The following is a 62945-nucleotide window of genomic DNA, read 5'->3' as shown; positions in this document are numbered from 1 at the left end:
CAGGGCCAGTTGTTGCAGTGCTGGTCGTAGCAGGGCCAGTTGTTGCAGAGCTGGTCGTAGCAGGGCCAGTTGTTGCAGTGCTGGTTGTAGCAGGGCCAGTTGTTGCAGAGCTGGTCGTAGCATGACCAGTTGTTGCAGAGCTGGTCGTAGCAGGGCCAGTTGTTGCAGTGCTGGTTGTAGCAGGGCCAGTTGTTGCAGTGCTGTTCGTAGCAGGGCCAGTTGTTGCAGAGCTGGTCGTAGCAGGGCCAGTTGTTGCAGAGCTGGTCGTAGCGGGGCCAGTTGTTGCAGTGCTGGTTGCAGCAGGGCCAGTTGTTGCAGGGCTGGTCGTATCTGGGACAGTTGTTGCAGAGCTGGGGTTAGCAGGGCCTGTTGTTGCAGTGCTGGTATTAGCAGGGCCAGTTGTTGCAGAGCTGGTCGTAGCAGGGCCAGTTGTTGCAGAGCTGGTCGAAGCAGGGCCAGTTGTTGCAGTGCTGGTCGTAGCAGGGCCATTTGTTGCAGAGCTGGTCGTAGCAGGGCCAGTTGTTGCTGTGCTGGTCGTAGCAGGGACAGTTGTTGCAGAGCTGGTCGTAGCAGGGCCAGTTGTTGCAGTGCTGGTAGTAGCAGGGCCAGTTGTTGCAGAGCTGGTCGTAGCAGGGCCAGTTGTTGCAGAGCTGGTCGTAGCAGGGCCAGTTGTTACAGTGCTGGTTGTAGCAGGGCCAGTTGTTGCAGAGCTGGTCGTAGCAGGGCCAGTTGTTACAGTGCTGGTTGTAGCAGGGACAGTTGTTGCAGAGCTGGTCATAGCAGGGCCAGTTGCTGCAGTACTGGTCGTAGCAGGGCCAGTTGTTGCAGTACTGGTCGTAGCAGGGCCAGTTGTTGCAGAGCTGGTCGTAGCAGGGCCAGTTGTTGCAGTGCTGGTCGTAGCAGGGCCGGTTGTTGCGGAGCTGGTCGTAGCAGGGCCAGTTGTTGCAGTGCTGGTCGTAGCAGGACCAGTTGTTGCAGAGCTGGTCGTAGCAGAGCCAGTTGTTGCAGTGCTGGTAGTAGCAGGGCCAGTTGTTGCAGAGCTGGTCGTAGCAGGGCCAGTTGTTGCAGAGCTGGTCCTAGCAGGGCCAGTTGTTGCAGAGCTGGTCGTAGCAGTGCCAGTTGTTGCAGTGCTGGTTGCAGCAGGGCCAGTTGTTGCAGTGCTGGTCGTAGCAGGGACTGTTGTTGCAGAGCTGGTCGTAGCAGGGCCAGTTGTTGCAGTGCTGGTAGTAGCAGGGCCAGTTGTTGCAGAGCTGGTCGTAGCAGGGCCAGTTGTTGCAGTACTGGTCGTAGCAGGGCCAGTTGTTGCAGTGCTGGTCGTAGAAGGGACAGTTGTTGCAGAGCTGGTCATAGCAGGGCCAGTTGTTGCAGTGCTGGTCGTAGCAGGGACAGTTGTTGCAGAGCTGGTCGTAGCAGGGACAGTTGTTGCAGTCCTGGTCGTAGCAGGGCCAGTTTTTGCAGAGCTGGTCGTAGCAGGGCCAGTTGTTGCAGTGCTGGTCGTAGCAAGGCCAGTTGTTGCAGAGCTGGTCGTAGCAGGGCCAGTTGTTGCAGAGCTGGTCATAGCAGGGCCAGTTGTTGCAGTGCTGGTCATAGCAGGGCCAGTTGTTGCAGTGCTGGTCGTAGCAGGGCCAGTTGTTGCAGTGCTGGTAGTAGCAGGGCCAGTTGTTGCAGTGCTGTTCGTAGCAGGGCCAGTTGTTGCAGAGTTGGTCGTAGCAGGGCCAGTTGTTGCAGAGATGGTCGTAGCAGTGCCAGTTGTTGCAGTGCTGGTTGCAGCAGGGCCAGTTGTTGCAGTGCTGGTCGTAACAGGGACAGTTGTTTCAGAGCTGGTCGTAGCAGGGCCAATTGTTGCAGTGCTGATCATAACAGGGACAGTTGTTGCAGAGCTGGTCGTAGCAGGGGCAGTTGTTGCAGTGCTGGTAGTAGCAGGGCCAGTTGTTGCAGAGCTGGTCGTAGCAGGGCCAGTTGTTGCAGAGCTGGTCGTAGCAGGGCCAGTTGTTGCAGAGCTGGTCGTAGCAGGGCCAGTTGTTGCAGAGCTGGTCGTAGCAGGGCCAGTTGTTGCAGAGCTGGTCATAGCAGGGCCAGTTGTTGCAGTGCTGGTAGTAGCAGGGCCAGTTGTTGCAGAGCTGGTCGTAGCAGGGCCAGTTGTTGCAGAGCTGGTCGTAGCAGGGCCAGTTGTTGCAGAGCTGGTCGTAGCAGGGCCAGTTGTTGCAGAGCTGGTCGTAGCAGGGCCAGTTGGTGCAGAGCTGGTCATAGCACGGCCAGTTGTTACAGTGCTGGTCGTAGCAGGGCTAGTTGTTGCAGATCTGGTCGTAGCAGGACCAGTTGTTGCAGTGCTGGACGTAGCAGGGCCAGTTGTTGCAGTGCTGGTTGTAGCAGGGACAGTTGTTGCAGAGCTGATCGTAGCGGGGCCAGTTGTTGCAGTGCTGGTAGTAGCAGGGCCAGTTGTTGCAGAGCTGGTCGTAGCAGGGCCAGTTGTTGCAGAGCTGGTCGTAGCAGGGCCAGTTGTTGCAGAGCTGGTCGTAGCAGGGCCAGTTGTTGCAGTGCTGGTCGTAGCAGGGCCAGTTGTTGCAGAGCTGGTCGTAGCAGGGCCAGTTGTTGCAGTGCTGGTCGTAGCAGGGACAGTTGTTGCAGAGCTGGTCATAGCAGGGCCAGTTGTTGCAGTGCTGGTAGTAGCAAGGCCAGTTGTTGCAGAGCTGGTCGTAGCAGGGCCAGTTGTTGCAGAGCTGGTCGTAGCAGGGCCAGTTGTTATAGTGCTGGTCGTAGCAGGACCAGTTGTTGCAGAACTGGTCGTAGCAGGGCCAGTTGTTGCAGTGCTGGTCGTAGCAGGGACAGTTGTTGCAGAGCTGGTCGTAGCAGGGCCAGTTGTTGCAGTGCTGGTAGTAGCAGGGGCAGTTGTTGCAGAGCTGGTCGTAGCAGGGCCAGTTGTCGCAGACCTGGTCGTAGCAGGGCCAGTTGTTACAGTGCTGGTCGTAGCAGGGCCAGTTGTTGCAGAGCTGGTCGTAGCAGGACCAGTTGTTGCAGAGATGGTCGTAGCAGGGCCAGTTGTTGCAGTGCTGGTCGTAGCAGGGCCAGTTGTTGCAGAGCTGGTCGTAGCAGGGCCAGTTGTTGCAGTGCTGGTCGTAGCAGGGACAGTTGTTGCAGAGCTGGTTGTAGCAGGGCCAGTTGTTGCAGTGCTGGTTGTAGCAGGGCCAGTTGTTGCAGAGCTGGTCGTAGCAGGGCCAGTTGTTGCAGAGCTGGTCGTAGCAGGGCCAGTTGTTGCAGAGCTGGTCGTAGCAGGGCCAGTTGTTGCTGAGCTGGTCGTAGCAGGGCCAGTTGTTGCAGTGCTGGTTGTAGCAGGGCCAGTTGTTGCAGAGCTGGTCGTAGCAGGGCCAGTTGTTGCAGAGCTGGTCGTAGCAGGGTCGGTTGTTGCAGTGCTGGTTGTAGCAGGGCCAGTTGTTGCAGAGCTGGTCGTAGCAGGGCCAGTTGTTGCAGAGCTGGTCATAGCAGGGCCAGTTGTTGCAGGGCTGGTTGTAGCAGGGACAGTTGTTGCAGAGATTGGTGAGGCTGTAGTTTCAGTTATTGTAATTGCTGTGGTTGGCAAGACTGTTGATGCAACAGTTGTGGTTGGCAAGGCTATTGTTGCAACAGTTGTGGTTTGCGGGGCTGTTGTTGTTGTTGTGACAGTTGTCGTTGGAGAGGGTGTTGTTGTGCTGTCTGTAGTATTTATGTCTGGAAAGAGAACACAGAACACATTAGTGATGTATTGACTGCATCAGAGGGGGAGTTTTTGTAGTTGAACTGAGTGAACTGACACTGATGATGGTCACCCAGAATGATACAGTCCCTCTCTCTCCGCCACCAGTAGGAAGCTCTTTTACAGGTTATTAGGTCTTAAAGAGTGAGAATAGATTGTTATTTATGATGGTTAAAATGTTGTGGAGCCAAATGTTGGACAACTGGCGTTCCTGCAGTCCCTCTGCGTGGGCAGTGGGAAAGGCGCCAAATGTGGGACAGCTAGCAATCATGCAATGCCTCTGCGTGGGCAGTGGGACAGGCGCCAAATGTGGGACAGCTGGCGTTCCTGCAGTCCCTCTGTGTGGGCAGTGGAACCTGAGCCAAATGTGGGACAGCTGGCATGCCTGCAGTGCCTCTGCGTGAGCAGTGGGACAGAGATTATGATTGCGGACATGTCTACAAAATATGGAACAATTGCTGACCCTCATTAGTGGGCTAGTTTGCTGCTTTTCTTTCAAGACTGTAGTGCTGTTGTGCAGCAACAAACCACATTTTTAGGGCTGGATTGACAGTGAAGCTGTCAGCAGACTTTAGGTGAACAGCAGAAAACGAGTTTTAAGAAGGGCTACTGAGAAATTAGCTTTGACTTCACCCTTATTTTGAAGACCCTGAGCACAGATTTTGATTGGGCAGATGTATGATTTCCCTGAAAAAGAGTGCTTTTGTTTCAGTTTTTGTCTTATGGGGCAGCTTATGCTTAACTCAACAGGACTGAGTTGGTTATGGTGACAAGTCACTGATCAACAATTGTCAATATGCCTGATAAGCTTATTATGAAAAGTTACGACAAAGTCAGTAGGCCTACTTGGGTACTGTAAAAGGTCTGTGGTAAAGGTAATAGGTCTTAAATGGTGGATTATCATTATACTGTGTTGAAGCCTGTAGACCGATAGGGGCTCCTACAGATTACCATAGCAGGCACGGGTTTTGGGGTTCTTTAGCTCCTGGAACAGTCCCTCAAGATAGAATATTTGCACCTTGATAATCCTTGGTGTGCCCTTCTAGAGAGGGTTGTATATTGTTTTGCCAACTGTCATTGTTTACGTATTTGTCATTTTATGAATATGTTCCGATAGTTCCGTTGAAAGAAAGCTTATGCAGCATACAGCAGGACAGCGTTGGATACAGTGGCAGCATTGATAAAGACTAGAGGCTGATTGATTTATTGGAATTTTTATGTCAGAAGCCACAAAATGTTTGACAGAAGCCGTAGGCCTGACTTATTTATTCCGAAAATCATATGTCAAAGCCCTAGGCCTTTAAAGGTGGATTTTTATTACACTTCTGAAACTTGGAGTGCAAGATCTTAGACCCGTTTCAGAGGGGTTGCATATTGTTTTGCCTACTGGTATTTTGTATATATTTGTGATTTTATGTGTGTGTGCCTGATGGTCTCTAGCTTGTGTACACAATAAGAGCCCTCAGTGGGTCATGGTGTCAAGCCAGTGTTGAAGGCTGTCGCCTTGACTTGTTCAATGGGGAAGGTTTGCTGAACGGCATAGGTCTGATCTGTTTACTATGAAACGTTACGACAAATGCAGTAGGCGTACTCCCTGTGAAATGCATCGATTAAAGCCAATAGGCGTTTAAGGGACAGTTGGTATTACATGGTGGAAGGTTATAGACTGGAATCTCACAAATTAAAGTAGTGGCCAAGAGATTGGGTGTTGGTTACCCCCCCCCCCCCCCCCCCCCCCCCTTGGATCAAGCCTTAGGGTGAAAGACTAGCACTGTGATAATCCTTGTTGGACCTTCTTAGGCGGGGTGTATATTGCTTTTCCAACAGTAATGTCGTACACAGTTCTTATTTTAAGACGGTATACTTGATGGTTACCTTGTAAGAAAGCATATTCTTAATAAGTAGGCCTCAGTTAGTTACAGTGAAGAGCCGATGACAGAGGTTATGGGTCTGATTGATTCATTAGAAAATGGCAGCAGGCAGGCATTAATTATTGGGAAAATAGCATGTTAAAGCCAAGAGGCGCACACATTAGTTAGTAAGCAAGGTATTTGGTGTTGGCTACTTTTTTTGACAAACCGGGGGTGGAGAGAATATGGGCGGAGCATAGAAGATTTTCACTCTGATACTCCTTGCTAAACCCTCTTGGGACGGCCTTTCAGATTTACTTGTTTGCAAGTTCTTTAAATATTTTTTTTTTTTAAGTTTACATACATATTCATACATAGACGGTCGTTGGGTCAGCCCTCGTCTGTTTGAGTGACATTTTCATTCTGCTTCTCCCCGGGTTAGCCTAGTTCTGCCTTTGACTCTATGGCCCTGTGAGACATGTCATTTATCCTGAACATATGTGCATGTCTGCTTGTAATGGAGTGCACTGCAGGTTCTTCTCAGGTGGCCAGTCTTTTTTACATGTGTTTCATTTTACAGAGGCATTCATGTTAGGTATGGTGTAACCAATGACCTCTTGATTTTTACTGTTTATACAATATTATACTTATATGGACTGTGAGCCAGCCCACTTCATTCACTGGGATGTTGCAGTGCCATTCAGAGTTTGCTTCTGCTCACCACAGGATACAGCGCAGCGCTTTAGGTCAGCCCACTTCAGTCATTGGTTCCTTTCTGACTGAATCACGATGTCATCACTCACGCAGAAAGTAGTCCCCTTTAGTGCCAGGGTCTTCGAGACCAGTGTGAGACTTCTAATAAACATTTTATGATTGGCATTTTTTGTAACTTTGCAAGAGTCCCCAGACACTGCTACCAGGCCCCTCCCATCGATTGCAGTGTGCTGCATCCCTCACGTGCACTGCTTACCGCTGCCATCTTGTTGAACTGGTTTCCTATCTATTCAAAGACGGTTGGCACTGCAGGTATGTTACAAAAATGATTTTAATGTTTTTTTGAATAAAGATTTATTAAGCAAGACCTATTGGCATTGTTAATGCTTGTTGTTTTTAGTCTTTCTAAGAGTAGGCTGTTTTAATTTAATGCTGCGACTACCTTACAGCATGCATGCCCACAGAAGCTGGCAAGGAGCTCCATGCCATGTGTGATTGCTTCAGATAGTCCTGACTTCTAGGCAACAGCACTCTTCATGTTCCTTTTTCCCAAACAAAAGCTAGTAACTCACGTGGTCCCTCTGATGTCATCCTGTGGTACAGTCCTAATAAACTGTATTGTTTATTTATGGGTGTCTTGTCAGATATCCTGGACCACCATGGTCTATATAACGTCCTATTTAAGATTACTTGCATGTAAAGACGTCCTGAGTGCAAATCCTGGCAGCCTGCCATGGCTTTGATATTTGTGGACAAACATTAGACACCCACCCCTGCTGTACTGCAGTGGAAAGGGCCAGTGCTCTGGAACTAAGCTCATTGAACTAAACTACTTAATTTTAAGAAAAGGTAGGTGAATGAAGCCTGTTTCCGACAGAGAGCTCACGTTTGCCATGTGCAACTATGAGTAGCTCATTCAGTGCAGGTGTTGTCTTTGCATTGTGGGATTTGTAGTCCTAATGATCCAGTTTCAAACTCAGGACTACAAGACCCCGAAAGCAAAGAAAAGAAACCTGGACTGGGTGAGCTCCTCGTGCTTTGGACGTGGAAGGTTGAGAGGCAGTTCTTGGTAAGTGATGAGTTACAACTTGTGGAAGATCTCACCTACTGCATCCAGCCTTACAGACGCCCGAAGGCTCACTTTGGGAATGGACTGGAGAGCAAAGCATAAGGGGCTAAGGGCTCAGTGACAGTGCAGATGTCCTCAGCAGTACAATACAAACATGGAGGTAGCTAGCACCATTCGCAATGGCTTCTGTTTCCTAAATGCTGTGCACACTGAGAGAGAGAGAGAGAGAGAGAGAGAGAGGGCGCGATTGGAGAGAAGAGACCCGGCATCTTGGCCAGAATGCTGGGGTGCTTCTAGGCACAGACTACATGAGCTGTTGCCTGTGGCGCCCAAGGCACCGTCCATATCATGAGTGTAACAGAGGTGCTGCAGCCCCTGCGGTGTGGGGGGCCCCCACACCGTTCACCTGAGAGGGGCGCCCTCTTGGACTGGCCAGCTGCAAACAAATAAAACACTCAGAAGCACCAAACAAGTTAGGGAATGGGTAATGGGAGTCCCTTCACCTTCCCTTGTAGGGGAGGATCCTCAGGGTTTGTTACGCCACTGATACACGTGACGCCACGAAGGTTTGTGCAGCAGCCCTGGGGCACAGTGCATTTTAAAAAAGGGGGCAGACTAGCCTTTCTCCCGGACTTCCCATTAAAAGAGCGGATCCTGTGGGAGGCCCGGCGGAAACAGCCTATCCAATACCTAGGAAAGCTAGTGGCCTTATTTCAAGACTTATCTGCTATCACCGTTTAGAAACGAAAAGCGTTTAAAGTGGCTACGGACTTCCTACGCAGCAAGGGGGTCACCTACTCCTGGGGACACCCCTTTCGTCTCATCTTCAAATCGACGGCCCCCTTCAGCAACTGCGTTCGCTCCAGGACACCTGTACCTTGCTGGGAATTGCACAGACAGAGGATCCCCCCTCACCGGGGCCATCCCAGCAGCTCGGCCGAGGGGGCTGGCAGAGGGTTCGGCGCCGGCGTTCCCCAAACAAAAATTTGAAGCCCAGCTCGGACGCTATTGCTCAGGAGAGGGCCCTTGCTATTCAGGAGGTTGCCAAGGACACATCGCCACCAGAGAATAAAGATTGAAGAAGGGATGGTTCTTTCGCATTCTTATGTAGCTGGTTCAGGGGAGAGGCGGGCGGGGGGCCGTAGAAGTCACCATAACTGCTCGTTCCACTAATAATCTTCACCGGGGCCTGCAGCACACGGACAATCAGGCCTGGGACTATGTTTGTTGGTTTGGGGGGTGGGGGTTTCCAGTTTGGGTGGGGGAACGGGCCGGGAGGACTCTGGGGGAGGGTTTGTTGGGGTTAGGGTGGGGGGGTTCGGGTGGGGACTGGGGGAAGGGGTTTGGGTTACTGGGGGGTGGAACCGGTGTGCAAATTTTGGGGTAGATTTGTGCTAGGACTTGTATGCGCTATGGAGTTTACGCTGCCCAGAGCCTCGAGCCCGCGCGGCTTCCATTCCTTCCCTTGTCACTGAGACACTCTGAAGTCGCACCATTTCCGAGTCTTTTCCTATGACCCAAGTCTTAACTCTCAATGTGAAGGGGTTAAATAACCCCATTAAGAGACAGGCGATTCTACGCTACCTAGAGAACTCGGGGTCCTCTATATGCCTCTTGCAGGAGACGCATTTGCTATCCAAGGACTGGTACAGGATGAGGTCTCGGGCATTTCCCCACCAATTTTATTCCTCTACTCCAGAGAAAAAGGAGGGGTGGCCATTCTTCTTGCACGGCATTTCCAGGGCAAGGTTGGGGACGAAGTAGCGGAGACGAGAGGGAGATTATTGGAGTACAGGCTTTGGGTGGGTGACACATCCTTAGTTGTAGGTTCTATATATGCCCCTAATTCTGGCCAGGAGCCGTTTCTTACTGACTCGCTCTTAGACGTCCTCCGGCATCACCACAGACGGATGTTATTGGGGGGAGATCTTAACATAGTTATGGATCCAGATAAGGACAGGTCTGGTCACCGACACGGGGCTACAGGTTCGATTTCTAAGGTAGGGGCAGCATGGCTCCAATATAGAGGCCTGGTATATATTTGGAGGGAAGCACACCCCCACAGCACACAATACTCTTTCTATTCCCATGTCCACCATACATATGCTCGCCTTGACCATTTTATTGGGTCTTCCGAACTCAAAGCTCTGGTCCGTTCGGTTGAAATCATACCGGCGGCACTGTCTGATCATGAAGCGGTACAGCTAACTCTCGACCTGCGCCCTATGGGCAAACAGAAAGGGTGATGGCGGCTGCGGGAGTCCCTGTTGCAGCGACCGGAAACCTGCAGGCAGATGCAGAAGTGCATCACAGACTACTTAGCATCCAATGACACTACTGACAACCCACTATCGGCCCTTTGGGGCACTCTTAAAACAGTTGTGCGGGGGGAGCTTATTGCGATCTCCGCCGCTGACAACCGTGCGCATAGGGAGAAGAGGGAGGAGCTAGCAGCCACGGTGCTGGAACTCGAGCGGGTGCATAGCCGGATTCCACGCATGTGGAGGCGCCTCAAAGCAGCCAGAGCACAATCGGCCAGTTTAGACCTCAATAGAGCTGAATATGCCGCTCTCTGGCTCAAACACTCCTAGTATATAGGAGGTGACAGGATTGGGAAGCTCCTCGCAAGCAAACTCTGGGCGCGTACTGAACGCTCCAAGATTGGGGCCGTTTATACTTCCACTGGGGATCGGGTCGAAGGGGGCGAACAGATTGCTGAAGCCTTCCGAATGTTCTATGCCTCCTTATATTGCAGGGAGCCCACTATTGACGGCGCAAGTGAGGATTACCTTCGCCAGGCTGCGATCACAGCTCATAACGTATCAGGGGCAGCGGACTTAGATGCTCCCATTAGGGTGGAGGAGGTGATTGGCGCGATATCCTGACTCAAACCGTTGAAAACACCGGGCCCGGACGGCTTTTCTGCTGGTTTCTATAAGACCTTCTGCCAATCTTTAGCGCCTGTTCTGAGGCGCTTGTTCAACTCCTTCAAGGGCCAAGGGCCGATTCCAGCAGAGATGCTAGAAGCAGTAGTCGTAGTTCTTCCAAAACCCGGGAAGGATCCCACGCAATGCGCGGCATATCGGCCGATCTCCCTCCTCAATCTCGATTTGAAATTATTCACAAGCGTTCTAGCAGCCAGGTTGGGCCCACGCCTCCCTGGCATAATCGTACCGGAGAAATTGGGCTTTATCCCCAGTAGACAAAGTTGTGATAACACTAAGAGGATCATACATTTAATAGATAAAGCCCATTATACGGATCTCGACACTTCGTTGCTCTCGGTCGATGCCGAGAAAGCATTTGACCGGGTAGATTGTTTTTTTTTAGATAGGACATTAGCGCGCTTCAGGATTGGGGATCGCTTTCGCTCTTGGGTGGCGAGTTGTTACGACAAACCACAGGCAAAGATCAGGGTCAACGGGGTCTGCTCTAAACCCTTCGACATTCGGAGGGGCACAAGGCAGGTATGTCCTCTATCCCCCTGCTTTTTGCGTTATATTTCAAGCCACTGGCACAGCGGATCTGAGATAACCCTCAGATATCTGGCATCCCCTTCGGGGGGAGCAACACACAGTTAGTTTATACGCAGACGACATTCTGGTGACTCTCACCACACCCAACACTCTGTTCCCGCTTTTCTGGGGGAGCTTGAGGAGTTTGACAGGGCATCGGGTTTTAAAGTCAATGTGGGGAAATCTACGCTTTTTCCCCTGGACACTTTGGGGGATGCCCCGGTTGACGCCTCCCAAGACTTTGGGGGATTACGGACACAGAGGGAAATCCCGTACCTCGGGATTGTGCTGACGTCGTCCACTCTCGCCACTCTCGCCCGCAACTATACTACCCTTACTTCACAAGAGACGACCGCCCTGTGCCTTTGGAAAACATACTCCCTGTCGCTACTGGGTAGGGTGGCGTGGTAAAAATGTCTGTCTTGCCTAAATTATTATATATTTTCCAGACAATACCTGTTACACCCCCCTTGCATTACAAACGCACGCTACAGTCCGAGAGACAGCACTTCATTTGGGCCGGACGGCGGCTGCGGCTTCGTCGTGATGTGGCCTCTCGGCCTCCTGCTGATGGCAGGTTAGGAATTCCTAATCTTATGAATTACTATAAGGCAGCCCAACTTCGGTACCTGGTGGAATGGAGATGACCAGAGTCCGAAAAGAGATGCCTCTTTCAGGATCGGGCCATGGCCGGCCTCTCCTTGTGGAAGATACCCTTCCTGAAACCGGTCGATCGCCCCTCGTATATGCGTAGGTCTCCCATCACCCGTTCAGCGATGAAGGTTTGGGACTCGGTTGCAGTGCGCCGGCACCTCACCTCCTTTTCTTCGCCCCTTACTCCCATTTTTGATAATCCTGAATTCCCACCAGGCATGGATGCGCGGGCCTTCCCACAGTGGTGCGCATCCCCTTGCCACTCAGCGGGCCACCTATTTGATCTCCAGGGCTTCATCCTCTACTCTGAGCTGTCTGACTGGAACGACATTAGGGAACCCAAACGGTTTCAATTTTTTCAGATCCGTCACTGGCTGCTCCATCCAGATGTGCACCCTTTGGTTAATCGCAAATTGACAGTGTACGAGAAATGTCTCCTCTCCAAACATTCGGATCATAAAATGATCTCTGAATTGTACCCCATGCTAATATCGCATGTGCCACTAGACTAAACGGCTGGTCAGTGCCGATGGGAAGCAGAGCTGGGTCGGAGTCTCTCGTCGACGGAATGGCAGCAAATCCACTATAGGGCCCACCACACAGCACGGAATGTGGGGAGCAGGGAAGTGGCGATCAAAGTGGCCATGTACTGGCATCTAACGCCTGCTAGACTGCATCAAATTAATCCAGACCGTAGCTCTGAATATTGGAGGGGCTGTGTAGTGACAGGAACCCTGACACACATACTCTGGGAGTGTAGGGAAGTACAAGGGTTTTGGGAGGAAGTGTTGAAGAATGTAGACACCTACTTTGAAACAGAGGTCCCCCGATTTCCCGCATACACCCTCTTAGGCCTGCCCAACGCGCTCACCTTTCCACTCAAATCCATGCGCGGGAAGCAGATGGGTTTGGCCCTGGGCTCAGCTGTACACCATATTCTATCCCTCTGGGGTACTAGGACCCGCCCCTCACATACTGGGTGGTTGCATAAGTTGTGGTACATCATTGGTACGGAGCGTATACAAGCTACTATCAGGAACTTGACAGCATCCTTCCACACAGTTTGGAAACCGATCCTCTCACTGCTAGCGCAGGAGTTCAATGAGGTGACATGCCCCAAATACCTGCGAATGCTTCGGCTCACAGATGCTCCGCCCCCTGCGGACACATCCCACAAGGCGTAAACCACTATTCCTATATGGTGCACGACACACCGGTTTCGGGGTGGGGGGGGAGAAGTTGGGTTGGTGGATTGGGGGTGAGGGGGTTTTGCGGAAAGGTACGATTTTTTAGGAAAATGCCCTTTATTGTTGTCTGTACTATCATTGAAACGCATAGCCCTTGGACAGTCATTAAATCCCTCTCCTGGGACTTGCTGGCTGGGTTGCCAATTCTACAAGCGGAGTTTGGAATCTTCTGTTAATGATTGCAATACCTGTGTTATATTTGGGTCATTGGGTACTTTGCCTTGACTACCTCTGTCTGCTTCAAAATCAATAAAATAAAGTTATTAAAAAAAAGGGGGCAGAGAGGTAACAAATATATTCATCTAGTGTGCCTCGGGGCACCAAGGTGGTCCTGCAGGAATGGAGGGTGCTGGGAAATCATGCCGGACTTGGCCAAAGCTTGGACCCAGGGACCTTCATTTCTTGTAAAATGTAAATGTAAATGTAACTGCTTGTCATTTTATCCCTTATGTATGCAGCCCTCCCACCCCCGCCAAGTCTGATGTTTGCTACTGCTGATTCCTGTAAAGCGCTCTGATACCTTAACGGGTCAAGTTCGCACTCTATAAAAACTCTAAATAAATAAGGCTGGAGCGAGCTCAACGCCCTTCATGATAAAAATATAAAACTGTGGTCCTGGTTTCAGAAATAAAGAAAATACAGTTATGTGAATGACTTTTGGGGAGGGGCTTATATAATATGTTCTTGTATCAGGTTTGAAGCCGCAGGCTGGCGAGGGGCGCATTAGTGGCTCTCCTCGTGGCACTCTGCAGACTTCATATGAATAAAGTGGATAAATCTTATAGAGAATGAGCACATTCCTTGGTGACTCCATTGTGTGGTCAGTGAGCATGTGATAAATGAATGTCATCATTAGTGAGAACTTCATAGACATAACTAGAACATGAACCAGTGAGTCAATATATAAGTAAATAAAAGAGTGAATAAAACAGTGATTGGGTGGATGAAACAACACATCAGTATGGGCAAGAGTGTAAAACAACTGATTTAATTTGTTAGTCATTGAGTGAAGGAGCAGGTGTGTTGGTAAGTAAGAATCAATGGGCGAGTGAGTGAAGTCAGAACTGTGTGTTTCAGCGAGGAAATTACGGAGTGTGTAAGTGAAGTTCTTACAGAGTATTTGAGTAGTGTATGAGCGAGTGAAGTACGTAATAAGAGTCTGAGTAAATAAGGTAATTAGTGAGGGAGAGGTGGAATGAGTCTGAATGGAGTTATAACCGAGGCAGTGAGTAATCAGAGAGTGAAGAGAGAGGATGTGTGAGTGAAGGTTTAAGTTAGAAGGAAATGTTACTCATGTGTAGTCCTAGTTCTGAATTGCAGGTATTCTCATTGAAGTAATAAACGTAGAATAGTCCCACCTGCATGCGTGACCCCGAAACACTTCTTTATACATATTTCCTGACTTTGGAGGTAACCACCTCAATATTGAACAGTCTGGTGACACCTCCATAAGTCACAGGCCACCTTTACTTGGATTTTATTGGATGTAAAGACTATAGCAACATAATTCCCATTGTAAATCTAAACTGCATTACAACATTTAAATTTGAAATATGCTCTATTGGTATCTTTTCATAGATTCACATACTTGAGTCATTCCCTGTCGTCTGATTGGGAGTCCCACTGTACCATAATTATGCATTATGTATCACTATCATAGGCTATAATGTTAAGATGCTGTATCCAATAAGTTTCTCTTTGCACCAATTGCTTATTGGCTTCAACCTGGGGCTCTATTGTGATCTTTTGTAATATGGTAAACATTATTTGTGGTATAGTGTGCTTCTTCTCAGTTGAGAGAGAACCACATTGAGATGCCATTCAGGGAGAGGAGCTCGTACTGGGGGCAAAGCTCTGAATCACCCCTTCATGAATTGTTTCATGATTATTCTGGAACAGACATAGAGAGAATGTGCAGAACTTCTGTACCTTGAAATTGCGGCAAGGTGAACCTTTACAGATGCATGTACCAATCCTGATCTAGCTAGCAACAGGAGATAAGGCAGAATCTGCTTAGGTGACGCTTACAATGGATTGATTGTTGACACCATGAACAGACTTGCTTCCATTTTAGCTTGTATGTCTTGTTTGTAGCTTCAGCTCTTGTTTCGGATAGAATCTCTCTACAGTCCTGAGGGATATCTAAATCTCGGAACTCGTCGAATTCAGGAGCCATGCATTCAATTGGAGAGAGGGTGGTTCCGGGTGTAGGATTTGGCCGTTGTCCCTCGTTAACAGTTTTTTGAGCTGTTGGCAGGCAAATGGGATTGGACTCTTGACAGCAGAAGGAGCTCTGTAAAGCAATGCTGTGGGCCATTTGGGAGCTATAAGAATGAGGCAACAGTGCTCCATTTTCATTTTATAGAGATTCCTTGGTATGAGAGGGAAGGGGGGAAAGCGTATGCATAAATCCCGGACCATCTAATTGAAAGGGCATTCACCCTCAACCCGCACATCTAGAGAGGTCATGAAGTTTCTGCCGCTGAGCAGGTGCAGTTGTCGACTGGGCGGAAAAGCGGCGGGCGGTCTTCCTGTCCGCTGTGGTTACCCCGCCATATTAATATGGTGGGGGGAAATGGGTGGCGGGCGGGGAAGGATGTAGGGCGGATCGCCACCGCCATGCGGGCAGTGGTGATCCGCCCGACATCCTAATGGATCCCATAGTCTTTTCTTTCCACAGATTGTGCCGGATCTGAAGGGGCCTTTCTTAGAAGTATCAGCCATGGTAGTTGTAGGATAACTCTTAGACTCTTAGAGAAGAAAAAGTTAGCAGAGCTCAGGGAGACTCCCTTCACAAGACATGCAGTAGAAAATCTGATGGAATCCGCCTCTGTTGGGAGAGTTCTAGAGGGTGCTGTCACCTGATTGGTTATAGTTCAAGTTTGGTCCTTTTTAAAAAAGGACATAGATAGGTTACCTTAACCACCACCTCGCATTCCACTTATCCACCAGCGCCCTCTGCTCCACGCAACTGGCCCTGGGCCCAGTCCCATGTATCCGCAAGACCACAGCTGGATGAAGATCCTTTTCCTACCTCGTAGCAGTAAAGCCCTGGAACACCCTGGCCTCTCCAACCCAAGCAATCACCATCTCTGCCTCAATTCAGGAAGGACCTCAAGACCTGGCTCTTTGACTGAATCACAGATGGACCAGAAGCCCTCCCCACCTCCGAGCACCTAGAGACCCTTACGGGTGAGTAGTCTCGCTTTACAATACATTGATTGATTGACTTTCATTGCCATTATAGCCTATGATAGTAATACATTCTGCTTTACTATGGTACCTTGGGACTCTCACTACGACAACAGGGAATGATTCAAGCACGTGAATCTAGGAAAGATCCAATGCTGTAGAAAAGCCTAACCCCTGCAGTAACTGTAGAGAAGAAACTAAGGGAAGGTGCCTGCCAGGTTAAAAGTGCATTAGTTGCAATGGGTGTACACTGTCGCCAGCAGCTAGCATTACCCATCATGCACTGTACTAGCAGTTTGCCTCACAGCTTGCCTCCCAGGCTCAGTTCTTTACAAACAGGAGTCTACTATATCCCAAAGAGATCTCGTATACTACTGTTTGCATTGTATTAAACTGACAGCGGGGGAGGCGGGAGGGTTGTTCATGACTTCAATGAGATTACCTTTGATATAGATCTAGAAGTACATGTGAGTAACATTTCCTGCAATGCTGCAATGTCGTTTAGATTCATAATAATGATGATTATGTTACTACAGTCTTATATTCAGAAAAAAGCCAGTTATAGTTTGCCTGTCACAGACTTATGGAGATGCCAGCACACTGTCCAACATTGAAGTGGTTACCTCCAACAGCAGAAAATAAGTACAAAGAAGTGCAGAAGTGAGAGCCCGCTTAAATAATGGAACTGAAATAATGTACCAGTGAATGTTAATAATGACCAGCGGTACCTGCACACGTGTCATTATGTTATAGATCTGCCCAGTTAGAGTATACTGCCCCTCGTATTAGCTATGAATCCTGACTGGACAGAACAGGAAACTGTCTTTCAGTCATTGGCTCATGAACCCTGTCACTTACCGCCAACTCTGATGTCTGTCAGTATTAGTTCTCCCAGAGTCAGCAAGGGGCTGGTAGGAGAAGTCACGGCGGCCAGGAAGGTGTCAAAGATGGCCTGTTGGGTGGCGCTGGGGGCTAATGCCAACCCCATTAAGACGTCCACGGAGCCGGGCCTGTGAGAAGAAAGAGTGCACATAAGTGAATGTTAGGGTCGGGCACCGGAAAGAAAAATTGTGAAGTGAGAGAAGAGAGGTTTTAGGTACGAGATCACAGCTTCCACCAGAGAGGAGAGAGAAGGTCAAAGATAACATGAGATCCGTACTAGGTTATAGCACCGAGAAGAAAGTAAAGGAGCCTGTAATGAAAAGACATTAGTAAGGAGAGAGGATGGAGGCCTGTAAAGAAGCTTCCGTCTGTGAAGATCGAGGATGGGAGCCTGTAAAGAAGAGACCACATCTTCCACCTGTCAGGAAAGAGGGTGGGAGCCTGTAAAGAAAAGACAACAGCTTCCACCAGTGAGGAGAGAAAAGAACCTGTGTAAAACAGACATCGCTTCCACCAATGAGGCGAGACAGGAACCTGTATAAAACAGACATTGCTTTCACCAGTGAGGCGAGAGGATGGGAGCCTGTAAAGGAGAGACATCGCTTCCACCAGTGAGGCGAGAGGATGGGAGCCTGTAAAGGAGAGACATCGGCTTCCACCAGTGAGGCAAGAGGGTGGGAGCCTGTAAAGGAGAGACATCGGCTTCCACCAGTGAGGCGAGAGGATGGGAGTCTGTAAAGGAGAGACATCGGCTTCCACCAGTGAGGCGAGAGGATGGGAGTCTGTAAAGGAGAGACATCGGCTTCCACCAGTGAGGCGAGAGGATGGGAGTCTGTAAAGGAGAGACATCGGCTTCCACCAGTGAGGCGAGAGGATGGGAGCCTGTAAAGGAGAGACATCGGCTTCCACCAGTGAGGCGAGAGGATGGGAGTCTGTAAAGGAGAGAAATCGGCTTCCACCAGTGAGGCAAGAGGGTGGGAGCTTGTAAAGGAGAGACATCGCTTCCACCAGTGAGGCGAGAGGATGGGAGTCTGTAAAGGAGAGATATTGCTTCCACCAGTGAGGCGAGAGGATGGGAGTCTGTAAAGGAGAGATATTGCTTCCACCAGTGAGGCGAGAGGGTGGAGCCTGTAAAGGAGAGGCATCGCTTCCACCAGTGAGGCGAGAGGGTGGAGCCTGTAAAGCAGAGACATTGCTTCCACCAGTGAGGGGAAAGGGTGGAGCCTGTAAAGGAGAGACATCTGCTTCCATCAGTGAGGCGAGGGGTAGGTAGGACATAAGATCCCAGCTGCCTCCAGTGACTAGAGAGGAAGGATCCTCTGAAGGTGAGGCCCCAGACTCCACCAGGAGTAGAAAGGAAGAAAGCCTGTAAGGATGACACCTCCTACTTCCATCACTGAGAAGTTCTCATGAGTGTGGAGAGAGAGATGGAGCATGTGAAGAAGAGACCTCAACGTCCTCCAGGTCCAGCTCCCATGAGCGTGGAGAGAGAAGGAGCCTGTGAAGAATAGATCCCAACTTCCACCAGTAAAAAGCGAGGAAGGCAGTAGATAACACAAGAGCTCATTTCATTCTTCTACAGGATAGGATTTCTGGCTCTTACCGAAGTTCCTCCTGAGTGCTGGAGACGCAAGAATACAAGGCTTTCCTATATATTTTTGTCACCTGTTGGTCAAAAACACATTGAGTGAGCATCATTTCATTTACTGAGATGGAACTGAGAGGAGAAACAAGGAGATGGGAGAGAGGGGAGACAAGGGAGCAGCTTTAGGAGGAGAGTAAGAGTGTGAGAACATACAGGGGTGCGAGAATTGAACTGTGAATGATGGAGTGGGAAAGAGAGGGAGACTGCTGCGAGGAATGAGCTAAGAGAGAGAGTGTGAGAATGGAGATAGGAGAGAGCGATAGGGAGAGGAAGAGAGAGGCGGCGTGAAATGAAAGTGGCGGCAAGAGGAGTAGAGTTAATGGGAGCGAGATTAGAGAAGGACAAGGGGAGGAGAACCTTACGGGTGAGTAGTCACACTCAACAAACCCATGATTGATTGATTGAGAAATTCAAGTTTTTGAATTTGGAAGACACCTTATCTAACATGATGTTTGTTACCAAGTATTATCAATGCTCGGATCATGCACGTGCTCCTAGAACCAGAGCTGACCCTTGGCTCGGCTCTCCCTGGTAAGTTGTTGGCTTGCCCACCCTGGAGGAATCAAGGGGCATATTTACTAGAAAAGTGATGGATCAAGGCGTAAGCCTTCTCACTTTAACGCCATGCTCCGCCACTTTTGAAGTGCAGGGCTGCACTATATTTACAACAATACAGTGCAGGCTTGCATTTCCCCCTGCGCTTGCGCAAATTACTGCTGCCTAGCGTCAATGCAGGCACCCTTACACCGTCGTGCAAGGGTGCCTGCATTGTGGTAATGATTGTTTATGTGCAGGAATGTGACCCTTCCTCCACTAAGGAACAAGTTACTTACGTTCGGTAACAATGTATCTGGTAGAGACATGTGTTAGGTGTAGATTTTTTATCTTAGATTTTCAACCAGGGGTCAGTCTGGATCAGGAGATTTTTTCTTCAGGTGAACCCCTGCACATCGGTAGGTGGCGTCAGTCATCTCTGCGTCCATCATCGTGGTCACGGGAATGATGTTGCAGTGTCTACTTAGCCGCCCCTGTGCGCTGACGTCAGTTCTGACACGACTTTCCATGCCAGAAGCGCAGAGCCATGAAAGACACTGACCACTGGTGCAACACAGATAGGGCCCTGTAAGGGAATCCCGTCCCTAGAAATCAGTTAGCAGAGAGGGAGGATGGGTGGGGCTGTAAAGAATGTACACTTAACACATGTCTCTACCAGATACATTGTTACCAAAGGTAAGTAACGTGTTCATCTGATAGAGACTGTTAGTTGTTGATTCCGGTAGGGAGACAAAATATCGAAATTTAAATATCGATATACAATAATATCGATGTTTTAATTTCGATGGTATAGAATATCGATGTCCAGAATATCGACAGACAGAATATCGTTTTTATGGTATGTATTTTATAATATCGAAATTTAATAATATCGAAATTATGTTTAGTGTTTTGTATTTTATTATGTTGTTTATATGTTTGGTAAATATGTTATTAAATGTATGTTTGAAAATTAGTAATTTTGTTTACATTTTGCGTTATAGTATCAGAGCGGGTTGTGGGTTTATAGGGGAATAGGGTGGGAAGTAATTTAATAATAATTAATTAATTAATACATTTTTAAAAATATTTGTAAATATTAATTAATAGGTAATTAATTAATGATAATTAGTTAATTAAATTAATTAGAGTTAATGTGCTAATATAATTTATTTTTGTTATTGTTAATTAATAATTAATTGGTAATTAATTTATATTAATTAGTTAATTACATTAATTAGAGTTAATGTGCTAATATATGTAATTTTTTTTAATTGTTAATTAATAATTAATTAGTAATTAAATAATATTGACTATTTAATTAAATAAATTAGTAATTTTTATTCCTACGCTATCCAACGCTTTCCCTACTGTTGCACCCTCTGGTGTGGGAATAGTAATTTTTACCCCTACGCTATCCAACGTTTTCTCTACTGTTTCACCCTCTGGAGTGGGAATAGTAATTTAAACCCCTACGCTATCCAACACTTTTCCTACTGTTGCACCCTTTGGAGTGGGAATAGTAATTTAAACCCCTACGCTATCCAACGCTTTCCCTACTGTTGCACCCTCTGGAGTGGGAATAGTAATTTTAACCCCTACGCTATCCAACGCTTTCCCTACTGTTGCACCCTCTGGAGTGGGAATAGTAATTTTTACCCCTACGCTATCCAACGCTTTCTCTACTGTTGCACCCTTTGGAGTGGGAATAGTAATTTAAACCCCTACTCTATCCAACGCTTTCCCTACTGTTGCACCCTCTGGAGTGGGAATAGTAATTTTAACCCCTACGCTATCCAACGCTTTCCCTACTGTTGCACCCTCTGGAGTGGGAATAGTAATTGTTACTCCTACGCTATCCAACGCTTTCCCTACTGTTGCACCCTCTGGAGTGGAAATAGTAATTTTTACCCCTACGCTATACAACATTTTCCCTACTGTTGCACCCTCTGGAGTAGGAATAGTAATTTTTACCCCTACGCTATCCAACGCTTTCCCTACTGTTGCACCCTCTGGAGTGGGAACAGTAATTTTAACCCCTACGCTATCAAACGCTTTCCCTACTGTTGCACCCTCTGGAGTGGTAAAAGTAATTTAAACCCCTACGCTATCCAACGCTTTCCCTACCGTTGCACCCTCTGGAGTGGGAATAGTTATTTTAACCCCTACGCTATCCAACGCTTTCTCTACTGTTACACCCTCTGGAGTGGGAATAGTAATTTAAACCCCTACGCTATCCAACGCTTTTCCTACTGTTGCAATATGTGGAGTAAGTATATATAATAATTTATATGTAGACTTTTTAATTTATTTCAAATGTATATGTATTACTTATTATTGTTTAAATATGTTTTAATGTTTTTATTTAATATTTGTAAAATTATATGTATTTATAAATGATTTTTACATTATTATTCATACATTTAAAAAAACGATATTTTTAATTTCGATATTTTTGTACTACGATATTTTTTTCTGATATTTTTGTACTTACCTTTATAAAGATATAACTCCGATATTTTTGATTTCGATATTTTTGTGTCGATATTTTTGTATGTAGATATTTTGTCTGTCGATATTATGTCAGACATTCGAAGATTCCCTACCTTAGAATAGATCACCCAGTAATACCATCCCCGGTGGAGGCTCTGCAAACGAATTTCACATCAGAAAGTCCTGGAGGACCGAATGGGCAAAGTAGCCGTCCCTCCGGACTTGACTGTCCTGGCAATAGTGTCTGGTGAACGTGTGCAGAGATGCCCATATTGGCACCTGGCAGATATCAAGGAGTGGGACTCCATGTGTCAATGCAGTGTTTGCTGTCATAGCCCTAGTGGAATGAGCACATAAACCCGCTGGAGGATCCTTCTTCGCTAAAATATAGCATGCTGGTATTATATGGGTTCAGAAACGTTGTTCCTTTGTTCAATACATTCAGTTGTTCTGCTGTTAGAGTCACTGATCAAACTTTGATAACTTAACTTTGTCCTGATTTCTTAGGTTCTCACTTTGCTTTTCCTTTTCCTCTATGTGTGTTCCTTTTGTCGTTGTAATGCTTTTATGAACCTTCTGGAGCATAAACAATTCTGGCCTCCTGGGAAATGATGCAGTCTAAAATAATCTGTTGAAGAGGAAATCCATCCAAAATCATCTGCCGTCTGTGCATCGGCAATAGAGTTTTGTAATGATTGTAATTTCAGAAATTAATGATTCATAGCATTGATTAACTACTTTTTTGAATGTGATCAATATAAAAGGAGGCAGACTACAGGAGTGGTCTGTGTATTAGCAAATACAAAGTTTTATCTCAGGGTTTGAGATTGAAAAAACATAATAATACACATGTATGTCAAAGGTTATGTATATGTTTGAGTATTGTTTATAATATATTCTTCTTGCAGTGCCTTTGGGGTCCAAAGAACTGAGGGGCCTATTAGCAAGAACCTTGTTAAAAATATCGCCGTTTTAGCGGCAGGAAACTTCTGCTAAAATGGCAATAATGGGCTTGCTAATAAGCGTTATAGAATTCCAATAGAAACCCGGGTTAGATGTCCTGCACATCTAACCTGGGCTTCTATTGGAATTCTATAACGCATATTAGCAAGCCCATTATCGCCATTTTAGCAGCAGTTCCCTTCCGCTAAAACAGCGATAATTTTAACGAAGTTCTTGCTAATATGCCCCTATTATCTTTGGCAGGATTGGGAGTCACTGTACAGTGTAAGAGTGACAACATAAACACCCAGGGTAGCAAGCTTTTGTTTTTGATGTTGAGAAATAAGGAATAACACAGAGTGCATGATAACTTCCAAACGTTCATTTAGGGAACCCGCCAGGTGTTGAACCACCAGGGTTATGCCCTGATGTTCTTGCCATGCCCAGTGGCAGAGAGCCTCCTGACAAAGGTTCCACGACTCCACGTCACTCTGTTTGTTGCAGTACCACATGGAGGAGATGCTGTGTATGAACAACTGCACCACTTTCCCTTTGAGATAGGGAAGGATGCCTTCAGTGATTGTATGATTGCCTGGAGCTCCAGCAGTTTGATCTCCACCAGAGACCAGACGCCTCTGATCTCTGCCTCCTCCAGATGGCCAAAAAATCCCAGGAGTGGCGTGTCCGTCACTGTCATTAGATCTGGTTGGGGAAGGGAGAGGGATCTGCCTCTGACTCAATCTTGGTTCATTGGCTACCAGTGCAGTTGTTGTGCAGTTCCCTCTGAGATCTGAACGTAGTCGAAAAGATTCCCCTGATGTCGCACCCACTGGAATTTGAGGTCCCACTACAGAGCCCGCATATGCCACCTGGTAAGATCCACCAGCAGGATGCAGGAGGCCATGAGGCCCAACAGCCTCAGAGTCATTATCACCAAAATCCGGGATAGAGGCTGAAACATCGCTATTATAGCCCGAATATCCCAGACTCGGTGTTCGTTAGGAAAGGCCCAAAAGTGCACTGTGTCTAGAACAGCTCAGATAAAAAAGGGGGCATCTGAGAGGGAGTCAGGTGGGACTTTGGCCCTCTTATAGTGAACCCCTGCGAATGCAGGAGCTCTGTCGTAGTCTGGAGGTGGGAGACAACAGCCAGGAACGAGCCCGCCTTCAAAAGCCAGTTGTCGAGAAAGGGGAAGACTGGAACCCCTGATCTGCGCAGACCAGCTGCTACCACTGCCATCACCTTTGTGAAGACACGAGGGGCACCACTGGTAAGGCCAAAGGGGAGTACAGAGAATTGAAAGCGCTCGTGGCCCACCATGAACTGTAGACCGCGTCTGTGGGCTGGCAGGACAGGAATATGGAAATAAGCATTCTGCAAATCCAACACTACCATCCAGTCTCCGGAGTCAAGGGCAGACAGGACCTAAGCTAATGTGAACATCTTGAACTTCTCCTTCCGGAGGAAGCGGTTGAGGGCCTGTAAGTCTAGAATAGGACGCAGGCCTTTGTCATTCTTGGGCATCGGAAAGTAGCAAGAATAACAACCAAAACCTACTTCTGACGCAGGAACTCTCTCTATAGCTCCATTGGCCAAAAGAGCTGAGACATCCTGGCGGAGAAGTGCGAAATGATCCTCTGACCTGCGATCGTAAGACAGTGGCATGAATGGAGGGGTGGTCTCGAAGGGGAGGGAATAGCCCCTTTGGACGATTTGCAGGACCCACCTGTCCGACGTGATGTTGCCAGTGCAGGAGGTGATGGCGAATCCTGCCCCCAACTGGCTGAAGATGGGCCTGGAATGTCAAACTAGAAGGGTTTGGAGGCAGTGGCAGAGGGCTAGATGGTCGGCTGGCCTGCCTGCTGGATCCCAGACCCGTCAGGACGCTGGGTCCCACATCCGTGGCCACGATTAGGTTGAGCAGCTTGAATGAACCGGTGTCTAGACTGGACCGGACATGGTTGAGCGCCCCTTCCATAGCCAAGAAAGAGACAAAGAGCATACAGTGGTGGACAGGAAGGCACAGTGAGACCCAAAGATCTGGCTGTAGCTCGAAAGTCTTAAAAGCGCTCAAGCGGTGAGTCTGCTTTGTTGCCAAAAAGATGACCATCAAAGAGCATGTCCATCAAGGTTGACAGGACATCCCCCGAATAGCCATATGTCCTCAACCAGATGTAGTGTCTAAGATCTATTGATTTTGCAATCATTCTGCCCAGGGAGCTGGTGGTATGTAGTCCACAACGAATGGTGAATTGGGTTGCATCTCTCCAGTCTGCAACTGCCTGGAAGAGAATGGCCCAGGACTCCTCTGGGCACTGAGGCAGCACCTGTGAGACTATATCCCAGATGGTATGGAAGTATCAACCCAAGACGCAAGTGGTATTCACCAACTGCAGTGCCAAGCTGGAGGAAGAGAACATTTGCTTCCCAAGATGGTCTATCATCTTGGATGTCGTATCTGGAGGAGCAGAAGGGAACGCACCCTTAGAAGAAGATGCTTGGACCACCAAATTCTCAGAGGAAAGATGTTGGGTCAAGAACACTGGGTCGCACATGGCCGGGCAGAGGCGGCAGGCAATTGTCCTCTCCACAGGAGCCCGTGTGCTGGGCTTGGGCCAAGTACCCAGGAGGATTGAATGCAAGAAGGGGCACAGAGGAGGAAGCTGCAGGTTGAAGCACCTCTGTCAGGAGGTTAGTCCTGACTGCCACCGAAGGGAGCTCAAGGCCCAATACTTTGGCCGCCCTTCTTACCACCAAAGCATCGGGTGCTATCTCCTCCATAGCCACGGTATGGGGAGAATGTAAACCAGTATCTGAAGAGGTGTCCAGACCAGTGGCATCACACAGGTCCTCTCACTAGTCCAGTTCTTTTAGCTGGTCAGTTAAAGGGTCCAGCCCTCCCTCCGAGTCCTCATCACCATCCTCTGGTCAATAGGGAACCTCTGGGATGAACAGGGGGACAAAAGTACCCTCCGGCGTCGGTTCCACGTTGGCCAACATCGGTCCGGCTCCGTGTCCAACTCGGGGATAAAGATGGGGATGGCATTGGTCTGGGGCAAAGACGGTGCCAGGAGAGTCGTCATTGAGATCATTGCATTGATGGTCCAGGACCCTGACCCGCTCCACACGGCCCGAAGGCACGCCAGCAGCGTCAGGCTGCCCAAAGCAAAGATGAGGTGTAAGTCCTCGTAAAAGTTGGGCTGGGGACGCTCTGGCTCCCAGAAAGGGTAGGAGGCGCAGAGTCATCGCTGAAGAAGTCAACGGAGACAGAGCCTTAGAGCGACGATGCTCTGAGTCCCGCTTCACACCAGCCGACCAACGGGGAGAAGGTGAAGAGTGCTTGTACTTCTTCCCCTTCTTCTTGTGCTTTGACTTACCCGAGGACCTCGACCACTTTGAGTGCAACCATGTTAAGTGGCTTAATACTACCTTGTAAATAAGGCAAAGCCCATATCGCAACAGGAACATCAAAAAAAGTGATGCTTCTTTGGCGATAGGGGCTTCTAAAAATGCCACCTAGTGCTATCATGACAAGATGACCTCAGTTAGCCAAGTGGACATCTTGGCTCACGGTCAGCTGCCTGCTCTGCTGACAGAAGATCCTCCTGGAAAATGTTGTGTCACTCTAGTGCAGATATGTTTGAGATGTGGACCATGTGCTAAGAACCCTTGCGTGACAGCTCCTTGGTCTGAGACACTGAGTAACTTATCCAGAAGAACTGTCCAGAGGAGGGGGTGGACATCAATGCAAGTTTGCAGAACTTGGAAGACAGTTTATAAAAGCATTTTGTTTTCCAGAGATGTTATTTGACTGAAGAAGCTGCTGGGCTTCATTTCATTACCAAAAACAATTGTATTTATTTTATTTATTATTTTTTAACATTTCTTAAGTGCGAACAATTGCCCGCAGGCGTCTCGGCGCTGTACTTTGTATGCTCTCCTGTGCGCTTTTAAGAGTTTAGAGGTTGAATAACCATGTCTTTAGTTTCTTTCTAAAGGACATGAGATTTGGGCTGGATCTTATGGATTGCGGGAGTGTATTCCACAATTTTGGGGCGGCAACTAGGAAACGTCTGTCTCCCCAGTTAACCAACTTGGTTCGTGGTATAACCAAATCGTTTAGTTTGGCTGAACGGAGTGTCCGAGAAGGAGTATATGGGACAAGATGGTCTATCAGGAACTGAGGTGCTTGGTGATGTAACGATTTATAGACAATGCACAGTGTCTTACATTTTATTCTGTTCCTGATTGGGAGCCAATGAAAACTTCTCAGAGTCTCAGTTATAGGCATGAATTTGGGAATATCTGAGAGCAGTCTAGCTGCTGCATTTTGGACTGTTTGCATTTTCTTGATTACCCTAATTTGGGCATTGGCAAATAGGCCATTGCAGTAGTCTAATGCAGACAGGACAAGGGCACTGACCAGTGTCCTGCCTACATTTTCGGGAAGAAAGGGAAGGATTTTCCTAATCAAGCGTAGTTTGTAGAACGCTGTGGTGGCCGTTTGGTTGGTTGGCATGAGCCATAAAGTTTAACTTGTCATCGAAGATGACCCCCAGGTTTCTCACCTTAGTGGCAGGTTTGGGCAAGGCTCCAAAGGATGATGGCCACCAAATTGGGGACCAGTTAGGACTGAGGTGGCCAAAGGTTACCACCTCGGTTTTATCGGAGTTTAGTTTTAAACAGTTTGCTGCCATCCATTGTCCGATGGCCAGCATACCTGTTTTAAAACTCTCCGCTACTGTTTCCCCATCGTTTCTGACAGCCAGAATCAGCTGGGTGTCATCCGCATATGAGGTAAGGTTCATCCCATGCGCTTTGATGGTTTTAGCGAGGTCCGACACATAGATGTTAAAAAGTACTGCGCCTATCTCTTGCCAGCAAGAGAACAAACTATTTAAATCTGCTGTATATAGTACTATTTAGTAGAGGTGGGTGAGCCAACAAATGAACAGAGAAAGCTGAGCCAGAGCAGAGCCTAGAGTCTGGCTGTGCTCAAAGAACCATGCACCAGCTGAGCCCTGAAATGTTTGGCACATAAACTTTGCAACAGACATCATATCAAAATATGACTTTACAAAATTCAAAAAAGTGCATTTTGTTAACATGCAGAAGTGTTTCAACTTAGTACATTAGATTATATCACTGCATTGTGAGGCATTTATTAAAAGTGACAGTTTTTATAGATTAACTTAAAAATATTAATGCCTGTTCACCTCCTCCCTTGACAACAATGCCATTACAGAATTAAGAGGTAAGTCAGTCATGTGCAATCTAGAAGTGTTTTAGAGTTTTACAATGATGCTCAAGAGAGGTGCTTGCATTGCACACACACTTAACTCACATACTTCAAACTGATCTCAATTGCAATAAGGAAAAAGGAAGCTCTGTGAAATTAAATATTTGCCTAGAGTCACACTATTTGGTCAAGTGGGGAAACAGGAAAAAATTCCAACTTTTCCGATTTCAGATTGCTCCATTCAGCTAATACAGGTGTTTCCAAACTATGGCCCACGGGACACATTCGGTCCGCTACAAGATTGTATCTGGCCCGCCTCAACTTTAGCATTAATAGAATATAACGTAATTTCTCTGTTGTTTCCAAAGCCTCATTTTCTGATGATCTAAGGGAAATAAATATCTATTTCTGTTGGCAGCCTGTACGTGGCAGTAGAGCCTCTTGAATCTTCTCTATTGTAAATTTTGGACCAGCAATGTTGTGTAGGACCGATCTTTAAAAAACTGAAGTTTTCATCTACAGTTAAGGGATTGATTGTTTTGTCAGAGCATTTGCTAATGTTTGACATTTTTACTCATATCATTTCTCAGTTTAAGCATGGCATTGTTTCTTTGCAGTTGTCACATTTCTCTTTTGTTATGAATCATATCATGCTGATTACGAAAAGATCCAAGTAAACCTTATTCATTCATTTAAATTCTATTAAAATCACTTATAAAACTGTTTTTTTTCGGCCTGCGAATATTTGTAAAATATACGATGTGGCCCTGGTGCTGAGAGGTTTGGAGACCCCTGAGCTAGTAGATGGGTATCTCTTTCCCCTCTTCTGTTTTACATCAAAGGTTAATTCTTTTTCTTTAATTCCTGGCACAAAGTCGCAGGTAGAAGCCACGTGATAGCTTGGCTTGTTTTGAGCTTGAGGGTCCAAGAGAGAACCCTTGAGCTGAGTCAGAGCCTTTCAGTTGCTTGCCCACCACTACTATTTAGAAATGAGTAATTCAAATTTGAACTTGGTATGATTTTTGATCCCCTGTGTCTATTTTATCATCTTTGGCTTGATATTAAGGGTGAAGAAGATGAAAAGAGATTGGAAGATGTGATTCACCAATACAACGGAGGACCAATCAGTGCATAGAGGCAAAACAGTGAGGGCAGAGGTGGGGTTGGAGAGAGACGGAGAGCGAATGGAGAGATAAATAGATCAAGGTGGCGGACAGGCAAAGTTCAAGGAGAGATAGTTGGTGTAAGGTGACAGACAGGGAAAGGAAGATGAGATTGAGAGAGTATGGGGGATTGGGACAGTAAGAGGGAAGAAGGAATGGGTGGGATTGGGACAGTGAAGGGGAGCAAGAAGTGAGGTGATTGGGAAACAAGGTGAGAGATGGAGAGAATATGGGAAACACTGGGAGAGTGACAGGTGAGACAGAGAATTAGGAGAGAGTATGGGAAACACTGGGAGAATTACAGGTGGGACAGAGAATTAGGAGAGAGTATGGGAAACACTGGGAGAGTGACAGGTGGGACAGAGAATTAGGAGAGAGTATGGGAAACACTGGGAGAGTGACGGGTGGGACAGAGAATTAGCAGACACAGAAAGTGTGGGGATATTGTGAGACTGAATTGGAGTGGAAAGAAACGGAGTGAGTGAGGTGAGCTGAAGAGAATGTGGGGCAGAATAAAATAGTGAAGGAAAATATGTAAAGACTATGAGGGAGATTGAGAGGGTAGAAGAGAGAGAATGATAGACAGAAGAGACAGAGTATGAAGAGATTTGGAAAGTAGAGTGAAAAAGTCAAGAGAGTGAGAAAAAGGAATAAGTGCACTGCCGTGAGACAGAAGGAAGGATGAAGTGAAAGCAGTGGGAGAAAGGTAAGGTAAAAAAAGGCAATTCATGCAGCAGGAAAGAGTAGAGAGTCATTCGATTAGTGGGAGGGAGATGACAGTAAATCAAGTGGCAAAGAGAGGAGCTTACCTCTGTTTCTGTGATGTTCCTGATGCTCTGAAAATCTGAAGAGGTCTTATCATTCATGTTTGATGTATAATTTCGGTTGATAACTTTGAACTGCAGGGGGTGGACTACAACACCACTGCATGAAGGGGGCGCTGTTGTCTTGGAAGAAGCAGGGCCAGTTGTTGCAGTGCTGGTCGTAGCAGGGCCAGTTGTTGAAGAGCTGGTCGTAGCAGGGCCATTTGTTGAAGAGCTGGTCGTAGCAGGGACAGTTGTTGAAGAGCTGGTCGTAGCAGGGCCAGTTGTTCCAGTGCTGCTCGTAGCAGGGCCAGTTGTTGCAGTGCTGGTCGTAGCAGGGCCAGTTGTTGCAGAGCTGGTCGTAGCAGGGCCAGTTGTTGCAGAGCTGGTCGTAGCAGGGCCAGTTGTTACAGTGCTGGTCGTAGCAGGGCCAGTTGTTGCAGAGCTGGTCGTAGCAGGACCAGTTGTTGCAGAGCTGGTCGTAGAAGGGACAGTTGTTGCAGTGCTGGTCGTAGCAGGGCCAGTTGTTGCAGTGCTGGTCGTAGCAGGGCCAGTTGTTGCAGAGCTGGTCGTAGCAGGGACAGTTGTTGTAGAGCTGGTCGTAGCAGGGCCAGTTGTTGCAGTGCTGGTCGTAGCAGGGCCAGTTGTTGAAGAGCTGGTCGTAGCAGGGCCAGTTGTTGCAGTGCTGGTTGTAGCAGGGCCAGTTGTTGCAGTGCTGGTTGTAGCAGGGCCAGTTGTTACAGTGCTGGTCGTAGGAGGGCCAGTTGTTGCAGAGCTGGTAGTAGCAGGACCAGTTGTTGCAGAGCTGGTTGTAGCAGGGCCAGTTGTTGCAGTGCTGGTCGTAGCAGGGCCAGTTGTTGCAGAGCTGGTCGTAGCAGGGCCAGTTGTTGCAGTGCTGTTCGTAGCAGGGCCAGTTGTTGCAGAGCTGGTCGTAGCAGGGCCAGTTGTTGCAGAGCTGGTCGTAGCAGGGCCAGTTGTTGCAGTGCTGGTCGCAGCAGGGCCAGTTGTTGCAGAGCTGGTCGTAGCAGGGACAGTTGTTGCAGAGCTGGTCGTAGCAGGGCCAGTTGTTGCAGAGCTGGTCGTAGCAGGGCCAGTTGTTGCAGAGCTGGTCGTAGCAGGGCCAGTTGTTGCAGTGCTGGTCGTAGCAGGGCCAGTTGTTGAAGAGCTGGTCGTAGCAGGGCCAGTTGTTGCAGAGCTGGTCGTAGCAGGGCCAGTTGTTGCAGTGCTGGTAGTAGCAGGGCCAGTTGTTGCAGTGCTGGTCATAGCAGGGCCAGTTGTTGCAGTGCTGGTCGTAGCAGGGCCAGTTGTTGCAGAGCTGGTCGTAGCAGGGCCAGTTGTTGCAGAGCTGGTCGTAGCAGGGCCAGTTGTTACAGAGCTGGTCGTAGCAGGGCCAGTTGTTGTAGAGCTGGTCGTAGCAGGGCCAGTTGTTACAGTGCTGGTCATAGCAGGGCCAGTTGTTGCAGAGCTGGTCGTAGCAGGACCAGTTGTTGCAGAGATGGTCGTAGCAGGGACAGTTGTTGAAGAGCTGGTCGTAGCAGGGCCAGTTGTTGCAGTGCTGGTAGTAGCAGGGCCAGTTGTTGCAGAGCTGGTCGTAGCAGGGCCAGTTGTTGCAGAGCTGGTCGTAGCAGGGCCAGTTGTTGCAGATCTGGTCGTAGCAGGGCCAGTTGTTGCAGTGCTGGTTGCAGCAGGGCCAGTTGTTGCAGAGCTGGTCGTAGCAGGGGCAGTTGTTGCAGAGCTGGTCGTAGCAGGGCCAGTTGTTGCAGTGCTGGTCGTAGCAGGGCCAGTTGTTGAAGAGCTGGTCGTAACAGGGCCAGTTGTTGCAGAGCTGGTCCTTGTTGCTGGGCTGGTCATAGCAGGGCCAGTTGTTGCAGAGCTGGTCGTAGCAGGGACAGTTGTTGCAGAGCTGGTCGTAGCAGGGCCAGTTGATGCAGTGCTGGTAGTAGCAGGGCCAGTTGTTGCAGAGCTGGTTGTAGCAGGGCCAGTTGTTGCAGAGCTGGTCATAGCAGGGCCAGTTGTTGCGGTGCTGGTTGTAGCAGGGCCAGTTGTTGCAGTGCTAGTCATAGCAGGGCCAGTTGTTACAGTGCTGGTCGTAGCAGGGCCAGTTGTTGCAGAGCTGGTCGTAGCAGGACCAGTTGTTGCAGAGCTGGTCGTAGCAGGGCCAGTTGTTGCAGTGCTGGTCGTAGCAGGGCCAGTTGTTTCAGTGCTGGTCTTAGCAGGGCCAGTTGTTGCAGAGCTGGTCGTAGCAGGGCCAGTTGTTGCAGAGCTGGTCGTAGCAGGGCCAGTTTTTGCAGTGCTGGTTGTAGCAGGGCCAGTTGTTACAGTGCTGGTCGTAGCAGGGCCAGTTGTTGCAGAGCTGGTCGTAGCAGGACCAGTTGTTGCAGAGCTGGTCGTAGCAGGGCCAGTTGTTGCAGTGCTGGTCGTAGCAGGGCCAGTTGTTGCAGAGCTGGTCGTAGCAGGGCCAGTTGTTGCGGAGCTGGTCGTAGCAGGGCCAGTTGTTGCAGTGCTGGTCGTAGCAGGGCCGGTTGTTGCAGAGCTGGTCGTAGCAGGGCCAGTTGTTGCAGTGCTGGTCGTAGCAGGACCAGTTGTTGCAGAGCTGGTCGTAGCAGGGCCAGTTGTTGCAGTGCTGATAGTAGCAGGGCCAGTTGTTGCAGAGCTGGTCGTAGCTGGGCCAGTTGTTGCAGAGCTGGTCGTAGCAGGGCCAGTTGTTGCAGAGCTGGTCGTAGCAGTGCCAGTCGTTGCAGTGCTCGTTGCAGCAGGGCCAGTTGTTGCAGTGCTGGTCGTAGCAGGGACAGTTGTTGCAGAGCTGGTCATAGCAGGGCCAGTTGTTGCAGTGCTGGTAGTAGCAGGGCCAGTTGTTGCAGAGCTGGTCGTAGCAGGGCCAGTTGTTGCAGAGCTGGTCGTAGCAGAGCCAGTTGTTGCAGTGCTGGTCGTAGCAGGGACAGTTGTTGCAGTGCTGGTCGTAGAAGGGACAGTTGTTCCAGAGCTGGTCGTAGCAGGGCCAGTTGTTGCAGTGCTGGTCGTAGCAGGGCCAGTTGTTGCAGTGCTGTTCGTAGCAGGGCCAGTTGTTTCAGAGCTGGTCGTAGCAGGGCCAGTTGTTGCAGAGCTGGTCATAGCAGGGCCAGTTGTTGCAGTGCTGGTCGTAGCAGGGCCAGTTGTTGCAGAGCTGGTCGTAGCAGGGCCAGTTGTTGCAGAGCTGGTCGTAGCAGGGCCAGTTGTTGCAGAGCTGGTCGTAGCAGGGCCAGTTTTTGCAGAGCTGGTCGTAGCAGGGCCAGTTGTTGCAGTGCTGGTTGTAGCAGGGCCAGTTGTTGCAGAGCTGGTCGTAGCAGGGCCAGTTGTTGCAGTGCTGGTAGTAGCAGGGCCAGTTGTTGCAGTGCTGGTCGTAGCAGGGCCAGTTGTTGCAGTGCTGGTCATAGCAGGGACAGTTGTTGCAGAGCTGGTCGTAGCAGGGCCAGTTGTTGCAGTGCTGGTAGTATCAGGGCCAGTTGTTGCAGAGCTGGTCGTAGCTGGGCCAGTTGTTGCAGAGCTGGCCGTAGCAGGGCCAGTTGTTACAGTGCTGGTCGTAGCAGGGCCAGTTGTTGCAGAGCTGGTCGTAGCAGGACCAGTTGTTGCAGAGCTGGTCGTAGCAGGGCCAGTTGTTGCAGTGCTGGTTGTAGCAGGGACAGTTGTTACAGAGCTGGTCGTAGCAGGGCCAGTTGTTGCAGTGCTGGTAGTAGCAGGGCCAGTTGTTGCAGAGCTGGTCGTAGCAGGGCCAGTTGTTGCAGAGCTGGTCGTAGCAGGGCCAGTTGTTGCAGTGCTGGTTGTAGCAGGGCCAGTTGTTGCAGAGCCGGTCGTAGCAGGGCCAGTTGTTGCAGAGCTGGTTATATCTGGGCCAGTTGTTGCAGTACTGGTAGTAGCAGGGCCAGTTGTTGCAGTGCTGTTTGTAGCAGGGCCAGTTGTTGCAGTGCTGGTTGTAGCAGGGCCAGTTGTTGCCGAGCTGGTTGTAGCAGTGCCAGTTGTTGCAGTGCTGGTTGCAGCAGGGCCAGTTGTTGCGGTGCTGGTCATAGCAGGGCCAGTTGTTGCAGAGCTGGTCGTAGCAGGGCCCGTTGTTGCAGAGCTGGTCGTAGCAGGGCCAGTTGTTGCAGAGCTGGTCGTAGCAGGGCCAGTTGTTGCAGAGCTGGTCGTAGCAGGGCCAGTTGTAACAGTGCTGGTCGTAGCAGGGTCAGTTGTTACAGAGCTGGTCGTAGCAGGGCCAGTTGTTGCAGAGATGGTCGTAGCAGGGCCAGTTGTTGTAGTGCTGGTCGTAGCAGGGCCAGTTGTTGCAGTGCTGGTTGTAGCAGGGACAGTTGTTGCAGAGCTGGTGGTAGCAGGGCCAGTTGTTGCAGTGCTGGTAGTAGCAGGGCCAGTTGTTGCAGAGCTGGTCGTAGCAGGGCCAGTTGTTGCAGAGCTGGTCGTAGCAGGGCCAGTTGTTGCAGTGCTGGTTGTAGCAGGGCCAGTTGTTGCAGAGCTGGTCGTAGCAGGGCCAGTTGTTGCAGAGCTGGTCATAGCAGGGACAGTTGTTGCAGTGCTGGTTGTAGCAGGGACAGTTGTTGCAGAGATTGGTGAGGCTGTAGTTTCAGTTATTGTAATAGCTGTGGTTGGCAAGACTGTTGATGCAACAGTTGTGGTTGGCAAGGCTATTGTTGCAACAGTTGTGGTTTGCGGGGCTGTTGTTGTTGTGATAGTTGTCGTTGGAGAGGGTGTTGTTGTGCCGTCTGTAGTATTTATGTCTGGAAAGAGAACACAGAACACATTAGTGATGTAATGACTGCATCAGAGGGGGAGTTTTTCTAGTTGAACTGAGTGAACTGACACTGCTGATGGTCACCCAGAATGATACAGTCCCTCCCTCTCCGCCATCAGTAGGAAGCTCTTTTACAGGTTATTAGGGCTTAAAGAGTGAGAATAGATTGTTATTTATGATGGTTAAAATGTTGTGGAGCCAAATGAGGGACAACTGGCGTTCCTGCAGTCCCTCTGCGTGGGCAGTGGGAAAGTCGCCAAATGTGGGACAGCTAGCAATCATGCAATGCCTCTGCGTGGGCAGTGGGACAGGAGCCAAATGTGGGACAGCTGGCGTTCCTGCAGTCCCTCTGTGTGGGCAGTGGAACCTGAGCCAAATGTGGGACAGCTGGCATGCCTGCAGTGCCTCTGCGTGAGCAGTGGGACAGAGATTATGATTGCGGACATGTCTACAAAATATGGAACAATTGCTGACCCTCATTAGTGGGCTAGTTTGCTGCTTTTCTTTCAAGACTGTAGTGCTGTTGTGCAGCAACAAACCACATTTTTAGGGCTGGATTGACAGTGAAGCTGTCAGCAGACTTTAGGTGAACAGCAGAAAACGAGTTTTAAGAAGGGCTACTGAGAAATTAGCTTTGACTTCACCCTTATTTTAAAGACCCTGAGCACAGATTTTGATTGGGCAGATGTATGATTCCCCTGAAAAAGAGTGCTTTTGTTTCAGTTTTTGTCTTATGGGGCAGCTTATGCTTAACTCAACAGGACTGCGTTGGTTATGGTGACAAGTCACTGATCAACAATTGTCAATATGCCTGATTAGCTTATTATGAAAAGTTACGACAAGGTCAGTAGGCCTACTTGGGTACTGTGAAAGGTCTGTGGTAAAGGTAATAGGTCTTAAATGGTGGATTATCATTATACTGTGTTGAAGCCTGTAGACCGATAGGGGCTCCTACAGATTACCATAGCAGGCAAGGGTTTTGGGGTTCTTTAGCTCCTGGAACAGTCCCTCAAGATAGAATATTTGCACCTTGATAATCCTTGGTGTGCCCTTCTAGAGAGGGTTGTATATTGTTTTGCCAACTGTCATTGTTTACGTATTTGTCATTTTATGAATATGTTCCGATAGTTCAGTTGAAAGAAAGCTTATGCAGCATACAGCAGGACAGCGTTGGATACAGTGGCAGCATTGATAAAGACTAGAGGCTGATTGATTCATTGGAATTTTTATGTCAGAAGCCACAAAATGTTTGACAGAAGCCGTAGGCCTGACTTATTTATTCCGAAAATCATATGTCAAAGCCCGAGGCCTTTAAAGGTGGATTTTTATTAAACTTCTGAAACTTGGAGTGCAAGATCTTAGACCCTTTTCAGAGGGGTTGCATATTGTTTTGCCTACTGGTATTTTGTATATATTTGTGATTTCATGTGTGTGTGCCTGATGGTCTCTAGCTTGTGTACACAATAAGAGCCCTCAGTGGGTCATGGTGTCAAGCCAGTGTTGAAGGCTGTCGCCTTGACTTGTTCAATGGGGAAGGTTTGCTGAACGGCATAGGTCTGATCTGTTTACTATGAAACGTTACGACAAATGCAGTAGGCGTACTCCCTGTGAAATGCATCGATTAAAGCCAATAGGCGTTTAAGGGACAGTTGGTATTACACGGTGGAAGGTTATAGACTGGAATCTCACAAATTAAAGTAGTGGCCAAGAGTTTGGGTGTTGGTTACCCCCCCCCTCTTGGATCAAGCCTTAGGGTGAAAGACTAGCACTGTGATAATCCTTGTTGGACCTTCTTAGGCGGGATGTATATGGCTTTTCCAACAGTAATGTCGTACACAGTTCCTATTTTAAGACGGTATACTTGATGGTTACCTTGTAAGAAAGCATATTCTTAATAAGTAGGCCTCAGTTAGTTACAGTGAAGAGCCGATGACAGAGGTTATGGGTCTGATTGATTCATTAGAAAATGGTGGCAGAGAGGCATTAATTATTGGGAAAATAGCATGTTAAAGCCAAGAGGCGCACACATTAGTTAGTAAGCAAGGCATTTGGTGTTGGCTACTTTTTTTGACAAACCGGGGGTGGAGAGAATATGGGCGGAGCATAGAAGATTTTCACTCTGATACTCCTTGCTAAACCCTCTTGGGACGGCCTTTCAGATTTACTTGTTTGCAACTACTTTAAATATTTTTTTTTTTTAAGTTTACATACACATTCATACATAGACGGCCGTTGGGTCAGCCCTCGTCTGTTTGAGTGACATTTTCATTCTGCTTCTCCCCGGGTTAGCCTAGTTCTGCCTTTGACTCTATGGCCCTGTGAGACATGTCATTTATCCTGAACATATGTGCATGTCTGCTTGTAATGGAGTGCACTGCAGGTTCTTCTCAGGTGGCCAGTCTTTTTTACATGTGTTTCATTTTACAGAGGCATTCATGTTAGGTATGGTGTAACCAATGACCTCTTGATTTTTACTGTTTATACAATATTATACTTATATGGACTGTGAGCCAGCCCACTTCATTCACTGGCATGTTGCAGTGTCATTCAGAGTTTGCTTCTGCTCACCACAGGATACAGCGCAGCGCTTTAGGTCAGCCCACTTCAGTCATTGGTTCCTTTCTGACTGAATCACGATGTCATCACTCACGCAGAAAGTAGTCCCCTTTAGTGCCAGGGTCTTCGAGACCAGTGTGAGACTTCTAATAAACATTTTATGATTGGCATTTTTTGTAACTTTGCAAGAGTCCCCAGACACTGCTACCAGGCCCCTCCCATCGATTGCAGTGTGCTGCATCCCTCACGTGCACTGCTTACCGCTGCCATCTTGTTGAACTGGTTTCCTATCTATTCAAAGATGGTTGGCACTGCAGGTATGTTGGAAACACGCCGAACTCAGCGCCCTTCTGAATAAACCCACAGCTGACCCCACCGAACTCAAAAACTACCGCCCCATCTCGCTTCTTCCATTCCCGGCCAAAGTCATCGAGAAAGCTGTCAACAACCAGCTCGCCTCCTTCCTCGAAACCAACAAATCCCTCGACCCCTCACAGTCCGGCTTCCGAGCCAAACACAGCACTGAGACCGCACTTATCGCAGCAACAGACGACATTCGAACTCTACTGGACAATGGAGACACAGTCGCCCTCATCCTCCTCGACCTCTCCGCTGCCTTCGACACAGTCTGTCATAGCACCCTTCTACAGCGCCTCAGAAACGTAGGAATCCAAGGAAAAGCACTGGAATGGATCACCTCGTTCCTCACCGGAAGAACCCAGAGAGTCCGCCTCCCACCATTCAAGTCAGAGGCCTCTCAAGTCATCTGCGGCGTGCCACAAGGATCGTCACTCAGCCCCACCCTCTTCAACGTATGCATGAGCCCCCTTGCAGCCATCGCTCGCCAACACAATCTCAACATCATCTCCTACGCGGATGACACTCAACTGATCCTATCACTCACCAAAGACCCTAACACCGCCAAAACCAACTTACACGAAGGAATGAAAGAAGTAGCCGAGTGGATGAAGCAAAGCCGTCTGAAACTGAACTCAGACAAAACAGAAGTCCTCATCTTAGGCACCTCCCCCTCCACCTGGGATGACTCTTGGTGGCCAGAAGCCCTTGGAAAAGCACCCATCCCGACGGACCACGCACGGAACCTGGGCGTCATCCTGGACTCCTCACTCTCGATGACCAGATAAGTCAACGCCGTTTCATCATCTTGCTTCAACATTCTTCGCATGCTCAAAAAAACATTTCGCTGGATCCCCACCGAAACTAGAAAAACGGTCACCCACGCACTGGTTACGAGCCGCCTGGACTACGGAAACACTCTATACGCCGGTACCACCGCAAAACTCCAGGAAAAACTCCAACGCATCCAGAACGCTTCAGCCAGGCTCATACTAGACATTCCGCGTAAAGAACACATCTCTGGTCATCTGAAAAACCTCCACTGGCTCCCCGTAAATAAGAGGATTACTTTCCGCCTCCTAACCCACGCACACAAAGCACTTTACGAACTTGGACCCGAATGCCTCAACACACGACTGTCCTTCTACACCCCCTCCCGTCAGCTACGATCCTCCAACCAAGCCCTTGCCACTGTACCTCGCATCAACAAAACCACCATGGGAGGTAGATCCTTCTCCTACCTGGCAGCTAAAACCTGGAACTCACTTCCCACTCACCTTCGCCTTACTCAGAACCACATAGCATTCAGAAAACAACTTAAAACCTGGATATTCGACAAGTAATTCCCCACCCTTCCTCTAGCGCCTTGAGACCCTATGGGTATGTAGCGCGCTATATAAATCTATTGACTTGACTTGACTTGACTTGACTTTCATTGCCATTATAGCCTATGATAGTAATACATTCTGCTTTACTATGGTACCTTGGGACTCTCACTACGACAACAGGGAATGATTCAAGCACGTGAATCTATGAAAGATCCAATGCTGTAGAAAAGCCTAACCCCTGAAGTAACTGTAGAGAAGAAACTAAGGGAAGGTGCCTGCCAGGTTAAAAGTGCATTAGTTGCACTGGGTGTACACTGTCGCCAGCAGCTAGCATTACCCATCATGCACTGTACTGGCAGTTTGCCTCACAGTTTGCCTCCCAGGCTCAGTTCATTACGAACAGGAGTCTACTATATCCCAAAGAGATCTCGTATACTACTGTTTGCATTGTATTAAACTGACAGCGGGGGAGGCGGGAGGGTTGTTCATGACTTCAATGAGATTACCTTTGATATAGATCTAGAAGTACATGTGAGTAACATTTCCTGAAATGCTGCAATGTCGTTTAGATATATAATAATGATGATTATATTACTGAAGTCTTATATTCAGAAAAAAGCCAGTTATAGTTTGCCTGTCACAGACTTATGGAGATGCCACCACACTGTCCAACATAGAAGTGGTTACCTCCAACAGCAGAAAATAAGTACAAAGAAGTGCAGAAGTGAGAGCCCGCTTAAATAATGGAACTGAAATAATGCACCAGTGAATGTTAATAATGACCAGGGGTACCTGCACACGTGTCATTATGTTATAGACCTGCCCAGTTAGAGTATACTGGCCCTCGTATTAGCTATGAATCCTAACTGGACAGAACAGGAAACTGTCTTTCAGTCATTGGCTCATGAACCCTGTCACTCACCGCCCACTCTGATGTCCGTCAGTATTAATTCTCCCAGAGTCAGCAAGGGGCTGGTAGGAGAAGTCACGGCGGCCAGGAAGGTGTCAAAGATGGCCTGTTGGGTGGCGCTGGGGTCTAATGTCAACCCCATGAAGACGTTCACGGAGCCGGGCCTGTGAGAAGAAAGAGTGCACATGAGTGAATGTTAAGGTCGGGCACCGGAAAGAAAAATTGTGAAGTGAGAGAAGAGAGGTTTTAGGTACGAGACCACAGCTTCCACCAGAGAGGAGAGAGGAAGGTCAAAGATAACATGAGATCCGTACTAGGTTATAGCACCGAGAAGAAAGGAAAGGAGCCTGTAATGAAAAGACATTAGTAAGGAGAGAGGATGGAGGCCAGTACAGCTTCCGTCTGTGAAGATAGAGGATGGGAGCCTGTAAAGAAGAGACCACATCTTCCACCTGTCAGGAAAGAGGGTGGGAGCCTGTAAAGGAGAGACATTGCTTCCACTAGTGAGGTGAGAGGATGGGAGTCTGTAAAGGAGAGACATCGGCTTCCACCAGTGAGGCGAGAGGGTGGAGCCTGTAAAGGAGAGACATCGGTCCACCAGTGAGGTGAGAGGATGGGAGTCTGTAAAGGAGAGACATCGGCTTCCACCAGTGAGGCAAGAGGATGGGAGCCTGTAAAGGAGAGACATCGCTTCCACCAGTGAGGCAAGAGGATGGGAGCCTGTAAAGGAGAGACATCGTCTTCCACCAGAGAGGCGAGAGGATGGGAGTCTGTAAAGGAGAGACATTGCTTCCACCAGTGAGGCGAGAGGGTGGAGCCTGTAAAAAGGAGAGACATCAGACTCCACCAGTGAGGCGAGAGGATGGGAGTCTGTAAAGGAGAGACATTGCTTCCACCAGTGAGGCGAGAGGGTGGAGCCTGTAAAAAGGAGAGACATCAGACTCCACCAGTGAGGTGAGAGGATTGGAGTCTGTAAAGGAGAGACATCGCTTCCACCAGTGAGGTGAGAGGATGGGAGTCTGTAAAGGAGAAACATCAGACTCCACCAGTGAGGCGAGAGGATGGGAGCCTGTAAAGGAGAGAGATCGCTTCCACCAGTGAGGCAAGAGGATGGGAGCCTGTAAAGGAGAGACCTGGCTTCCACCAGTGAGGCGAGAGGATGGGAGCCTGTAAAGGACAGACATTGCTTCCACCAGTGAGGCGAGAGGGTGGAGCCTGTAAAGGAGATACATTGCTTCCACCAGTGAGGCAAGAGGATAGGAGCCTGTAAAGGAGAGACATCAGACTCCACCATAGAGGCGGGAGGATGGGAGCCTGTAAAGGAGAGGCATCAGACTCCACCAGTGAGGCGAGAGGATGGGAGAATGTAAAGGAGAGACATCGCTTCCACCAGTGAGGCGAGAGGGTGGAGCTTGCAAAGGAGAGACATCGCTTCCACCAGTGAGGCAAGAGGATGGGAGCCTGTAAAGGAGAGACATCAGACTCCACCAGTGAGGCGAGAGGATGGGAACCTGTAAAGGAGAGACATCAGACTCCACCAGTGAAGTGAGAGAATGGGATCCTGTAAAGGAAAGACATTGTCTTCCACCAGTGAGGCGAGAGGGTGGAGCCTGTAAAGGAGAGACATCGCTTCCACCAGTGAGGCGAGAGGGTGGAGCCTGTAAAGGAGAGACATTGCTTCCACCTGTGAGGCGAGAGGGTGGAGCCTGTAAAGGAGAGACATCGCTTCCACCAGTGAGGCGAGAGGGTGGAGCCTGTAAAGGAGAGACATTGCTTCCACCAGTGAGGCGAGAGGGTGGAGCCTGTAAAGGAGAGACATTGCTTCCACCAGTGAGGGGAGAGGGTGGAGCCTGTAAAGGAGAGACATCGGCTTCCACCAGTGAGGCGAGGGGTAGGTAGGACATAATATCCCAGCTGCCTCCAGTGACTAGAGAGGAAGGATCCTCTGAAGGTGAGGCCCCAGACTCCACCAGGAGTAGAAAGGAAGAAAGCCTGTAAGGATGACACCTCCTACTTCCATCACTGAGAAGTTCTCATGAGTGTGGAGAGAGAGATGGAGCATGTGAAGAGACCTCAACGTCCTCCAGGGACAGCTCCCATGAGCGTTGAGAGAGATGGAGCCTGTGAAGAATAGATCCCAACTTCCACCAGTAAAAAGTGAGTAAGGCAGTAAATAACACAAGCGCTCATTTCATTCTTCTACAGGATAAGATTTCTGGCTCTTACCGAAGTTCCACCTGAGTGCTGGAGACGCAAGAATACAAGGCTTTCCTAAATATTTTTGTCACCTGTTGGTCAAAAACACATTGAGTGAGCATCATTTCATTTTGTGAGATGGGACTGGGAGGAGAAACAAGGAGAGTGGAGAGAGGGGAGACAAGGGAGCAGCTTTAGGGGGAGAGTAAAAGTGTGAGAACATACAGGGGTGCGAGAATTGAACTGTGAATGATGGAGTGGGAAAGAGAGGGAGACTGCTGCGAGGAATGAGCTAAGAGAGAGAGTGTGAGAATGGAGATAGGAGAGAGAGATAGGGAGAGGAAGAGAGAGGCGGAGTGAAATGAAAGTGACGATAAGAGGAGTAGAGTGAATGGGAGCGAGATTAGAGAAGGACAAGGGGAAGAGAACCTTACGGGTGAGTAGTCAGACTTAACAAACCCATGATTGATTGATTGAGAAATTCAAGTTTTTGAATTTGGAAGACACCTTATCTAACATGATGTTTGTTACCAAGTATTATCAATGCTCGGATCATGCACACGCTCCTAGAACCAGAGCTGAACCTTGCCTCGGCTCTCCCTGGTAAGTTGTTGGCTTGCCCACCCTAAAGGAATCAAGGGGCATATTTACTAGAAAAGTGATGGATCAAGGCATAAGCTTTCTCACCTTAACGCCATGCTCCGCCACTTTTGAAGTGCAGGGCTGCACTATATTTACAACAATACAGTGCAGGCTTGCATTTCCCCCTGCGCTTGCGCTAATTACTGCTGCCTAGCGTCAATGCAGGCACCCTTACACCGTCGTGCAAGGGTGCCTGCATTGTGGTAATGATTGTTTATGTGCAGGAATGTGACCCTTCCTCCACTAAGGAACAAGTTACTTACGTTCGGTAACAATGTATCTGGTAGAGACATGTGTTAGTTGTAGATTTCTTATCTTAGATTTTCAACCAGGGGTCAGTCTGGATCAGGAGATTTTTTCTTCAGGTGAACCCCTGCACATCGGTAGGTGGCGTCAGTCATCTCTGCGTCCATCATCGTGGTCACGGGAATGATTTGCAGTGTCTACTTAGCCTCCCCTGTGCGCTGACGTCAGTTCTGACACGACTTTCCATGCCAGAAGCGCAGAGCCATGAAAGACACTGACCACTGGTGCAACACAGATAGGGCCCTGTAAGGGAATCCCGTCCCTAGAAATCAGTTAGCAGAGAGGGAGGATGGGTGGGGCTGTAAAGAATGTACACTTAACACATGTCTCTACCAGATACATTGTTACCAAAGGTAAGTAACGTGTTCATCTGATAGAGACTGTTAGTTGTAGATTCCTTACCTTAGAATAGATCACCCAGTAATTCCATCCCCGGTGGAGGCTCTGCAAACGAAGTTCACATCAGAAAGTCCTGGAGGACGGAATTGGCAAAGTAGCCGTCCCTCCGGACTTGACTGTCCTGGCAATAGTGTCTGGTGAACGTGTGCAGAGATGCCCATATTGGCACCTGGCAGATATCAAGGAGTGGGACTCCATGTGTCAATGCAGTGTTTGCTGCCATAGCCCTAGTGGAATGAGCACATAAACCCGCTGGTGGATCCTTCTTCGCTAAAATATAGCATGCTGGTATTATATGGGTTCAGAAACGTTGTTCCTTTGTTCAATACATTCAGTTGTTCTGCTGTTAGAGTCACTGATGAAACTTTGATAACTTAACTTTGTCCTGATTTCTTAGGTTCTCACTTTGCTTTTCCTTTTCCTCTATGTGTGTTCCTTTTGTCGTTGTAATGCTTTTATGAACCTTCTGGAGCATAAACAATTCTGGCCTCCTGGGAAATGATGCAGTCTAAAATAATCTGTTGAAGAGGAAATCCATCCAAAATCATCTGCCGTCTGTGCATCGGCAATAGAGTTTTGTAATGATTGTAATTTCAGAAATTAATGATTCATAGCATTGATTAACTACTTTTTTGTATGTGATCAATATAAAAGGAGGCAGACTACAGGAGTGGTCTGTGTATTAGCAAATACAAAGTTTTATCTCAGGGTTTGAGATTGAAAAAACATAATAATACACATGTATGTCAAAGGTTATGTATATGTTTGAGTATTGTTTATGATATATTCTTCTTGCAGTGCCTTTGGGGTCCAAAGAACTGAGGGGCCTATTAGCAAGAACCTTGTTAAAAATATCGCCGTTTTAGCGGCAGGAAACTTCTGCTAAAATGGCAATAATGGGCTTGCTAATAAGCGTTATAGAATTCCAATAGAAACCCGGGTTAGATGTCCTGCACATCTAACCTGGGCTTCTATTGGAATTCTATAACGCATATTAGCAAGCCCATTATCGCCATTTTAGCAGCAGTTCCCTTCCGCTAAAACAGCGATAATTTTAACAAAGTTCTTGCTAATATGCCCCTATTATCTTTGGCAGGATTGGGAGTCACTGTACAGGGTAAGAGTGACAACATAAACACCCAGGGTAGCAAGCTTTTGTTTTTGATGTTGAGAAATAAGGAATAACACAGAGTGCATGATAACTTCCAAAAGTTCATTCAGGGAACCGGCCTGGTGTTGAACCACCAGGGTTATGCCCTGCTGTTCTTGCCATGCCCAGTGGCAGAGAGCCTCCTGACAAAGGGTCCACAACTCCACGCCACTCTGTTTGTTGCAATACCACATGGAGGAGATGCTGTGTGTGAACAACTGAACCACTTTCCCTTTGAGATAGGGAAGGATGCCTTCAGTGATTGTATGATTGCCTGGAGCTCCAGCAGTTTGATCTCCACCAGAGACCAGACGCCTCTGATCTCTGCCTCCTCCAGATGGCCATAAAATCCCAGGAGTGGCGTGTCCGTCACTGTCATTAGATCTGGTTGGGGAAGGGATAGGGATCGGCCTCTGACTCAATCTTGGTTCATTGGCTACCAGTGCAGTTGTTGTGCAGTTCCCTCTGAGATCTGAACGTAGTTGAAAAGATTCCCCTAATGTCGCGCCCACTGGAATTTGAGGTCCCACTACAGAGCCCGCATATGCCACCTGGTAAGATCCACCAGCAGGATGCAGGAAGCCATGAGGCCCAGCAGCCTCAGAGTCATTATCACCAGAGTGCGGGATAGAGGCTGAAACATCGGTATTATAGCCCGAAAATCCCAGACTCGGTGTTCGTTAGGATAGGCCCAAAAGTGCACTGTGTCTAGAACAGCTCAGATGAAAGGGAGCATCTGAGAGGGAGTCAGGTGTGACATTGGCCCTCTTATAGTGAACCCCAGCGTATGCAGGAGCTCTGTCGTAGTCTGGAGGTGGGAGACAACAGCCTGGGACGAGCCCGCCTTCAAAAGCCAGTTGTCGAGATAGAGGAAGACTGGAACCCCTGATCTGCGCAGACCAGCTGCTACCACTGCCATCACCTTTGTGAAGACCCGAGGGGCACCACTGCTAAGGCCAAAGGGGAGTACAGAGAATTGAAAGTGCTCGTGGCCCACCATGAACTGTAGACCGCGTCTGTGGGCTGGCAGGACAGGAATATGGAAATAAGCATTCTGCAAGTCCAACACCACCATCCAGTCTCCGGAGTCAAGGGCAGACAGGACCTAAGCTAACGTGAGCATCTTGAACTTCTCCTTCCGGAGGAAGCGGTTGAGGGCCTGTAAGTCTAGAATAGGACGCAGGCCTTTGTCCTTCTTGGGCATCGGAAAGTAGCAGGAATGACAACCAAAACCTACTTCTGGCGCAGGAACTCTCTCTATAGCTCCCTTGGCCAAAAGAGCTGAGACATCCTGGCGGAGAAGTGCGAAATGATCCTCTGACCTGCGATCGTAAGACAGTGGCATGAATGGAGGGGTGGTCTCGAAGGGGAGGGAATAGCCCCTTTGGACGATTTGCAGGACCCACCTGTCCGACGTGATGTTGCCAGTGCAGGAGGTGATGGCGAATCCTGCCTCCAACTGGCTGAAGATGGGCCTGGAATGTCGGACTAGAAGGGTTTGGAGGCAGTGGCAGAGGGGTAGATGGTGGGCTGGCCTGCCTGCTGGATCCCAGACCCGTCAGGACGCTGTGTCCCACATCCGTGGCCACGATTAGGTTGAGCAGCTTGAATGAACTGGTGTCTAGACTGGACTGGACATGGTTGAGCGCCCCTTCCATAGCCAAGAAAGAGACAAAGAGCATACTGGGTGGACAGGAAGGCACAGTGAGACCCAAAGATCTGGCTGTAGCTCGAAAGTCTTAAAAGCGCTCAAGCGGCGAGTCTGCTTTGTTGCCAAAAAGATGACCATCAAAGAGCATGTCCATCAAGGTTGACAGGACATCCCCCGAAAAGCCACATGTCCTTAACCAGATGTAGTGTCTAAAATCTATTGATTTTGCAATCATTCTGCCCAGTGAGCTGGTGGTATCTAGTCCACAACGAATGGTGAATTGGGCTGCATCTCTCCAGTCTGCAATTGCCTGGAAGAGAAGGGCCCAGGCCTCCTCTGGGCACTGAGGCAGCACCTGTAAGACTATATCCCAGATGGTATGGAAGTATCAGCCCAAGACGCAAGTGGTATTCACCAACTGCAGTGCCAAGCTGGAGGAAGAGAACATTTGCTTCCCAAGATGGTCCATCATCTTGGATGTCGTATCTGGAGGAGCAGAAGGGAACGCACCCTTAGAAGAAGATGCTTGGACCACCAAATTCTCAGAGGAAGGGTGTTGGGTCAAGAACACTGGGTCGCACATGGCCGGGCAGAGGCGGCAGGCAATTGTCCTCTCTACAGGAGCCCGTGTGCTGAGCTTGGGCCAAGTGCCCAGGAGGATTGAATGCAAGAAGGGGTACAGAGGAGGAAGCCGCAGGTTAAAGCACCTCTGTCAGGAGGTTAGTCCTGACTGCCACCGAAGGGAGCTCAAGGCCCAAGACTTTGGCCGCCCTTCTTACCACCACAGCATCGGGTGCTATCTCCTCCATAGTCACGGTATGGGGAGAATGTAAACCAGTATCTGAAGAGGTGTCCAGACCAGTGGCATCACACAGGTCCTCTCACCAGTCCAGTTCTTTCAGCTGGTCAGTTAAAGGGTCCAGCCCTCCCTCCGAGTCCTCATCACCATCCTCTGGTCAATAGGGAACATCTGGGATAAACAGGGGGACAAAAGTACCCTCCGGCGTCCGTTCCACGTTGGCCAACATCGGTCCGGCTCCGTGTCCAACTCAGGGATAAAGATGGGGATAGCATTGGTGTGGGGCAAAGACGGTGCCAGGAGAGTCGTCATTGAGATAATTGCATTGATGGTCCAGGACCCTGACCCGCTCCACTCGGCCCGAAGGCACGCCAGCAGCGTCAGGCTGCCCAAAGCAAAGATGAGGTGTAAGGCCTCGTAAAAGTTGGGCTGGGGATGCTCTGGTTCCCAGAAAGGGTAGGCGGCACAGAGTCATCGCTGAAGGAGGCAACGGAGACAGAGCCTTAGAGCGACAACGCTCTGAGTCCCGCTTCACACCAGCCGACCGATGGGGAGAAGGTGAAGAGCGCTTGTACTTCTTCGGCTTCTTCTTGTGCTTTGACTTACCCGAGGACCTCGACCACTTTGAGTGCAACCATGTTAAGTGGCTTAATACTGCCTTGTAAATAAGGCAAAGCCCCTATCGCAACAGGAACATAAAAAAAAATGATGTTTCTTTGGCGATAGGGGCTTCTAAAAATGCCACCTAGTGCTATCATGACAAGATGACCTCAGTTAGCCAAGTGGACATCTTGGCTCACGGTCAGCTGCCTGCTCTGCTGACAGAAGATCCTCCTGGAAAATGTTGTGTCACTCTAGTGCAGATATGTTTGAGATGTGGACCATGTGCTAAGAACCCTTGCGTGACAGCTCCTTGGTCTGAGACACTGAGTAACTTATCCAGAAGAACTGTCCAGAGGAGGGGGTGGACATCAATGCAAGTGTGCAGAACTTGTAAGATAGTTTATAAAAGCATTTTGTTTTCCAGAGATGTTATTTGACTGAAGAAGCTGCTGGGCTTCATTTCATTACCAAAAACAATTGTACTACGCCTATTTCTTGCCAGCAAGAGAACAAACTATTTAAATCTGCTGTATGTAGTACTATTTAGTAGAGGTGGGTGAGCCAACAAATGAACAGAGAAAGCTGAGCCAGAGCAGAGCCTAGAGTCTGGCTGTGCTCAAAGAACCATGCACCAGCTGAGCCCTGAAATGTTTGGCACATAAACTTTGCAACAGACATCATATCAAAATATGACTTTACAAAATTCAAAAAAGTGCATTTTGTTAACATGCAGAAGTGTTTCAACTTAGTACATTAGATTATATCACTGCATTGTGAGGCATTTATTAAAAGTGACAGTTTTTATAGATTAACTTAAAAATATTAATGCCTGTTCACCTCCTCCCTTGACAACAATGCCATTACAGAATTAAGAGGTAAGTCAGTCATGTGCAATCTAGAAGTGTTTTAGAGTTTTTCAATGAGGCTCAAGAGAGGTGCTTGCATTGCACACACACTTATCTCACATACTTCAAACTGCTCTCAATTGCAATAAGGAAAAAGGAAGCTCTGTGAAATTAAATATTTGCCTAGAGTCACACTATACGGTCAAGTGGGGAAACAGGGAAAAATTCCAACTTTTCCGATTTCAGATTGCTCCATTCAGCTAATACAGGTGTTTCCAAACTATGGCCCACTGGACACATTCGGTCCGCTACAAGATTGTATCTGGCTCGCAGCAACTTTAGCATTAATAGAATATAACTTAATTTCTCTGTTGTTTCCAAAGCCTCAGTTTCTGATGATCTAAGGGAAATAAATATCTATTTCTGTTGGCAGCCTGTACGTGGCAGCAGAGCCTCTTGAATCTTCTCTATTGTAAATTTTGGACCAGCAATGTTGTGTAGGACCGATCTTTGAAAAACTGAAGTTTTCATCTACAGTTAAGGGATTGATTGTTTTGTCAGATCATTTGCTAATGTTTGACATTTTTACTCATATCATTTCTCAGTTTAAGCATGGCATTGTTTCTTTGCAGTTGTCACATTTCTCTTTTGTTATGAATCATATCATGCTGATTACGAAAAGATCCAAGCTAACCTTATTCATTCATTTAAATTCTATTAAAATCACTTATAAAACTGATTTGTTTCGGCCTGCGAATATTTGTAAAATATACGATGTGGCCCTCGAGCTGAGAGGTTTGGAGACCCCTGAGCTAGTAGATGGGTATTTCTTTCCCCTCTCCTGTTTTACATCAAAGGTTAATTCTTTTTCTTTAATTCCTGGCACAATAGTCGCAGGTAGAAGCCACGTGATAGCTTGGCTTGTTTTGAGCTTGAGGGTCCAAGACAGAACCCTTGAGCTGAGTCAGAGCCAAGCCTTGGTCAAACTTTCAGTTCTTTGCCCACCACTACTATTTAGAAATGAGTAATTCAAATTTGAACTTGGTATGATTTTTGATCCCTTGTGTCTATTTTATCACCTTTGGCTTGATATTAAGGGTGAAGAAGATGAAAAGAGATTGGAAGATGTGATTCACCAATACAACGGTGGGCCAATCAATGCATAGAGGCAAAACAGTGAGGGCAGAGGTGGGGTTGGAGAGAGACGGAGAGCGACTGGAGAGATAAATAGATCAAGGTGGCGGACAGGCAAAGTTCAAGGAGAGATAGTTGGTGTAAGGTGACAGACAGGGAAAGGAAGATGAGATTGAGAGAGTATGGGGGATTGGGACAGTAAAAGGGTAGAAGGAATGGGTGGTGTTGGACTTGGCCCTTCTGGCAGGTTCCCCCCTAATCTTTTTGCTTTAGATCTGTGATCTTTGTTAATGATTTTCTGGTCTCTGCGCACTTTTTCTCTGTGTCCCAGAGTAAAGTGCGTGCATGTAGTTAGGCTGGCCTGCTCTCCCTTAGGGATGCATGGGGAATGTCTGTGTCCCTGGTAGTTCCTGATGCGTGGGGAGTGCAGACTCGAATTTGGTATGTGCGAGCTCGTGAGAATGAATGCTTCGCAATGGTGTATGTGGCATGTGTGTGTCATGTGTAGAAATGCCACTTCTAGGACTTGGCATATTAATGTAAAATATGCCTGGCGTGTGATTGGCTGGAGCTGGCTGGTGAGCCTGGCTCCAGGAAGGCTGGATGGGTCTGCCCGGTGGTGAGTGTGAGATTAGCATGTTGATGGCTTGGGAGGAGTGCACCTGGTCTCTGATGGGGCTGGACTTTCTCCACACAATGCTGGCTCCACCCCCTGTAGTGCGACTGATGACCCTAGCCCTGCCAGTGAGTGAAATCGGGGGTTGGGCTATCAAGGGTACTTCAGAACCAGCTGCAACTGGTTTCCCCCCACCCTGCACCATGAGACAAAGGAATTTACAGTATAAGAAGGGGCTGTGTCCCCATACACTTTGTTCTCTGTTCTGCTCCAGGATCCTGCCAGAGGGGGCTGCTGCTGTTGCTGGGGCCAGGAGGACCGCCACTTGGCTTGTCTCCCTGCCTGGAGACCCAGTGAGCGGGCTCTGGCCCTGCCTTGCCCCCCTGCCTGCCTCCAGACCCTTGCTGGAGCTATACTTTGCTTAGAGCGCCTGGAAGGGCTCTTATTTTGACTTATAGCGCTAGGAGCGCTTTATTTTCCTTTTAGCGCTGAGCGCGCTTCTCTTTGCCCTGAAGCGCTTGGGAGCGCTTTGCCGATTTTCGGCAGAGCGAGTGCCCACCTCTCTTTATATTTTATTTAAAAGCCGGAGCCCACCCGGCATTGCTCCGTTCTTGGATTTTTATTTATCACGAGGGAGCCCACTCCTCGGATACTGAGACCCCGCCTGCCTGCCTAAAACGGGCCGCCGCGCTGCCCGCGACGACCCGGAAGCATTGGGCCGGCTGACCAATTGCAGCGCGGCTCCCTCGAGGCCAACCGGAAGTCCCGCCCTCGGCGCAGCAGCGAGACGAGAGGGTGAGCCCCGGTCTGCCTGAGACCTCGCTGGTGCCGCACTGCCATCCCGCCGAAGGAGAGGAGCAGTGCCAGAGAGTCCCCGCCAGCCGGTGAGTGCACAGTGGGAGCCCAGTGTGTTAAATCGGGGAGGAGGGCGTCGGGGCACATTGCCGGTGCCTGCCCCTCCCGGTCAGCGTGTTGAGGCTCTGGGGGCATTGTCTGATCCTGAGTCCCCTGTGAGGGACTCCACTGTGCCGCATTTCTTTGAGATTGGAGCCCCGAGGCTCCTGGGGGCAATCTGTCCAGAGCCCACGAGGCTCAGGCGGCATCTCTCGTTTTCGAGCCCCAGCGAGGCTCATCGGCCACAGTTGTTCTTTGAGCCCACGAGGCTCCCGGCCATATTGATTTAGAGCCCTGAGAGCGGCTCTGGGGGCATTTAATTCTTTTAGAGCGCAGAAGCTCTTAATCGCCATTTTGTTCATTTGGAGCCCAGAGAGGCTCTTAGGGGACACGAGTGTGGTCAGAGCCCCGAGGCTCCCACACAGTACTTTCCCTCACCAGTGTTCTTGAGCCTACGTGGCTCCAACGTTGCCCATCTGTGATTTACAACTGTCCAGCACTTAGTGGACAGTTGCTACGTTTAGGCTTTGTGTTCTTGGCTGCCTGCGCAGCCTTCCCTGACATTGGATTCAGGGCATTTCAGCCCTTGCGAGGCCAGTTGGCCTGAGGGACAATTCAAGTGTTGAGCTACATGCACCCTGCGCATTGTGATTTACTTGCCTATTTTATTCTTGCGCAAATGTTCTACCTGCACCTCTGAATGTGTGCTAATGCCTCATGTGCAATTGTTGTATGTTTAGTACCTTTGCTAAAAGTGACCTGCTTAGGTATTTTATGTTTTATCCCCTTTGCTAAGAGTGACCTGCTTAGAGGATTGTTTATGTGTTATTACCTTTGCTAAAGGTGACCTGCTTAGGTGATTGCTTAGGTTTCCTTCCCTTTGCTAAAAGTGACCTGCTTAGGTGATGGTTTTCCTTCTATAGGTCCTGCTGATAAGGTCCTAGTTCCCTGCATGATTTTCCTACAGTGTTTAGGGTGGCGTAGGAGGTATTTACCCTTTACCAGTGATTACTGGTTGTGTGCTGCATTTACTATTTTAGTGCTACAGTCATTATGGGCCCGATTCACAGAACTAACTTAAGACAAAATCCTTAACTTACTACTTTTGGTATTCACAGAAGTTAGGATTTTGTCTTAAGTTTGTCTTAAGACAGACTTAAGACAGACTTAAGACAAAATCCTAACTTAAGTCTGTCTTAAGTCTGTCTTAAGACAAACTTAAGACAAAATCCTAACTTCTGTGAATACCAAAAGTAGTAAGTTTAGCATTTTGTCTTAAGTTAGTTCTGTGAATTGGGCCCTATATGTTTATGTGCTAAGTGTTATACCTACAAGTATTATTTCTAACAAGTGCCTACCCCTGACAGTGGTCCATGTGGCCCTGTCCTGTACATAATCCCTTGTAAATTCTGCCCGTGCCTGTTGGCACATTGTAAAGTTTGTGTGTTATCTAATGTGTTTTTACTATAATACAAAGGCTATTTTTTATATAACCTTGTGTGGAGTTTCCTTTGTGGTGGGCCTTGGGTGTTGTTGCTGGGGTACGTGCGCAAATACTTAACTCGTATCGCCTCCATGTTTAGCCTTGCTGCTCACGTTACCTAGAGGGTGAGCAGGGGTTATCTTGGCGTGCAACTCCCTTGCCCTGACTTAGGAGTGGGGGTCTCTGACTGACTTTGGCGCAAGCCCTGGCCAGCCAGGGATCCTGTTTCTAACAGGTGGGATTGGGACAGTGAGGGGGAGCAAGAAGTGAGGTGATTGGGAAACAAGGTGAGAGATGGAGAGAATATGGGAGACACTGGGAGAGTAACAGGTGAGACAGAGAATTGGGAGAGAGTATGGGAAACACTGGGAGAGTGACAGGTGGGACAGAGAATTAGCAGACACAGAAAGTGTGGGGATATTGTGAGACTGAATTAGAGTGGAAAGAAACGGAGTGAGTGAGGTGAGCTGAAGAGAATGTGGGGCAGAATAAAATAGTGAAGGAAAATATGTAAAGACTATGAGGGAGATTGAGAGGGTAGAAGAGAGAGAATGATAGACAGAAGAGACAGAGTATGAAGAGATTTGGAAAGTAGAGTGAAAAAGTCAAGAGAGTGAGAAAAAGGAATAAGTGCACTGCCGTGAGACAGAAGGAAGGATGAAGTGAAAGCAGTGGGAGAAAGGTAAGGTAAAAAAGGCAACTCATGCAGTAGGAAAGAGTAGAGAGTCATTCGATTAGTGGGAGGGAGATGACAGTAAATCAAGTGGCAAAGAGAGGAGCTTACCTCTGTTTCTGTGATGTTCCTGATGCTCTGAAAATCTGAAGAGGTCTTATCATTCATGTTTGATGTATAATTTCGGTTGATAACTTTGAACTGAAGTGAGTGGGCTACAACACCACTGCATGAAGGGGGCGCTGTTGTCTCGGAAGAAGCAGGGCCAGTTGTTGCAGTGCTGGTCGTAGCAGGGCCAGTTGTTGCAGTGCTGGTCGTAGCAGGGCCAGTTGTTGCAGAGCTGGTCGTAGCAGGGCCAGTTGTTGCAGTGCTGGTCGTAGCAGGGCCAGTTGTTGCAGTGCTGTTCGTAGCAGGGCCAGTTGTTGCAGAGCTGGTCGTAGCAGGGCCAGTTGTTGAAGAGCTGGTCGTAGCAGGGCCAGTTGTTGCAGAGCTGGTCGTAGCAGGGCCAGTTGTTACAGTGCTGGTCGTAGCAGGGACAGTTGTTGCAGTGCTGGTCGTAGCAGGGCCAGTTGTTGCAGTGCTGGTCGTAGCAGGGCCAGTTGTTGCAGAGTTGGTCGTAGCAGGGCCAGTTGTTACAGAGCTGGTCGTAGCAGTGCCAGTTGTTGCAGAGCTGGTCGTAGCAGGGCCAGTTGTTACAGTGCTGCTTGTAGCAGGGCCAGTTGTTGCAGAGCTGGTCATAGCAGGACCAGTTGTTGCAGAGCTGGTCGTAGCAGGGACAGTTGTTGCAGAGCTGGTCGTAGCAGGGACAGTTGTTGCAGAGCTGGTCGTAGCAGGGCCAGTTGTTGCAGTGCTGGTCGTAGCAGGGCCAGGTGTTGAAGAGCTGGTCGAAGCAGGGCCAGTTGTTGCAGATCTGGTCGTAGCAGGGCCAGTTGTTGCAGTGCTGGTCGTAGCAGGGCCAGTTGTTGCAGTGCTGGTCGTAGCAGGGCCAGTTGTTGCAGAGCTGGTCGTAGCAGGGCCAGTTGTTACAGTGCTGGTCGTAGCAGGGCCAGTTGTTGCAGAGCTGGTCGTAGCAGGACCAGTTGTTGCAGAGCTGGTCGTAGCAGGGACAGTTGTTGCAGAGCTGGTCGTAGCAGGGCCAGTTGTTGCAGTGCTGGCAGTAGCAGGGCCAGTTGTTGCAGAGCTGGTCGTAGCAGGGCCAGTTGTTGCGGAGCTGGTCGTAGCAGGGCCAGTTGTTGCAGAGCTGTTCGTAGCAGGGCCAGTTGTTGCAGTGCTGGTTGCAGCAGGGCCAGTTGTTGCAGAGCTGGTCGTAGCTGGGACAGTTGTTGCAGAGCTGGTCGTAGCAGGGCCAGTTGTTGCAGTGATGGTCGTGGCAGGGCCAGTTGTTGAAGAGCTGGTCGTAGCAGGGCCAGTTGTTGCAGTGCTGGTCGTAGCAGGGCCCGTTGTTGCAGAGCTGGTCGTAGCAGGGCCAGTTGTTGCAGTGCTGGTCGTAGCAGGGACAGTTGTTGCAGTGCTGGTCGTAGCAGGGCCAGTTGTTGCAGTGCTGGTTGTAGCAGGGCCAGTTGTTGCAGAGCTGGCCGTAGCATGGCCAGTTGTTGCAGAGCTGGTCGTAGCAGGGCCAGTTGTTACAGTGCTGGTCGTAGCAGGGCCAGTTGTTTCAGAGCTGGTCGTAGCAGGGACAGTTGTTGCAGTGCTGGTCGTAGCAGGGCCAGTTGTTGCAGTGCTGGTCGTAGCAGGGCCAGTTGTTGCAGAGGTGGTCGTAGCAGGGCCAGTTGTTGCAGAGCTGGTCGTAGCAGTGCCAGTTGTTACAGTGCTGGTCGTAGCAGGGCCAGTTGTTGCAGAGCTGGTCGTAGCAGGACCACCAGTTGTTGGAGAGCTGGTCGTAGCAGGGCCAGTTGTTGCAGTGCTGGTCGTAGCAGGGCCAGTTGTTGCAGAGCTGGTCATAGCAGGGCCAGTTGTTGCAGCGCTGGTCGTAGCAGGGCCAGTTGTTGCAGTACTGGTCGTAGAAGGGCCGGTTGTTGCAGAGCTGGTCGTAGCAGGGCCAGTTGTTGCAGTGCTGGTCGTAGCAGGACCAGTTGTTGCAGAGCTGGTCGTAGCAGGGCCAGTTGTTGCAGTGCTGGTAGTAGCAGGGCCAGTTGTTGCAGAGCTGGTCGTAGCAGGGCCAGTTGTTGCAGAGCTGGTCGTAGCAGGGCCAGTTGTTACAGTGCTGGTCGTAGCAGGGCCAGTTGTTGCAGAGCTGGTCATAGCAGGACCAGTTGTTGCAGAGCTGGTCGTAGCAGGGACAGTTGTTGCAAAACTGGTCGTAGCATGGCCAGTTGTTGCAGTGTTGGTAGTAGCAGGGCCAGTTGTTGCAGAGCTGGTTGTAGCAGGGCCAGTTGTTGAAGGGCTGGTCGTAGCTGGGACAGTTGTTGCAGAGCTGGTCGTAGCTGGGACAGTTGTTGCAGTGCTGGTAGTAGCAGGGCCAGTTGTTGCAGAGCTGGTCGTAGCAGGGCCAGTTGTTGCAGAGCTGGTTGTAGCAGGGCCAGTTGTTGCAGAGCTGGTCGTAGCAGGGCCAGTTGTTACAGTGCTGGTCGTAGCAGAGCCAGTTGTTGCAGATCTGGTCGTAGCAGGACCAGTTGTTGCAGAGCTGGTCGTAGCAGGGCCAGTTGTTGCAGTGCTGGTCGTAGCAGGGCCAGTTGTTGCAGTGCTGGTTGTAGCAGGGACAGTTGTTGCAGAGCTGGTCGTAGCAGGGCCAGTTGTTGCAGAGCTGGTCGTAGCAGGGCCAGTTGTTGCAGAGCTGGTCGTAGCAGGGCCAGTTGTTGCAGTGCTGGTTGTAGCAGGGCCAGTTGTTGCAGAGCTGGTCGTAGCTGGGCCAGTTGTTGCAGAGCTGGTCGTAGGAGGGCCAGTTGTTGCAGTGCTGGTAGTAGCAGGGCCAGTTGTTGCAGTGCTGTTCGTAGCAGGGCCAGTTGATGCAGAGCTGGTCGTAGCAGGGCCAGTTGTTGCCGAGCTGGTCGTAGCAGTGCCAGTTGTTGCCGAGCTGGTTGCAGCAGGGCCAGTTGTTGCAGTGCTGGTCGTAGCAGGGCCAGTTGTTGCAGAGCTGGTCGTAGCAGGGCCCGTTGTTGCAGAGCTGGTCGTAGCAGGGCCAGTTGTTGCAGAGCTGGTCGTAGCAGGGCCAGTTGTTGCAGTGCTGGTCATAGCAGGGCCAGTTGTTGCAGAGCTGGTCGTAGCAGGGCCAGTTGTTGCAGTGCTGGTCGTAGCAGGGACAGTTGTTGCGGAGCTGGTCGTAGCAGGGCCAGTTGTTACAGTGCTGGTCGTAGCAGGGCCAGTTGTTGCAGAGCTGGTCGTACCAGGACCAGTTGTTGCAGAGCTGGTCGTAGCAGGGCCGGTTGTTGCAGTGCTGGTCGTAGAAGGGCCGGTTGTTGCAGAGCTGGTCGTAGCAGGGCCGGTTGCTGCAGAGCTGGTCGTAGCAGGGCCGGTTGTTGCAGAGCTGGTCGTAGCAGGGCCAGTTGTTGCAGAGCTGGTCGTAGCAGGGCCAGTTGTTGCAGAGCTGGTCGTAGCAGGGCCAGTTGTTGCAGTGCTGGTGGTAGCAGGGCCAGTTGTTGCAGAGCTGGTCGTAGCAGGGCCAGTTGTTGCAGAGCTGGTCGTAGCAGGGCCAGTTGTTGCAGAGCTGGTAGTAGCAGGGTCAGTTGTTGCAGTGCTGGTTGCAGCAGGGCCAGTTGTTGCAGTGCTTGTCATAGCAGGGCCAGTTGTTGCAGAGCTGGTCGTAGCAGGGCCCGTTGTTGCAGAGCTGGTCGTAGCAGGGCCAGTTGTTGCAGAGCTGGTCGTAGCAGGGCCAGTTGTTGCAGTGCTGGTCGTAGCAGGGCCAGTTGTTACAGAGCTGGTCGTAGCAGGGCCAGTTGTTGCAGTGCTGGTAGTAGCAGGGCCAGTTGTTGCAGAGCTGGTCGTAGCAGGGCCAGTTGTTGCAGAGCTGGTCGTAGCAGGGCCAGTTGTTACAGTGCTGGTCATAGCAGGGCCAGTTGTTGCAGAGCTGGTCGTAGCAGGACCAGTTGTTGCAGAGCTGGTCTTAGCAGGGCCAGTTGTTGCAGTGCTGGTCGTAGCTTGGACAGTTGTTGCAGAGCTGGTCGTAGCAGGGCCAGTTGTTGCAGTGCTGGTAATAGCAGGGCCAGTTGTTGCAGAGCTGGTCGTAGCAGGGCCAGTTGTTGCAGAGCTGGTCGTAGCAGGGCCAGTTGTTGCAGAGCTGGTCGTAACAGGGCCAGTTGTTACAGTGCTGGTCGTAGCAGGACCAGTTGTTGCAGAGATGGTCGTAGCAGGGCCAATTGTTGTAGTGCTGGTCGTAGCAGAGCCAGTTGTTGCAGTGCTGGTTGTAGCAGGGACAGTTGTTTCAGAGCTGGTCATAGCAGGGCCAGTTGTTGCAGTGCTGGTAGTAGCAGGGCCAGTTGTTGCAGAGCTGGTAGTAGCAGGGCCAGTTGTTGCAGTGCTGGTTGTAGCAGGGCCAGTTGTTGCAGAGCTGGTCGTAGCAGGGCCAGTTGTTGCAGAGCTGGTCATAGCAGGGCCAGTTGTTGCAGAGCTGGTCATAGCAGGGCCAGTTGTTGCAGTGCTGGTTGTAGCAGGGACAGTTGTTGCAGAGATTGGTGAGGCTGTAGTTTCAGTTATTGTAATAGCTGTGGTTGGCAAGACTGTTGATGCAACAGTTGTGGTTGGCAAGGCTATTGTTGCAACAGTTGTGGTTTGCGGGGCTGTTGTTGTTGTTGTGACAGTTGTCGTTGGAGAGGGTGTTGTTGTGCTGTCCGTAGTATTTATGTCTGGAAAGAGAACACAGAACACATTAGTGATGTAATGACTGCATCAGAGGGGGAGTTTTTCTAGTTGAACTGAGTGAACTGACACTGCTGATGGTCACCCAGAATGATACAGTCCCTCCCTCTCCGCCATCAGTAGGAAGCTCTTTTACAGGTTATTAGGGCTTAAAGAGTGAGAATAGATTGTTATTTATGATGGTTAAAATGTTGTGGAGCCAAATGTTGGACAACTGGCGTTCCTGCAGTCCCTCTGCGTGGGCAGTGGGAAAGGCGCCAAATGTGGGACACCTAGCAATCATGCAACGCCTCTGCGTGGGCAGTGGGACAGGAGCCAAATGTGGGACAGCTGGCGTTCCTGCAGTCCCTCTGTGTGGGCAGTGGAACCTGAGCCAAATGTGGGACAGCTGGCATGCCTGCAGTGCCTCTGCGTGAGCAGTGGGACAGAGATTATGATTGCGGACATGTCTACAAAATATGGAACAATTGCTGACCCTCATTAGTGGGCTAGTTTGCTGCTTTTCTTTCAAGACTGTAGTGCTGTTGTGCAGCAACAAACCACATTTTTAGGGCTGGATTGACAGTGAAGCTGTCAGCAGACTTTAGGTGACCAGCAGAAAACGAGTTTTAAGAAGGGCTACTGAGAAATTAGCTTTGACTTCACCCTTATTTTAAAGACCCTGAGCACAGATTTTGATTGGGCAGATGTATGATTCCCCTGAAAAAGAGTGCTTTTGTTTCAGTTTTTGTCTTATGGGGCAGCTTATGCTTAACTCAACAGGACTGAGTTGTTTATGGTGACAAGTCACTGATCAACAATTGTCAATATGCCTGATTAGCTTATTATGAAAAGTTACGACAAAGTCAGTAGGCCTACTTGGGTACTGTGAAAGGTCTGTGGTAAAGGTAATAGATCTTAAATGGTGGATTATCATTATACTGTGTTGAAGCCTGTAGACCGATAGGGGCTCCTACAGATTACCATAGCAGGCAAGGGTTTTGGGGTTCTTTAGCTCCTGGAACAGTCCCTCAAGATAGAATATTTGCACCTTGATAATCCTTGGTGTGCCCTTCTAGAGAGGGTTGTATATTGTTTTGCCAACTGTCATTGTTTACGTATTTGTCATTTTATGAATATGTTCCGATAGTTCTGTTGAAAGAAAGCTTATGCAGCATACAGCAGGACAGCGTTGGATACAGTGGCAGCATTGATAAAGACTAGAGGCTGATTGATTCATTGGAATTTTTATGTCAGAAGCCACAAAATGTTGGACAGAAGCCATAGGCCTGACTTATTTATTCCGAAAATCATATGTCAAAGCCCGAGGCCTTTAAAGGTGGATTTTTATTAGACTTCTGAAACTTGGAGTGCAAGATCTTAGACCCTTTTCAGAGGGGTTGCATATTGTTTTGCCTACTGGTATTTTGTATATATTTGTGATTTCATGTGTGTGTGCCTGATGGTCTCTAGCTTGTGTACACAATAAGAGCCCTCAGTGGGTCATGGTGTCAAGCCAGTGTTGAAGGCTGTCGCCTTGACTTGTTCAATGGGGAAGGTTTGCTGAACGGCATAGGTCTGATCTGTTTACTATGAAACGTTACGACAAATGCAGTAGGCGTACTTCCTGTGAAATGCATCGATTAAAGCCAATAGGCGTTTAAGGGACAGTTGGTATTACACGGTGGAAGGTTATAGACTGGAATCTCACAAATTAAAGTAGTGGCCAAGAGTTTGGGTGTTGGTTACCCCCCCCTTGGATCAAGCCTTAGGGTGAAAGACTAGCACTGTGATAATCCTTGTTGGACCTTCTTAGGCGGGGTGTATATTGCTTTTCCAACAGTAATGTCGTACACAGTTCCTATTTTAAGACGGTATACTTGATGGTTACCTTGTAAGAAAGCATATTCTTAATAAGTAGGCCTCAGTTAGTTACAGTGAAGAGCCGATGACAGAGGTTATGGGTCTGATTGATTCATTAGAAAATGGCAGCAGGCAGGCATTAATTATTGGGAAAATAGCATGTTAAAGCCAAGAGGCGCACACATTAGTTAGTAAGCAAGGCATTTGGTGTTGGCTACTTTTTTTGACAAACCGGGGGTGGAGAGAATATGGGCGGAGCATAGAAGATTTTCACTCTGATACTCCTTGCTAAACCCTCTTGGGACGGCCTTTCAGATTTACTTGTTTGCAAGTTCTTTAAATATTTTTTTTTTTTAAGTTTACATACATATTCATACATAGACGGTCGTTGGGTCAGCCCTCGTCTGTTTGAGTGACATTTTCATTCTGCTTCTCCCCGGGTTAGCCTAGTTCTGCCTTTGACTCTATGGCCCTGTGAGACATGTCATTTATCCTGAACATATGTGCATGTCTGCTTGTAATGGAGTGCACTGCAGGTTCTTCTCAGGTGGCCAGTCTTTTTTACATGTGTTTCATTTTACAGAGGCATTCATGTTAGGTATGGTGTAACCAATGACCTCTTGATTTTTACTGTTTATACAATATTATACTTATATGGACTGTGAGCCAGCCCACTTCATTCACTGGGATGTTGCAGTGCCATTCAGAGTTTGCTTCTGCTCACCACAGGATACAGCGCAGCGCTTTAGGTCAGCCCACTTCAGTCATTGGTTCCTTTCTGACTGAATCACGATGTCATCACTCACGCAGAAAGTAGTCCCCTTTAGTGCCAGGGTCTTCGAGACCAGTGTGAGACTTCTAATAAACATTTTATGATTGGCATTTTTTGTAACTTTGCAAGAGTCCCCAGACACTGCTACCAGGCCCCTCCCATCGATTGCAGTGTGCTGCATCCCTCACGTGCACTGCTTACCGCTGCCATCTTGTTGAACTGGTTTCCTATCTATTCAAAGATGGTTGGCACTGCAGGTATGTTACAAAAATGATTTTAATGTTTTTTTGAATAAAGATTTATTAAGCAAGACCTATTGGCATTGTTAATGCTTGTTGTTTTTAGTCTTTCTAAGAGTAGGCTGTTTTAATTTAATGCTGCGACTACCTTACAGCATGCATGCCCACAGAAGCTGGCAAGGAGCTCCATGCCATGTGTGATTGCTTCAGATAGTCCTGACTTCTAGGCAACAGCACTCTTCATGTTCCTTTTTCCCAAACAAAAGCTAGTAACTCACGTGGTCCCTCTGATGTCATCCTGTGGTACAGTCCTAATAAACTGTATTGTTTATTTATGGGTGTCTTGTCAGATATCCTGGACCACCATGGTCTATATAACGTCCTATTTAAGATTACTTGCATGTAAAGACGTCCTGAGTGCAAATCCTGGCAGCCTGCCATGGCTTTGATATTTGTGGACAAACATTAGACACCCACCCCTGCTGTACTGCAGTGGAAAGGGCCAGTGCTCTGGAACTAAGCTCATTGAACTAAACTACTTAATTTTAAGAAAAGGTAGGTGAATGAAGCCTGTTTCCGACAGAGAGCTCACGTTTGCCATGTGCAACTATGAGTAGCTCATTCAGTGCAGGTGTTGTCTTTGCATTGTGGGATTTGTAGTCCTAATGATCCAGTTTCAAAATCAGGACTACAAGACCCCGAAAGCAAAGAAAAGAAACCTGGACTGGGTGAGCTCCTCGTGCTTTGGACGTGGAAGGTTGAGAGGCAGTTCTTGGTAAGTGATGAGTTACAACTTGTGGAAGATCTCACCTACTGCATCCAGCCTTACAGACGCCCGAAGGCTCACTTTGGGAATGGACTGGAGAGCAAAGCATAAGGGGCTAAGGGCTCAGTGACAGTGCAGATGTCCTCAGCAGTACAATACAAACATGGAGGTAGCTAGCACCATTCGCAATGGCTTCTGTTTCCTAAATGCTGTGCACACTGAGAGAGAGAGAGAGAGAGAGAGAGAGGGCGCGATTGGAGAGAAGAGACCCGGCATCTTGGCCAGAATGCTGGGGTGTTTCTAGACACAGACCACATGAGCTGTTGCCTGTGGCGCCCCAGGCACCGTCCATATCATGGCTGTAACAGAGGTGCTGCAGCCCCTGTGGTGTGGGGGGCCCCCACACCGTTCCCCTGAGAGGGGCGCCCTCTTGGACTGGCCAGCTGCAAACAAATAAAACACTCAGAAGCACCAAGGCAGTTAGGGAATTGGTAATGGGAGCCCCTTCACTTTCCCTTGTAGGGGAGGATCCTCAGGGTTTGTTACGCCACTGATACACGTGACGCCACGAAGGTTTGTGCAGCAGCCCTGGGGCACAGTGCATTTTAAAAAAGGGGGCAGACTAGCCTTTCTCCCGGACTTCCCATTAAAAGAGCGGATCCTGAGGGAGGCATGGCGGAAACAGCCTATCCAATACCTGGGAAAGCCAGTGGCCTTATTTCAAGACTTATCTGCTATTACCGTTTAGAAACGAAAAGCGTTGAAAGTGGCTACGGACTTCCTACGCAGCAAGGGGGTCCCCTACTCCTGGGGACACCCCTTTCGTCTCATCTTCAAATCGACGGCCCCCTTCAGCAACTGCGTTCGCTCCAGGACACCTGTACCTTGCTGGGAATTGCACAGACAGAGGATCCATCATCACCGGGGCCATCCCAGCAGCTCGGCCGAGGGGGCTGGCAGAGGGTTCGGCGCCGGCGTTCCCCAAACAAAAATTTGAAGCCCAGCTCGGACGCTATTGCTCAGGAGAGGGCCCTTGCTATTCAGGAGGTTGCCAAGGACACATCGCCACCAGAGAATAAAGATTGAAGAAGGGAGGGTACTTTTGCATTCTTATGTAGCTGGTTCAGGGGAGAGGCGGGCGGAGGGCCGTAGAAGTCACCATACCTGCTCGTTCCACTAATAATCTTCACCGGGGCCTGCAGCACACGGACAATCAGGCCTGGGACTATGTTTGTTGGTTTGGGGGCTGGGGGTTTCCAGTTTGGGTGGGGGAACGGGCCGGGAGGACTCTGGGGGAGGGTTTGTTGGGGTTAGGGTGGGGGGTTCGGGTGGGGACTGGGGGAAGGGGGGGAAGGGGTTTGGGTCACTGGGGGGTGGAACCGGTGTCCAAATTTTGGGGTAGATTTGTGCTAGGACTTGTATGCGCTATGGAGTTTACGCTGCCCAGAGCCTCGAGCCCGCGCGGCTTCCATTCCTTCCCTTGTCACTGAGACACTCTGAAGTCGCACCATTTCCGAGTCTTTTCCTATGACCCAAGTCTTAACTCTCAATGTGAAGGGGTT

General features: G+C 49.1%; 1 protein-coding gene across 1 annotated transcript; it reads right to left on the bottom strand.

The window, feature by feature from the left end:
- Positions 1–2262: 2262 nt before the first annotated feature.
- LOC147740893 (uncharacterized) lies at positions 2263–29874 on the bottom strand. Its single transcript, XM_086925041.1, has 5 exons — positions 29679–29874; positions 18457–18518; positions 16830–16981; positions 3247–3705; positions 2263–2360 (listed from the first exon to the last, which is right to left on the bottom strand). Exons 1-5 carry the CDS (start codon positions 29733–29735, stop codon positions 2263–2265), a joined length of 828 nt encoding a protein of 275 aa, XP_086781167.1. The 5' UTR covers positions 29736–29874.
- Positions 29875–62945: the final 33071 nt, after the last annotated feature.

The sequence above is a fragment of the Lissotriton vulgaris genome, chromosome 1_1 (assembly GCF_964263255.1).
Source record: "Lissotriton vulgaris chromosome 1_1, aLisVul1.2, whole genome shotgun sequence".
Taxonomy (NCBI): domain Eukaryota; kingdom Metazoa; phylum Chordata; class Amphibia; order Caudata; family Salamandridae; genus Lissotriton; species Lissotriton vulgaris.
The sequence above is the reverse complement of the archived record's forward strand: the minus strand, read 5'-3'. Positions and strand labels throughout refer to the sequence as shown.

Excerpts from the sequence above, each read along its gene's own strand:
- LOC147740893 (XM_086925041.1), bottom strand. The coding sequence starts at position 29,735 with ATGAATGATAAGACCTCTTCAGATTTTCAGAGCATCAGGAACATCACA. Across the intron at positions 18,519-29,678 it reads GGAACATCACAGAAACAGAG|GTGACAAAAATATATAGGAA; the intron begins GTAAGCTCCTCT and ends TTTGACCAACAG. Across the intron at positions 16,982-18,456 it reads AGCACTCAGGAGGAACTTCG|GCCCGGCTCCGTGGACGTCT; the intron begins GTAAGAGCCAGA and ends TTCTTCTCACAG.